General features: G+C 37.2%; 2 protein-coding genes across 4 annotated transcripts; one reads left to right on the top strand and one right to left on the bottom strand.

Annotated features, from left to right (window-relative positions):
- Nucleotides 1-2,542: 2,542 nt before the first annotated feature.
- On the bottom strand, nucleotides 2,543-3,721 carry LOC116248261 (uncharacterized). Its single transcript, XM_031620946.2, has one exon. The coding sequence runs from the start codon at nucleotides 3,658-3,660 to the stop codon at nucleotides 3,328-3,330; it is 333 nt and encodes a 110-aa protein (XP_031476806.1). The 5' UTR covers nucleotides 3,661-3,721; the 3' UTR covers nucleotides 2,543-3,327.
- A 12,412-nt stretch (nucleotides 3,722-16,133) lies between these two features.
- On the top strand, nucleotides 16,134-21,356 carry LOC116246691 (nudix hydrolase 15, mitochondrial-like). Of its 3 annotated transcripts, XM_031618512.2 has the most exons (5): nucleotides 16,134-16,276; nucleotides 16,366-16,739; nucleotides 16,806-16,948; nucleotides 19,890-20,009; nucleotides 21,005-21,356. In XM_031618512.2, exons 2-5 carry the CDS (start codon nucleotides 16,376-16,378, stop codon nucleotides 21,173-21,175), a joined length of 798 nt encoding a protein of 265 aa, XP_031474372.1. In that variant the 5' UTR covers nucleotides 16,134-16,276; nucleotides 16,366-16,375; the 3' UTR covers nucleotides 21,176-21,356. The 3 variants fall into 3 exon arrangements, 2 of the variants coding, with proteins under 2 accessions (XP_031474372.1, XP_031474371.1); XR_007572361.1 differs by lacking the exon at nucleotides 21,005-21,356 and adding an exon at nucleotides 18,785-19,090 and having other exon boundaries at nucleotides 16,149-16,739; nucleotides 19,890-20,019; XM_031618511.2 differs by having other exon boundaries at nucleotides 16,155-16,739.
- The last annotated feature ends 32,991 nt before the right edge of the window (nucleotides 21,357-54,347 follow it).

The raw sequence follows: 54,347 nt of genomic DNA, 5'->3' as shown, positions 1-54,347 counted from the left end.
CACCGAAAAATAAAATATATTATTGTTGCCAAACAATAATACAAGGTACTAACAATGAATCCGCACCAAAGATTAAAGCAGATTTATGAAACAATAGAACTAATGTTTTGTAAATACAAGTTAATTTTTTTTGTCTAATCTTTACTATAGATTCATGTAACAACTACAAAAGTGTTCACATTGCTAAACAACTTTTCGGAATTCTTTTAAGATATCTCAGTATCAAATCGAGTCCATTCAAGGTCAAAGGAAAGAGTGGATCCAACACAAGTTTGAACTATACATTGAAATTAATCGGCGATTGACTTGGGGATTGGATCGGCTTGAATTTATGAAACCGAATCTGAAGGTAACCAGCATAAGATCAGAGTTTTACGTATAACCCAACTGGGATTCTTGTCTAATTTCAAACTTTAAGATACAAATTCGGGTGCCTAAACTTACATTAAATTCAAGTCCGGAATGATCCAAATCCTTTTAGTTTGGAGCTTGTGATCAGATCTTGCCGACCCAAAGGTGCTGACAACGTGAGTCGGGCGTTTCATCTCGTCAGGAGAAAAACGAATGGAAGCGCCGACCATCGATCTCCCTACGGCACTGAACACGAGAAGCTGTTGGTGCTTGTCCTGGCTCGTTGCTCGTGATTCTATGGGTCCCAGCCTTGGAGGTTTGGCATACTTGGATATTGGATCTGGATCCATATACAAGTAGTTGAGTAGGTAGCGTATTGAGGGGCAGAGGGGGCCCAGCCCATTGAAAACAAAATTTTTTTTTTAGTCGCGCTATGTATTGTTTGGATTCAGGTTTAATTTGACCTCATCCAGATCTAAAAGTTGAATTATTTCCCCCACCCCTCACAAAAATACTGACTTCGCGCCTCGGCGGGTGTTCGATGCAACTTTCAATTCACGTAGTGTAACTGGATAACAAATTTATCTAAGAGACTATGAATATATCTTATTGATATCCGAGGGGTTGGTACAGCAAAAAGGGTGGAAACTGACAGTCTTCGTTTCGATCTATGTAGCATCAATGATATGTTGTAAAACAAAAAGATACTGATATGTAAGTTGAAACATATGAAAGACGTCACCCTAAAACACCAAAAACAAGTCTAGCACCTCTCAGGAGAGAAGAGAAAATGTAGGAGTTTCGGCTTTTAGTTAGGTAGCAAAATGAAATACTTCTTTTATTCACCTGAATGATGAACATATTTTATTTTATTTCACAAACATTTAATTAAAAATATGTCTCAAACTAAGCTTAAGGTGAGTTTGTGATATTAATTACGCATAAAAGCAAGGAACGTAGGATTTAAATTTCATTTTAGTTTAATTTCTTATGTAAATTTTCTTGACGCAAATACTCGATCAAAGTGAAAAAAACCCGTAAGATAAGTATTTTGATCGAAGTATTTGATTTTTTTTCTTTAATTTCAATGAAAAAAATTTCAAGGATCACATCACGTAAAAGACCAGTTAAGTTATTTTATTTATTCCACGATTTTTTTCCGTGATTCAAGTACTTGACTAGAGTGAAGTAAATGTATGATAAATAAAACAACCTAAAATGAGATTTTAAGTGGACAAATGCTTGTACTTCTTATTACGCAAAATAAACAAATTAAATGAACTTTCATTTATTACATCCCTAAATGGTTCTCCAATATTAATTAAACATGTCAAATTAAGACTTTCATGCATTAATGAAGTCCACATAAACCACAAGTCCCACTGTCCAAGTGGGAATCCACCTCAAAAATGTGGGGATCGATTTTAGCATATAATGATGTGATCCATAAATTGAAGATGAAAAACATGGTCCCCGACTGGGTTGGTGCAATGGCTTAGGGTGGGGAATGTGGGCGGCCAATCTTGATTTGAAGTGTCAAAGGTATCAACCTCTTATGCAAAAAAGGGTCATACACACGCAAAAATGCAGTGCAGTAGAGGTAGCAAATCGATGTACTCGAAAGCAAACCCTGTATCCTAAAGAACAAGGATTTGAGTGACAACTTCTTTCCACCATGTAAAGCATGCAAATTCATGTTTGTCCATGTATCTATCAAACAAATGATGTAAAATTTCTACTAAAAGACTTAAAGAATCTAAAATCTTCGATCTTAAGATGCTCAGTTGTTGTATCATTTTAATTGGAGGTAATCAAATGCCCCTATAAGATATGTCTTGGCACTATTACCATGTTTTATCCTATGTGACACCAGATTTGTGATGATTTACTCCATGTAAATAAAAAATTAATTCACTTATAATGACCATAACAGTTTGCTCAAGCTTTGCAGAATCTTTACTGTAGTAAAAATACTAAAATGAATTTTAAACCATGACAGTCATTGTAAACCAGCGCGCTTTTGGTCTTCGTTCCTTTTGGTTTTCGACAGAGAATCTGGTTTGGGAACAAGTTATGAAGAAGTGAACAAGAAGACTTAGCTGCTAGAATTTAAATAGTAAGGGAATTTCGCCGTACATACGCCAACAAATAAATAGATCAAGAGAGTGCTCTGATATTTTTATAATACAAGTGAACAAAATATTATTCTTCATTTAAACGTATATAAAACCGCCATAGGTTTACAAACCAACCGCCACGGATTGGGTCACACCGACCACAACCTTTACGTGCACCTAGAATTTCTCCTTCATCCTCGCCCGTCACCTACCGTCCTCTCTCTCTCACTGTCTGTCTCTAGAACAGCTATAACTGCAGAGTGCGAAGCTTGGTCATGAATTGAAACTGCTTCTTAAATGAAAGACTTTCAGAAGATGCAGAAACACGGTAATTGGCAGCTTGCCCTTCCTCGAAATTTGCAAAAAGATTTCCGGAAGGCACAAATTTTCGTAAATGGCAGACCAGGAACTGCTGCCAATCTTTATCCCCGCCATGACTGACTCGTTTTGGAAGAAAACGGAACAAATTAACTCCTAAAACACACAAATTGGTGGTGTTAATATTTTTATAATTGCAGAGCATGGACAGCCTGCTTTGGTTGTCTGCCCACCAACAGGCAACAGGACACCTCTTTCTCTCTCTAGAAATGAAGAAGTTGAAATCATGGTAGCAGGAACCGAATTCTCTGTATCTGAAAAAAAAGGTGAAGTAAATCGTAACAGGAAGCTGCCTCCGTGTAATATTCACAAGGAAGGACTGTATTACAGAAGCAACAGCGACACCAAGGACTCAATTTCTTTACAACCATCATCTTTCTTTTTCCTTTTTCCTTTTTATGTCTTCTTCCTCTGCTACACACAATCAAGAAACCTTTCCTAACAAGCTCGAAAAGAAAACCCCCAAGGAAGAGACAGAGAATCAACTTTGGGTGGAGGGAGAAAGCCTGATAACCAGACCGGGGAAGACATCATCAGGGTCGTGTATGTGGGGGTTCCTCTCCACTATGTAAGGGTCGCCGCACTTGTCGCTGATCGTATGCAGCGTCTCCCCTTCTTCAACAACGTATATCTCGTCGCAGCTCCGGCGCGGAACCGGCACTGCCGCGGCGGAGCTCGGCCGCTCCTGATTGAACATACCCAGCAGTATGAGGGCCACAAGCAGCACCGCGCAGTACCACGATGCTGTGTCCGCTGCCGCTGCCGCTGCTGCTGCCGCCCCGGCAGCTCTGCTCGGCCGCTGAACCCTGGCCATACCGCCACCACCACCACAGATTCGGCCCTTCTGAGAAGTGAGGTAGGCGTTAACCGGCGGAGGAGCTTGGTGGGTTTAAATAGATGGAGGAAAGAGACGGTGGGGGAGTGGGGAGACCCCACCTTCTTGCCGTGGTGACATAATCAGTTCCCCTCTAATTCGGGTCTTGTGTTGATCTGAATCCCGATCCATTTAATTGATTCATAATGGAATATCGGAATCCAGATCGGAGAGTAGGTAACGACCATGAGTTTGTTTGAATTTGTGAACACAACTCATTTAGAATATTTGAATTTAAGGCTTTCTCATATGGAAGGAAAGAAAGGGAAATAATACTCATTCACATTTGGTTGGTTAACTAAGAAAGAACAAGTCTGTTTCAGTAAGCAAGAGGGTTATCCTGCCGTTGAGGCAAAAGCTGAAACCCCGTTTTTTTCCCTTGCCCATATAGACCAATGAAACCTCGAGCTCGACTCGGCTCGAGTTCTAGCTCGACGGAAGTAGCTTGAGCTCGACTCGACAGTTACATGTTGAGCTCGAGCTCGACTCGATTAAGGCTCGACAAACTCGTTTGAATAGTGTTGATTTAGTCGTTACATGTTGATGTCGAGCTTAACTCGATTAAGGTTCAATAGAATTGATATTTCATTGTTACGTATTGAGCTCAAGTTCAACTTGATTAATGCTCGACGAACTCGTAAACTCGTTTCAATATATCGACTTAATTAAGGCTTGACAAACTCGTTTAAGGCTCGAGCTCGACTCGGCAGCTACGTGTTGAGCTTGAACCCCACTCAATTATTTGGACAAGTCGACTCATGAACTCGAGCTCGAGCTCGACTCGTTAAGCAAATGGCTCAGATCGAACCCGTTCACGAGCCGAGCTTTAACAAGTTGAAATTGAGTAGCTTGACTCGTTGTTAACCTCTCCTTATAATCCATCTAACAAGGGTCTTCAAACAACATGATAGACAAGCAAGAAAAAAACATTTACAACTTTTTCATCTTGTTTTTATTTCAGTCATTATGAACTGCTTTTTTTAGATGGCCACGTGTACAATCACACACACGCCCGCGCACACACACATATATATATATATCTAGAGAGAGAGAGAGAGAGAGAGAGAGAGAGAGAGAGAGATTGATTGGCGGTCCCGTTTTAGAAAAGCAAGATAATCTCCTCATACCTAACACAAATAGCTGCAGTACTTTCATTGACAGCCCGAATAGTAACTATATCCATCCGAATTTCCAATTCAGTACCAAAATTGATAGCTTTTTAGTGTCTCATCTATAAGAGGAAAAAAGATATTGTTCCTTTTTCCGCAGGGAAGCAGTGGACTACAGTTTCCACTCGCTTTCCAAGGATTCCTCCACAGTCGTAACTGAGAAATTTGTCATTGAAGTTCTTGTATGTTTCGTTCGTATAAGAAGCATTAATCTTAGCATTTGAACTCCCCACGAAGACGGATTGTGAGATTCCATTCTCTTATTGCTGCTTTGATCACTATCCGTATACGTTTTAGAGCAAACACGGATACATTCTTGCCACAATTCTTTTATGAGTTAGAGGAAATGAAAGCTAAAAGAAAAGCATACGTTTCGTGAATCATGATAGTGAAAGTTGCCTAATCCACAGAGGTTGCTAGCCTGAAAAATTAAAATAGAAAGCTAGACATTCTTTTCTTCTGGAGAATCAAATTCCTGCTTGATACCCCAAAAGTAACTGCTGAATCATTCCCACTTTGGCACAAGTTTGGGGTTAAATTTATCCAAATGGACTTAGATGATCTGCAAAGTATCAATATATCTGATTCCAATCTGTTTCTAATATGCATCTAAATTAAAGTTTAAGTTGTAAACCAAATCGTAAGACTTGCGGGAGTTCAAACTCGTTACAAGATCAAGATTCAGTACTTTTAGTTGTCTCCGTGCAACTGGTGGAACCCCAAGGAGCATAGGATAACTGGTCGAACTGGTGGTCTGCTGAAATTTCTGATCTTCATTTCGATTCTCATGAGTCATATGCCTTTTTCTTTGGCGTACACTGGGCTGATGCCTGTACCAAAACATTCCTACACCGTGTGGGCAAAGAGGCAGAGCGAAATCTATTGATATAGTTTAGATCTACCAATTTGGTTGTCTGTGCCCTTTTATGCAAGGGCGGAGCCAAGGTGGACCTGGTAGGGGCCATGGGCCCCTTTGTATTTTAACAATTTAAAATTTATATATTCATTTTTTTTTAAATTTCATTTTGGTATCGACCGTTGTGCTGCAAAAAGGGGAACAATGATATTCAAGTTGAAGTATAGCAGGTGGTAGAATGAAATACTCATCCTACTTATCCACAAGGTTTCAAATCCATGGATTTCAAGTCACCTCAAATTTTAGATCCAATCAAAGATGACTTTATGGTGTTGCTCCGAGGCCATGTCAAAGGCTTTCAATGAGTGGGCGGTAGCCGGTAGGGGTCGGCTTTAAGTGGCAGACACCGCCGAGCACTCCTTTCTCCTTTCAAGCTTGACTTGTTAGAGGGTTGTTGGGTGTGGGGTTGGAAATAGGGTTGCTCATAGTCTTTTCCTAATTATTTTTAATATAATTTTATTTTTCAAAATTAATTTTTTATAAATATTGGGCTTGTTTAAAAAAACCCATATTCTTCATCTTAAGTCTAAAAGGTGTAGTACTCTTTAAGTAAAAATTTCCTTATTTAGTTTGCTTCCAAATATTCCCTCTTCCCCCAAACTTTTTTTTTCTGTCATGGGAATGGCAGCTTGAATGATGTCCCACTGTTGTGGCTGGTAACATCAATGCTCAGTAAAAAAACAAACACAAGTATTTACTGATGCATAGAAAAAGTATGTCAGCTAAGGGTGAGCATCGGGTTGGGCCCGGCTGCCCCAAGGCTATGTAAAGTTGCGTTTGGGTTGACTCAAAGCCTTTGGCGGAAGTTCAAGCATTGCGTAGTTATCGGGTCGAGTTTGACCATCAACTTCATATCTATTGGACACCCAGTTCTATGTCTACCCTTATTTGAAACTCTAATATCTCATAAATACACACACAAAAAGTTTTTAAGGGAGCCATCAGCAATGCATTAAAAATTTATATGTCAGCATCATGTCGATATATATATATATATTATAAAGAGAGAGAGAGAGAAAGAGAACAAAGCAAAATAAAAAATGTGGCGAGATGATGTTTAAATACATATATCAAGCCGAGTCAGGCCCCCAATACCAGGCTGGGGCCAGCTTGGCCCGATAATTTTTTTTTATCAGGCAGACCTGAATGTCAAATAGCTAGCCCAAGCCCGGCCATCGCTAGCTGAGTACCTGACTACCCACCGAGTACCAGGCTCGTTGGGAATCATTACTGACATGTGAAGGATCCCATCACCAAAACTTGTTTGCATGAGAGTTCATAAGAAGAAGCATGATATGACATTGAAAATGTAAATTAAATGCTAAAAAAATCTTATACCTCTATTCCTTGAAAAGGACAAGATCTAGGGTTCTTGGCAACTTATTATGGAGTAGAAGCTGAAATCCACTGAATGAATATCCAAATCAATATGGGAAAGAAGACTAATTGGCCCTAGCTAGCTAGCCTACAAGTAGTTCCACTAAATGTGATATAATTTTATATAGTTGAAAAAAACAACTTTTAGTGTTCTTCCCTCATCCGCCACCACACAAAACAAATAAACGAATTTAAAAAAAAGAATGAGCTTAGTGATTGAATGTGGAGTCATTGAATGTTGAAACTCGTTAGTGGAAGAGTTCTTTTTCTTTGTTTTTTTTCTCTTTTCAGAAGAACGTGTGGCGAGAATTTTGTTCTCTTATGGGGACACCATTTATGGGGAGCCAGAGAAAAGGAAGGGAAGAAGAGATGGGGAATCGTGGATTTTATCTTGAATAAAAGAGAACGTGGTGGGTTCAAAGGTAGATTAGAAGGTGCGGGGGAGAAAGAGGAAATACCCATCAGAACCAGCGGTTCTGCGTTTTCTCAAATTTTCGCCTTTTTCTAGTTTCGGAGAGTTGGCCAGTGTTGTCAATATCCGTAGCATTTTAGTAGAATTTTCAGTTAATATCAGGGAAATACAAGCACTTTCATGCATTGACATGTCGTTTTCTTTATTTTTATTTCTTTATTTATTTTGTCTTCTGCCGTTACAATAAGTTCTTTCAAAATAACCATGGCAATTTTGTCTTTCATAGAGAGAGAGAGAGAGAGAGAGAGAGAGAGAGAGAGAGAGAGAGACTAAAACAATCAGGGAAAAAATGTCTTTCATTCTGCTAATGTGTGTGTGCATATATATATATATATATATATATATATATATATATATATATATATATATATATATATATATATATAGAGAGAGAGAGAGAGAGAGAGAGGTTGACAGGTGAATCAGGTTGAGATATAAAGAAAATGGCATATATAGAAGTATAATTTGAGTTCTTTTTCAGGATTCCATTTGCTTCTGCAATTCTCTGCCCAGTGTTGATCGACACTATTCATTGCCGTATTCCGTTCACTGAAGTTGGCTGGGCTCGATACTTGGGCTACCAAGTTTTAGATCCAGTCGCCGTATCCGTAACTCTAGGAGGAGTTGTACATTATGAGTTGGGTTTCGAAAATCCAGAGTTGCAGCATTCTGTTCTAGTGAGTGCAAGTGCAAGGCTTTTGGAGCCCACCGGCCAAAGGTGGGCTTGGTGAAATTCGAACAGGGGACGGGGTCATCCGAACCGAAACCCAACATTTAGAGGCGGTTTGACAACAATACTTTATAACTACTGCATAAATTCACGCTAATAAATAGAACAACATAACAAGTGTTTCATGAATTTGCATTTTTTTTTGGTAGATTCATGAAATAATAACACTGTTCCAAAACTGCCTTAAAGGAACTAATATATACCAAGAAGAAAATAATTGAAGGAACTTTTATTAAAATAAAGAAAATTTGCAGATTGGTGTGGGCAACATGTGGCTCCACTACTAAGCTCTTTCCTTGAACACACACACATATATATATATCAGATCCATATTGCAAATGCATCAAAAGTGGGGACTTGGAGCTAACTATTTGCTGCTTTCTGATTGGGTTATTGAGGCCTAAGATGGAAGATTGGGTTGAGAATGTTGGGGAGAGCATGATAGATTATCAATGATTTGAAAAATGTAAGTGGGGGAAGATGCGGACCTAGATTGCCTATTTGTCTCTACCCATTTACATACTTTATACGCACATAATTTCTTGACAATGATATCATCTCATAAAGTGCAAAAAGACTTGTAAAGAAGTCTTCTGCTCTCTCTCTCTCTCTCTCTTTTTTTTTAACAGAGAACAAAAGAGTGGTATGTATGCTCTAGTGGGGTGATGCTTTTGGGCAAGGACCAAAAAGAGATGCACGCCTGAATGGAAAGTGGCGGTGGCGCATGTGGAAGCCAAGAGCCCTACTCCACCTTGTGTGTGCCGCTTTTTGGGTTCACAGAATCTTCAGAATTGGAACCCAACCCGAAGCATAACTTGGGAGGGCCCCCACTAGTAGGCCGCGGTCAAGAGCCCGGGCATGGGCTCGTGCCGACAGTTGCTCACACGGACCCACATGATTTATTTATTACAGAGTGGCACCCTAAACCATTTAGTTCTGTGTTTGAAGGGTTTAAGATCTTTTTGAGGATCCAAAATTAGGTTGCATGTGAGAAAAAACCCCTCATGCAAATACATATACATATGAAAGTTTTTCCACAAGTGAAAACTTATGCCCTAGGAGTCGGAGGTAGACAGGTATATGGCTAGTTGTTAGTTCGATTCTCATATGTCCGTCAACCTTCTTGCTTTGTGCCATTGCCAAGCGAGTTAGTGACAAAGTCTCTCTGCGAGAAACCTAATAAAGAAGAGTATTTGAAGCCACAAAAGCCCATAAGGGAAGGCCTTAACTAATCTTGAGAGCAAGTCCTGTTTGGGCAGCATATCTTCTGGGCATGGTTGCAAATGGATCAAAGTTTTCTAGAAATACTTTTGTAGGCTTTAAGTAGCTCTGGGACGTCCTATTGCCCTCATACATACTGTTTTTAGGATAAGTATAAGCACGGATGGAGTCAGAAACTAAACTTATCATGAAGGGGGGCGAATTAAAGTTTTTAAATTTTGATTGGGGTTGAATTAAAGTTTTTAAATTTTGATTAGGGCCTAAATATCATTTAAAAAAAAATTATATAGAACAAGTGAAATTTTCTAAAATTTACATATAATTAAATTTTTTTTTTTGAGGTAGAGCCAGGGCCAAGTGAGCCCTACCTTGGCTCTGCCCCTACGTATAAGAACCCCTCTTCCAGTTGTTTTCTCAAGTCTCTTGGCTCCAAGACTGCATCGATGCCTACGTAGAGTAGGTGCACCTTTAGTGGGATTCATGCTCAAACTCAAGTTGGACTGTTGAAGGTGACAAAGAACTGAAAACACAGGGTCTATTTGGCATAGATTAGTTGCAATCTGCCTAACTTCTCTTCTCTGCTTTCAAGGTTTTTTCAAATCTGATTATTTTGCAACATTTTGAACACTAGTAATTTTATTTTCTAATTTTAGAATAAAGTATAAAAAAAGAGACGCTCCCCATAGAAGCACTATTTTACCTTTGCTAAGAAAAGTTAATTTTTCTTTTTTAGTAATTTTAAAATTCATACTTGTTTTACACGATATCCAACTTAAGAAAATTCACCATTTTTATTTTCTCTCGTTAAAACTATTACATTTATTATCAATTTTTTTTATATAACGTCTAAAAAGGAAGTTAAAAAGTGATACACACACAGTTCCTCTTGCATGTTTATATTTATATTTTTGTGACTGATTAAATAATTTTTTAGCTTTGCCACTTAAATAACAATTATCCTAATCCTGAAGCAGCCCTAGACGGAAAAAAGGAATGAAGCTTCCAACTCTTTGGGGTACTGTAGGAACTTTTTTATATATTCAAATTTTCATGCATATCTACCCTTACACTGAGTTGTGTCCTTAAAATTGCAGAAATAAATTATGATGCCTTCGGCTTCAAAAAGATAGCACCGTCCATTTCTCAGAGCTGCCATTTGGCTGCAAGCTTATGGACATACCGACTATCTTTCTCTCAAACAGCACAGTTGGTTGAAAACGCTACGAGAGGAGGATGAAGGAAAAGGTGTCCCACGTTGCTTTACAGCCAATGGAACCAGCAATGAATCCAAAAGATGATAGGCACTTGCCAAACCCATTTCTTCCTCGCATTATGTTGCACTCAAGCTTTCAGAGAAGGACAAATGGTCAAGGGTGCCGAAAATACGACACATGGCTTCACGGTATAGGGAGGGAAGCGATGGCTGCGTGGCCTTGAGAATCAGACCACACAGAAAGAGAGGCTGATACATGCCGAGTTGGCTTGGTACATTGGCGCCAATCAAAACCGTTATTGGGTCTCGTCCTTTTACAGAGCTGGCACATGTGAGCTTGTATAGGCAATTGCCCTTATAAATACATACAAATTATTTATTTACATATTTGTTTTCCATAGCTACACACTTATTTACAAAGTGGTATGCGTCAACCATTAAATTTCTTTGGAAGGGTGTGCCCATCAACCAGAAATCTCTGGAGCATCAATTTTCTATGCTGCAAATGAGGAGCCACTGATGTGCAAGTTGAAGTGCATCAGGTACGACCTCCTAAAACACCAAAAGTAGGCCATCCATATTTGTTTTTCATAGCTACACGCTTATTTACAAAGTGATATGCTTCAACCATTCAATTTCTTTTGAAGGGTGTGCCCGTCCATCAGAAATCTCCAGAGCTTCAATTTTTTATGCTGCAAATAAGGAGCCACTGATATGCAAGTTGAAGTGCATTGGGTATGACATTCTAAAACACCAAAAGTAGGCCATCCACATTTGTCTTCCATAGCTACACTCTTATTTACAAAGTGGTATACTTCAACCACTAAATTTCTTTGGAAGGGTGTGCCTGTCAACCAAAAATCTGAAGAGCTTCAATTTTCTGTGCTACAAATGAGGAGCCACCGATGTGCAATTGGAGTGCAGTGGGTACAGTATCTTAAAACATCAAACGTAGGCCATCCATATTTGTTTTCCATAGCTACACACTTATTTACAAAGTGGTATGCCTCAACCATTAAATTTCTTTGGAAGGGTGTGCCCGTCAACTAGAAATCTCCAGAGCATCAATTTTCTATGTTGCAAATGAGAAGCCACTGATGTGCAAGTTGAAATGCATTGAGTACGACATCATAAAACACCAAAAGTAGGCCATTCATATTTATTTTCCATAGCTACACACTTTTTTACCAAAGTGGTATGTCTCAACTATTAAATTTCTTTGGAAGGGTGTGCCCGTCAACCAGAAATCTCCAGAGCTCCAAATTTTTTATGTTGCAAATGAGAAGCCACTGATGTGTAAGTTGAAGTGCATCGGCTACGACATCCTAAAACACCAAAAGTAGGTCATCCATATTTGTTTTTCATAGCTACACACTTATTTACAAAGTGGTATGCCTCAACCATTAAATTTCTTTGGAAGGGTGTGCCCGTCAACCATAAATCTTCAGAGCGTCAATTTTCTATGCTGCAAATGAGGAGTCACTGATGTGCAAGTTGAAGTGCATCAGATACGACATCCTAAAGCACTGGAAGCAGACTATCTATATTTGTTTTCCATAGCTACACACTTATTTATAAAGTGGTATGCCTCAACCATTAAATTTCTTTGGAAGGGTGTGCCCGTCAACCAGAAATCTTCGGAGCGTCAATTTACTGTGCTGCAAATGAGGAGCCACTGATGTGCAAGTTGAAGTGCATCGGGTGCGGCATCTTAAAGCACCAAAAGTAGGCCATCTATATTTGTTTTCCATAGCTTCACACTTATTTACAAAGTGGTATGTCTCAACCATTAAATTTTTCTGGAAGAGTGTGCCCATCAATCAAAAATCTTCGATGCGTCAACTTTCTATGCTGCAAATGAGGAGCCACCAATGTGCAAATTGAAGTGAAGAGGGTGCAACATCTTAAAACACCAAAAGCAGGCCATCTACCCTAAGTATACGAGGGGTTGAGTGGAAGGTTCGGCTCTCCTCTAAGTGGTAGGATGAAATCTCAAATCTCTTCCTCCTCCTCACCCAGAATGAGTGAACACGTGAAATTTATAGTAACAAAGAAAGGGTAGACTCTAAACACACCGATAGAGAATCCCAAGGCAGCTCACTAGCCAAAAGCCATGGCTTGAGATGCATGGAAACAATTTCAAATGCAGGATAACAATTTGCAACCGAAACAAAATTCCTGAATCTATAAAAAAGTGAGTACCAATATGATGGAGTTTTATGGTTTCATCGAGGATGATAATGCAGAATTAACTTGGAACTTTGAGCTTGCAACAAGCAACTTAACAAAGTGATAGAAAAGGAGAGAGAGAGAGAGAGAGAGAGAGAGAGAGAACAAGAAAGCAAAAATGGCGAGTTTGAGAATTTATGGGTTTGCTTCAAGGAGCCCTCTGAAAATTCTACTCATACAAAATGGATGCTGGGCTTATAAAATAAGCTTCCTTGAATTCCCCGTATGCCTAACTGGGCAGTTACAAAGCAAGTGAGTTACAACCCTTTCAGTTTTAGATATAAAAAGGTTATAACTAATTAACATAACACATGAGTGGACCCTCTCATACTTTATAAGTTTGTAGGTCAGACATATGGCCACAACCCAACACAACATGGGCTGATGTGCACAGGTGTTAACAACACTACAGGAAAGTACTTGGCTGGTGCAGGTTCAGAAACATGGCTAGTAGCTTCTGTCAAATTTCAGAGCATAATATAGTGAAGGCTTGAAAATGCCATGACTCAAGGGAAACCAATGCGAAGCGAGTGTGCTTATCTTCCGTTTTGATTAGTTCATTTGATAAGACAGTGTTACGGGTGCTGCTTGCTCAGATGATGGGTCAGCTCCCCGAAAACAACATTCTACTTGCATGTGTTAAGCATATAGCTAGCCTTTCTTCTGAGCCCCTGACCAAAAGTGGAATGGAATGATCTTCACAAAATGATATTCACTCTTTTGTTTTGGTATATCAAGGAGGAGAGACTACTTGGTTACGAAATCATAATGACAATGAACTTAATGGCTGCCTGCTTCGAGCCCACAGAGACGATGGAAGGATTTTCAAGTGAAGGGAGAGAGATGGGAAAATATTTCCTTCTTTATATGTGTTTGGAATGCACATGGAATTGAAAAGAATTAGAATTTGAAATCACAATTCCACCCAATCCCCCGTTTGGTTTTTTATTGTTCGAAAGGCTTTGAAAAGGGCTTGTAGGCATGGATTGGGCACAAGAGGTAAAATTTCGTTTAGAAGATAATAATAATAATAAAAAATGAATGGTGAAAATGGGGATGGACATGGTTGGAATTTGGGTTAGATCCAGCCTCTACCAGATTCAATTCAAAAAAACATTCAATCTCGGACTTGAACTTAGACCAAGTTTTTGTAAACAAATTCAGATTTGATTATGATGAGTTGGGTTAGACCTCTAGTCCTGCTCCTATATCAAATTTATGCTTTACTTATCTGCCTCCAAAATCCCAAATTAAAAAATGAAGAGGAATATTGCCAAAATGAAATATTTCGGGTTGCCATATCATGAAGGGCAACAAGGTTGATTTAAAATGGTATTTCCAACTTTCTTTACTCTTTAAAAATGGACTTGTAAGCGCACTGAGCCGTAATCTTTTTTTTTTTTTTTTTTGCTTCTTATGCAGTTTTGCAGATGATATTGCCCAAACTCCTTCATCTCTTTACAAGTAGTTGATTCTCTCTCTGCCATCATCATATAAAGCTCTATAATTTCATCCTTTGATTGGCTAAAGCACGGTACTTCTCACATGAAGCAGAACCAGTTAATTATTGATGCTAAAAGTTCTGCAACTTTGTTGGTTTTGTTTAGAGAATGTGCTGGCCCAGCATGCAAGTATGAGAAAAGTACCGTTAAAGCCATAATTGGCTTCTGAACAAATTAAATTTCAAAAGTTTTAATTTTTTATTTGGATTTGAATGGGTGCTACATGGTGCATAAGAGATCTCTCCAACATACGCCCGTTTGAATACATGGAACTAAATACTTGGGCTTCAAATTGTAGAGTATTTTGTATCCCCTACTTTTTTTTAAGGAATATTTGTTCCACATTTCATTGACCCCATTTGTTTGAATTCATGGAACTTTTTTTTCAGGCATTGAGAAGTTAACAGACAAAAACTTTTTCTTAGCATTAAAGTTCTACCTGTTCTGGTACTAAAGTTTCATAATGGCTCCAAGACTCCCAACACTAAGGTAGCATTTGATGGTTGAATATATGTTTTTAGAAAAAAATTTTCAGAAATTTATTTTTGAAATTGGTGAATGAGAAATAAAATTCCATCTTTTCAAAACCACATTGTGTTTGTTAACTTCAAATTATTTTGCTGGAAACAAAATTTCATTGTTTGATGGCGAGGGAGGAAGAATCGATGGAAATGGTGGAAACGGTGGGTTGCTCTGAAACCCTTTGGAGAGGAAGAGGAGGAAGAAGAAGGAGGAGGAAAACACAGCGGCAGCAGGAGAGAGCGTGAGAGAAAGAGAGAGTGAGAGATAAGAGCGGCAGAGGGCTGACCGGCGGGCGGCTGGAAGATTACGGCCATCCAGCGGAGGAGAGACGGTCTCTGTGATGGGAGGGGACAGGGAATGGGGGAAGGAGGAAAACGCAAGAGCAGGATGATGACCGATGAAACGTTGAGGATGACGCGAGCTTGCCCCAACGGGTAAAAAAAAATTTCCGGAAAAATGGTTCACTTCTCCTGATGGAAACATTTTTCCAAAAATAAATTTCCGTTTTCAACTTTAACGGTAAAAAAAAAAACGCTTTTAATAAACCAAAAATATTCTGAAAATTTGAATTTTATTTTCTAAAAATTTCTGACCATCAAACACTACATGAAGTTCCCTATTTATTAGTAATCGGAACTTTACACTGCATTTGAACTCAAGTTTCAGCACTGCAGTAAACTGAGTAAAGTTCCATGTATTCAAACAGGCCTAAGGCAATCAAACATATGATCTAAAGGTGTCAATGTGAAGGAGTCACCTGAAACTTCAACAGGTTCTAGATTCATTTGAATTGGTCTACTGAAGTAGGATCCAACTATTACTTGGATTTGCGTTCGCACTTCTTGATTGGAACTGGGGTCTGTAAAGAAATATTATATTCTCATAGTTAAATGAATGTACTAATGGTATTATTATATTACCTTGACAAGCAAATAATGGTTTTGATTATATTTTGCATCGCGAGTAACTTAAGCTGTTTTATAGGGATGGAAATAACTAGGATTTTAAGTTACTTGAATTGGGATTCAGTTAAAAAAAAAAATCGGACCCGAGTGCAAATCCGATTAAATTAGACTTGAAAAAAAGCAACGTCTGTCTGCCGTTTGAATCGTCAATGTTAATCTTGGAGACGACGACAGTTCCCGTCTGGCAAACCTCTTCTTCCTCATCGAATTGGCTTTCTTCCTTCTCCTAATCTAAAGAAGGTGAGTGAGTTTCCTCCAACCATCTTATTGTTCTTGTGGTACAGCATAGAACGGAGCCTAATGACATCATCGTCATCGGTATGGGCCAGGAGGGCTTTAATGGCCGCTTCCTCTTTTGGGTACCCTGCAAGAGTGTACCTCATAGACAAGGGGATTAGAGAGTCGCCACTCGGATGTGGGCTCTGTTCCTACAGACGGCTAACTGCACAGAATCCATCGAACGGAAACGGAGATCCAGAAGCAATGGCAGGGATAGAAGAAGGAGAGGAAATGACAGTCGGACGATTGCCTTGGCAGATGCATTCGATCGGTACCTCCCCTGAATCTTCCTCCAAGAACAGCAACAACAATACCTCCCTCCTTAAGAAGAGGGCGGCCGTTTTGGTGCTCGTGTTCGAGGACGACGCCGGAGACCTTCGTGTGATCCTGACAAAGAGATCCTCAAACCTGTCGTCCCATTCTGGTGAGTCTCTCTCCCTCTTTCTCTTTATATCTCTCTCTGTGTCTCTCTGAAATGGGCAGACTGCAGGAGAAGTGTCACTGCCAGGAGGCAAAGCGGAGGAAGGTGACGCAGATGATACAGAAACGGCCCTGAGGGAAGCAAAAGAAGAGATTGGATTGGACCCTTCCTTGGTTACTGTCTCCGCCATCCTCGAACCGTTTTTGTCAAAGGTTTTGTTCTTTTCTCTTCTACATTTTCCTTTGTTTGATCGCAACTTTCTCCTCTTACTCTCTATACTAATTGCACATTGCTTGCATCTGATATAATATGAAACTACGGCATTGATTTCATCGTCTTTGCTTTCTAGACAACGTGATTTTGATTCATTCGACAGGTGTCGAAAAACTTCAACGCGATTCGAATTCATCCTACCAATGTGATTCAGATTGCGGTTGCCAAATTCTTGCATCGCATTTAATTTGCATCCATTGATCACAAGTCTGAAATTTCTGCTAACGTTTCCAATTCATCATTCTTAATGACAGTGGGGAAAATTGATTTCTCCACACGTATGAAAGGTATTGGTTTTTTTACCTTCTGCAGGCCAGATTAGAAGTTCATTAGGAGATTATTTCCTTTTTACATGCATGAGTCTCTTCTACAAAGCACCTTGTGCAGTTTTCCCTTTTACTTTTTGTTCCAGCAAAGTTTTCTGACTTTTTTAATCGAAACGTTTAACCTGCCATGCATAGGAAAATATTCTTCCTGATTATTTTTCATCCTATGGAACATCTTCCTTGGGAATAATAGTGCCTAGGAAGCTCTAAGGGGGGATCCGAAAGAAAATAAAAGAAAAGAAAAGAAAATATAACCCAAAGATAAAATCATTAACTAGCATGTATTTTTGAATAGTGATCATAATGTACATGTTTTGTATCTATAACATGCCTGTAAAAGGCAATGTACTAAATCCACAACTTAAAAAAAGCGACCTAGGAACTTGGCACATACTAGAGCAATCAGCAACCTCAAAGAAAATGCGTATAGCAGAAAAAATTACCTGTATTCCATAATTGATAACTCCATAGGGTAAATGATCAATGCTAAAATAAATGACAAGTGTGCAATTAAGTGACAAATCACTAACAGCTTTTCGAATACCCAATGGTAAATCTGCCAAGTATGCTATAAATTAGCAAACATCCATAATAGTAGCTACAAAAGTGCAGTATCTAACAAAAATACCAGGTCACTAATTAAAAGGTGACATGCGGAGAAGGAAATGTGCAGCTGTAGCAGAAAAAGAAAAAGAAACAAAAAGGGAAAACCAGAACAGATAAAAAAAGAAGAAAGAATGTGACGAGAAGGATGGTGTAAAACATGAATTAAAATCAATAGAGGTTGAAGTTTGAACAAAGAAAAGAAAACAGAAAAGGTGGGGGTAGGTGGGTGGGTGGGGGGGTGTGGCGGATGTGGGTGGTGGTGGTGGTGTTGGCAAGCGAAAAAGAAAGAGGAGAAATGGGGTTTCAAACTTGCAATCTTACCTTGTGTCCTCATGCCCACATGTGAACATGGTTAGAGTCTTAGACATGCCTAAGCAAATTGAGGCCCAGGTGCACTAGCTATTCCGGTCACCCTTGGCCACTTAGTTTGAGCAACCAAACTAGCCATAGAGTTTAGGGACCCTGGATGAGCTTTTGACAACATAGAGTTTGATCATTGAACAGATACTTGCGGTAACTTGTAATCTCAACCATAACAGGGTAGAAAATGATGTTTGCTTCTTGCACTTTTAGTATGAAGTAGAAATATAGATGTGCAATGCACTCAGTGTGTTTTAGAATCTTAATTTTTTAAAATTTTATATAGTATTATCACTTATCAGCAAGACAATTCAATTGACTGATCCTTTGACAATAGCATTGATGACCTAAGCTTCAAGGGCCTCAGGTTGCTTGATTGAGTAAGCGACTTATCATTCTCTGCACCATACCTCAATCTGCATGTCTGATCTCCTCTGAAATTCAGAAAGGGTGCATTTAAGAGTCTCATATCTGATGTTGCAGGGACTTCTTGACGTGGAAGCTGCTCCACATCAAAATCCAAGTTTTGTCAATCGCTCTGGCAGCCAATTAGGAGAGATATATCTGCAGTCTGATTTCAGTCATATTTAGGCTCAACTCTCTTTAGTTTGCATGCTGAAAGTCCTTTTTTAAGGTCAGACAGGGAGGGTTTTATCTGTGGTTATCTAGCACCTTTCAAATCTCCCAAACTCATGGAACTTTTGGTCTGAGTATGAGGCAAGGTGTCAGACAAAGATTCTGGAATTTGAATCCCGGTTTTGAAATCCATCGAGTCTGAATGGTCCTGAGGTACCAAGACATTGCATATGTTAATTGATCCTGCAGCTTCTCTTTTTTAAAAAATCTGCTCGCAATTATTATTGGGCTAAATATGACACTCTTCGAAGTCATCTTCCTCCTAAAGAAACAGTGAGAATCTTAATATTCATAGATATACACAAAAGGAGTTTTTACTCTGTCAGTCTTTTTTCCTTCTTTCTTTTTTAAATAACAGTTTTGTATTTTATTCAAAATGTTTCATGGTGAGTCATACAGAAAAAACATTCCTACTATACAATTTCCTAAGAAAATACTTTGCTATTTCCAAGAATCAGCAAACCGGTCTTTAAATTTGATGATCGATAGTTGATGATTGTACAAGCTCGTAATTATATTCATGTGAGAAGCTATTCCTACCTTGATTCATTTTTCAGTATGATCCTTGTATGAGGGCGTCACCATCATTTTCCCTGCTCTTATCTCTTATATAGGGTCGATAGATACTTGCTAATCTTAGAAACCCCTTTGCTAGAATTAATGAAACAGTAGGGATTGTTTGTTAAAATCAAGCATGATAGAAAAATCAAGAAACCGTATGGTGAAAAAATCCCAAATCTCATTAATTGGTATTCCTTTATCTGTCTCTGGGCTTCTTTCTTAAGTAGTTTGATAGGCTGAATCCTTACATTTCATTTGTATCATATCTCCGAAAGGTTCAACTTATGGCAGTGTTCCCCTAGTTAAATTGGTGTTGTAAAGTTTTAATAAAGTAAAGAAGATATACAAGAAACTCTCAATGACATTGGTTTCTCCTCTACTTGACATGCAGCATATGATCACTGTTATTCCAGTGATTGGTAGGCTTTCTCATGTGGATTCATTGAAACTCTCTGCAAACAGGACAGAAGTGGATGCCATATTCGATGTGCCACTTGAAATGTTTCTCAAGGTCTTATTTCATACCTTTTCTACCCCTTGCTACAAGTTGACTTTGGTAGTATTTGGATAAATCCATGGAAACAAGAATGTGTTTCTGTTGATATTTTCTGAAAATAAAATAAAAATGCCTTTTACTCTCATTTGTTTTTGTGCATAAAAACTGTGAGATTGAGGCCTATGAAGTATGAACATCTCAAGCGAAATTTGTAACGGAGCTCAAACATACATAGCAGATAGGATGTATTTCATAAACTAATTTTGGATATCTTTTTTTTCTTTTAAAAAAAAAAATTTGATTATGCATTTTTGGTTATCGTGATACAAAACTAGGAACCAGCTCTCACATCAATTTATTTTTTTTATGTGTGTGTGTGTGCCTGTGCATGTATGTATATATAAGAGAAGGTGAAATCCAACTGATGATTTTTAAGTTTTGAATCATGAAGTTCAGTATATAGAGTTAGAGAAGATTTCAAAAATAGTTTTACAGAACATATTATATGTATGTTCTGGAGGAGCAGGTGATAGGAGCATAATGTGAAGGGTGTCTTGAAGACCACAAATTAAGTCTCAACCCTGCCAATTTTTTGCCTGGGCTTTCCCATGTTGTGTGCCTCCTAAGGCTGAGCTCACAGGGCTGACACTTGTCATAAAGAAAAAAAAAGACGTATTAAACTGGATCTTGTTTAAGAAAATAACTAAATTGTATATTGTCTTCTTCCTTTTCTAACACAATAATGGATGACGGAGAAAAGGTGTCTTTGAAGTGGTGCAATAGGAAGAGAAAAAACATCTCAAAATAGTAGTATAACTTGAAAAATATATCTAACATAAACATTTTTTCCTGAAGCCTAGATTATCAATTTTAATCTGATGTATTGGTTGTCTTTGCAAATTATCTTGGTATTTGTTAGATAAAACTTACTTCACTCTACTGTTCACAAGAAACATAACATTAAATTTATCGAGTCAGGGAATTGGTTATGGCAAAGACTGTTTTTGCAGGATGAGAACAGGAGGTGGGAGGAGAAAGAATGGATGGGAACGAAGATCAAGATTCATTACTTTAATTTCAAATCTGAACAGGGTGAGTTCATTGTATGGGGTTTAACTGCTAGAATATTAATTCAAGTTGCATCCTTTGTCTTCAAAAGGCATCCGGGATTTAGGCTATAGGATTTGATTGTCAGAGGAACGTTATCCATCTCAAAGATCATTGTCATAGTGATCTGAAGAAAGAATATGACACTACTCATTTATGTATTGTACAAAATCGAAGGTGAGTCCTATAGATGGTGGGATCACAAAAAAATTTACTTACCAAATCGATAATAAATGGTAATTTCATTTGTCTCCATGGTTCTGTATGTCAATTTTAGAAAAACCCCTCAATATCTCAGTTTTTCCTTTCCCAGATGAGAAGCAATTCTACTTACCATGATTATAGTGCAACTACCACCAACTCACTCCTTGCCACAAATGATGGCTGCATGGAAATTACTTGGGCAGCTTGGAATTAAGAAATTGGATCTGATCATACCCAAGAGCTTTAGTAAAGTATCTACTTAGTGTCTGCTTAGGTTGAATTTTTCAGTAATACTTGTGCTGTCTGCCCTCAAATTAGACTGACAATCGAGTTCTGTTTTGTGTTCATTCATGAAAGGCATCTTGCAAGTAAGAAAATGGAACTGATTATCCCCAAGAGGTTTGGTAAAAAGCTACTTGATATCTGCCTAGGAAGAATTTAGCAATGATCAATGATACTTGTGTGATTTTCTCTAAAATAAGACAGCAATCAAGTTGTATGTTGCATTCCTTCATGAAAGTCCGGTTGACAACTTTGTAAAGTTATTGATTGTCACAATATTACTGAAGACAGCTGAAAGCCCGAAACCAAGATCTGTCAAGAAATACTTTAGCCAAGGAACTCACTGAGCTCATGGTTATTGGCTGATCTTTTGGAATCTTCATTGAAGATCTAGACGTAAGAATCCGTTTCTCTGGATCTCTTGGAAGAAAAGGTTCTGTTCAAATAAGGTGCAACAATGCACTGTGTGAACAGCCATGATATTGTTCTGGAATTCTGGTTTCTATAGGCTACACCGGTTTCAAGCTTGTCCAATTTCGATACCGAGCTGCTCAAACCCCCACAACATCCTATATCTCTTGAATTCCCAAGTTCTAGTATCTAGTCGATGATGCATAAGCTCTTGCTCAACGTTGCACTCTGTTTTGATGTTCCAACATGAACCCCAAAGAGGTACTCTAACATTTCTAAAATTTTGTCTCAAAGGGTGTAGCATAACTGGTCGAGTTGGCAGGTTAGAGTTGGCAGGTCAGTGAAAGTATGGTTGTCAGTTCGATTCACATGGATGATACTCTTATATACAATAAATGGTGAATGCATAATACTTTAGTTGATGGATGTATTGCCGTTCACTCAAGTCTTGAATTCTGAACCTTAGGGGTGAGAGAGAAAGAGAAAGGTTTTCAGCCTTTTCGAGGTCACAAAGACTCCTCCTGAACTCAAGAGGAAGATAGATAATTTGTTACATGTTTTTAGATTAGGGAATTTAACAAAAGGCTTCGATGCATTGTTCCGATGAGAACTCTCCTACGATCTACTATACAACTAGCAGCTCGTATAAAGTTTCTTCACTTTAAGTTCTAAGTGAGAACATGTTGTTTATGTCAACGTTGTTAGCCTCGGTTTCTGTCTGGTGGTGTAAACCTTGAAAAGCAATGGATACCATTGAACTGACCTTTGTTGCCCCATATTGGTTATACAAAATTAACTTAAAATTTAAACTAATGTCTCATTAATCTTTTATTAATATGTTGTCTGATGCGAGGTTGACCATAGGCAAATAATACATTAAAATTTAGAAATACAATAAATTAAGTAATTTTTAAGGGGTTATTTGACAACAATAACATATTGTTACTATTGTTACTGTGCCATGAATTTGACCAAGAAATGGAACAGATTCATGAAATACTTACCGCAGTGCGTTATGAATTTACCCCATTTTTGGGAGCAAGTTCATGAGACAGTATGATGCAATATCCTATCACTTGCTTGAAACTTGAGTGTTGCAAACTATATATGCATAATATAAAAGAACGTTAACATAAGTTTCCTTTACAATTTTTGTTTTTTTTAACCAGCATATAAATTAAGTTTAGAGAACAAATACCAACAAATTATTTTAGGGGTTCCCTTTGAAAAATAAGTAGATTTTGGAAAAACTCATGATCAATGTTGTAAATATGGCGTTGGCTCTATATCCGTTTGCTCATTAATACGGCTCATTGAATGATGCATATTCTTATACGTATCGACACTCATTACTAATTTTATTTTCTTTGTTTAAAATTTAAAAATAATTTGAAAATAAATAAGATTAGAACCTGTCAATGTTCTCACCAAATTGTCATGAAGTGGAAGTAGGCCTGGGCGTCGAGCCGGACCGCTGCCGGGCCGGATCGGGCCCGCCCGGCCTAATCGGGTCCGAGCTTGGGCTGGGCCCGGTGGGTTCATTAAGTCATTTAGATTAAAAAAATTATTTTTTTGTTTTAATAATATATTTTATATTTACAAAAATATTTTATAATTTAAAAATTATTTCTTAATTTTAAATGAGCCTGGCTGAACCGGGCCCGGCCAAGCTCACCGACCCGACGAGCCGAATCCGGCTGGGCCAGGCCCGGGCCAAGTGACGAGCCGGATCGGGTCGGCCCTTACCGGGCCGGGCCCGGCCCGATGCAGTGCATCCTCAACAGGAAAAAGGAATAAAAAAGGGAGAAAAGAAAATGATTGTTGAAGTGTGGATCAAGCGGAGCCTCGCCAGATTTGGCCGTTGGACGTTGGGAATTTAGGTGAAAGAAACTCATGCCGAGTGCCATGTACATTTTGGAGCGGTTTTTTGCATTTCTGGAGTCTTTCCTCACCTGTGCCTTCCGTGGGGCTACTACGGAGTGAGGGAGAACGACGACGAAGGAGGAATCGCAGGGACTTGTTGGCGAGATGCAAAGGGAGAGAGAGAGAGAGAGAGAGAGAGAGAGAGAGAGAGGGGTATGAAGAGGAGGAGTTGTTTTTCTCATTTCTTATTCTTCTTCTCTGTAAAGTGGAGGGAGATAGAGAGATGGTTTGCAGACGAAGTCACGGCTTCAATCGGCGGTGTTTGCTGTGGAATCGGAGCATTCGTTTCTATGACCGATGGGTTCACGCTCAATTTTCAGAGAGAGATATTACGTGGATCGAGAGCATAATATGCAAAATTGGCGGCGAAACGTGAGTCCTTTAAAACGAGAGAGAGGGAGAGACGGGCATATTGTCTTCGTCGTCTTCCCTTCTTCCTTCCTCCTCCTTTCGTTCAATCTCTCTTCGCTGTACTGGTTAGGGTTTGCATTTTCTCTATTCTTCTATATTCCCCCTCCCAGTCCCTTCTAAGTTCCAATTCCCAGAAAATTATTGCTGAACTGTTTTATGTGTATTTTTTCTCTTGGAACATGATGGAGGGACTGAAGTGTTGCCTACCATTTTCTTCATTGGAAGAATGATAAGGTCAGGGAGATCAGCTTTTGGGTTAAAGCCGGATTTTTTCTGTCTTTTGCCTACAAGGTTCTGAATTTGTTTGGACCATACAACTATACTCAGTTCAGCAAGTGCGTAGATGTTCTGTTTCCTTTCATTTTGATTGTGATTGCATCCTCGAGGCGGTTGGTGCAAGGGCATTAGTGACGTTTATGGAGTACTCATGGCTTATGATACTTTCAGTGACATTTTAATTTTTTATTTTTAACGCGGCAGATATAATGATAAGAATAAAAATAATAATAAAAATAAGAAGATGGCTTTATCGCATGAAGAGTTCCACTATTTAGGATGAGTACATGCATTTATTATTACAAAACCCTACTTTCCCTCCTGCATAATGCTGCAACCACTAGTCTAGAGCTAGCCAGTACCCTTTCTTCCTCTATGACTCGGTCGCAGGACTTGCTTCTTTTACTTCCACCACAAAGCTTGTTGACACAATGGAACTGAAGATGCCCAGGGACGAACTGTCTAGCTCCTCTCATAGTCCAGCCTGCAGAGCACGTACTCCCCCTGTTCATTGAACAATCCCAATTAACATTACCTCAACAAGGTTTCAGGAAAAAATAAAAACCATTCTAGATTAAATGCTTTCAGGAACTCTTAGTTGCTCATTTTTTCCATGAGATCATAAGTTATGATGAATTCAACAGTTAAGCTTTCGTGAAATTGATAATGCAGGATGAAGACAAGAGGACGCATTGTGGGAACCGCAACGTGTAAGTATGATTTCTATGACTTTATGCTTATATATGGACGTGGCTCTGATATATGCGTTTTATATGAATGCACACACACAAACGAAGTATGGGTAGCAAATGTGAATGCGATTTAGTACTCACTGAACGGCTCGGTATGTTGTGTTTGGCTCGAAAATTATCATCAAGGCAATACTCCCTGATGTACCAATCAGTTTTAGTGTTAGATGCCCTCAAATGGTATCGGAACGTCGTCTTGGTTCCAAGCAATTCAGAGGTTGAAGGGCGAACCACTTGTTCTTCACCATCTGATACCCAATACCCCTCGTCGCAGTGTCTTTCTTCGGTCTTCTTTGTGAAGCAGAAGTAACCGTTCTTCCTGTTAGTAATACCTGTAAAAAATGGCAAAAAAAAAAAATGTTAGCAACAAAACCCCAAAAGGCATTATTTCATATGTATGTTACTATATGAATGGATGGACATGCAGAGGCGGAGCTAGGGGCTGGCAGCCGTAGCACTGTGAAGATTTTAAGAAAGAAAAAAAAGAAAAAGAAAATACAGATTGTGATGTTTTCAGAAAACTTAATTTGGCCATTATAAGATTTTTGAAAAATATGGTTTGGCCCTGTCAAAATTTGAAAAGTAACCCAAGAAAAAAAATTCTTAGATCCGCGATGTGTTATTAGTACTTGTAAAAATGGCTTGGATTCCAATAAGTTGCAAAGTCAAACAAGAACCTTTGGTAGGTCTAAAGTTGCACCAACAAAAAGAATCCTTAAATAAACTATTTGGGCACAAAAAGTTCTATAAAACTGTCTTATATTGCAGTTAAAAGCTTCCAAACGAGAGCGAGAGAGAGAGAGAATATGCCTTCTAGGTCCGACTTTTTATAATCGTATATATCATTCTCTGGAATCTTAGGACGGTGGCCAGGGGTAAAATGCTTTGGAATCAAGTGGGACTCCATCATCTGGGCATCTGATAGACCCATGCTTAATAACCAATGTAACTTTCTCTCTCTAGCCTACACAGCGAGTGTTACATCCTTTATCATGAGCGCCTATTTATACTTGCAAAACAAGTGGAAATCTTTTTGGTTGCTTCTGTGCACCTGATATTTCCTTCTATAACTGAAGGAAATCGAGCTTGATCTTCGTGGATGAGGTTTTAATCCTCCACATAGAATGTACTTTTTCTTTGGATTTCCACCAATCCTTTTAATCTTTTCTATCCATACATGTCAATTAATAAGATCTTGCAATGGACATCAATCTTTTTCTTCCATGTATATCTCTTAAAAATCTTATGAAATCGTTTACATATTAAGATCTTGTATAAAGTATTACAAGGGACGCATGCTTATACATTGATTTCTTCTATTAATGTAATAAAGTATTTACCTCAAAAAGGTTATACTTATAATGGTGAGAGTTCTTACTGTACTTTCAAGTTGCAAAGAAAGAGACTAAGGTAATCGACAAAAAGATATTGTGCTTGTACATGTAATGACGAAAATATCTTTCTCTAAATTTTTTTGGCATCAAAACACATTTGCTCATTGTTTAGCTGGTTTATTGCACGTATGCTAGTATCATTAGACACATTCAGGTGAGGCTATGTGCGAAAATTCAATCCACTCTTTTTCTTTACACACATCAAACAGCAAATTATACAAACACACCTTGGATTTAGAAACAAGGAAAAGAACGCCGCATCCACGCATCCAGGAAAACAATCATATGAAAGTAATCACAGAAGTGTTTTCCTACGCCTTCAGACACAACCTTAGTAAGTCAAGGGAAAAAAAACTGGTCGTTACCAAGACTAAATGGTGGCTGTAACTTGTACATCCCATTGATCTTGATCTTCAACTAGGGAAAGTAGAACTCTACCGCATACTTCGACCAGTTTTATTCACGACTTGGTGCAACAACTTTTAAAAAGCGAGTGAAGCCCACTCCCAGGTTGCATTTGATTTCCCACGGAACTCAGGTTGGAAGCAATCTGAGATCATTTCTAGCCGAAATCCACAGTTTTAAGAAACTGTATATTTCATTATGTCCCCCACCCCCGCGGCATGGATTTCAAATCCATGCTACATTATATATATATAAAAAAAAACATGAATTTAAGGTAGGGATGCGCAGACCTCACGTCTGCAGTAATCAAACACCTCATATAAATGGTACTTTTTCACATTGTAACATTCAAAGGACAGGTCGTCCCTCTCAAGGTCGCTTCTTCTAGGAAGTAATCAGCTTGCTATCTCTTCTATAAACAAGATTTTTTATATGAAAGATATATATATATATATATATATATATACGAGAAGTCTCCAAAAGGAATATCTTAAGCTTCTTATCGAACATAAAATTGAGAAACTTTGTATGTATGGACAAGCCACAACGTTGGCATTGGACTAATTGGAGGAGATCCTTTTCTTCTTATAAGCAAGTTGGAGCTAGGCAACAAAGAGTAGGGATTCAAATTGAATATACCCTCTAGCAATTCAATTTATCGAATGTCTACAAATTTGTATTCAAATGTGAATACCGCAAGCCTTACACCAGATTAGATCCCAATTTCTAAGTTCATAATTGAAGTATAATCTGAATCCTACTTTTAAATTTACAACCAAATCCAAACTTTATTGTAATATGTTAAAAGACAGACTTCCAAAATCTGTGGATGCCAGATGAAGGAAAATTTATCTCGCTAGCTTAATGAGTATTATATGGTCAGATATTTATTTAAAAATAGAATTCAGATAATATCAAATGCCATTTATTGGATGTTTAGTTGCTTTCCATATTCGACTTATTTAAATCATTTGGTTAGATATCCAATCCAAATTGGACCCATTGACGTCTTACTAGGGGGCCATGCATGATCATTTTTTGGCAGTAAAAGTCTTCAAGGGACCTACTCTCTTTCTCCCTATCTTTTCAAGTAAAAGAGAATTCAGTTTGTTGTTTTTAGTCACCAGTTGGATGTACCCTCGTTAGCAGGGATGTCAAATGATCATATTCAAATTGGATATATCTTTTACTGTATCCACTTTTCCGAAGATTCACATATTCTATGGTTTCATTTTACCCTTTTATTTTCTTCATGCCTACTTGTCACCTAATTTTTGTTAATGAATTTTCATTTTCTCCGCTATATGTAAGTGAGAGAGAGATCCACTAGTGGATGACTGCGACATACAATCTTTTACCAATTTCTTTTCATGTTAGAAAAGATGACTATGAAAATATATATGTCCATATATACACTGTATTGCTCAAACCCCAATGGAACAGAAACAGAAGTAGGCAGCCACTTTCTCGATCTATGGACTTCAGATGGTCGATGCCCACAGAGTTCACCAGTGCTGGAGCAATTTTTTTTATTCTTTTTTGACTGAGAGTCACTTTGACTCATCAACTAAGTGACTCCAACTCGGGTTTGATGTGGCCTCCACATGTAACCAACCACACCGTTTGTTCAAGAGACATATGTTCCATCGAGTACGTCCTAAAAAGGGGAGAAAGTTACATGCGCCCAGCGTATCATGCTAAAATTACCTTTGCTCTCCTTCGGTTTAATGAATTGATAGGCGTACAGTGGCAACATGTTCCACACCTAATTTCACCTTTCAAAGGTGGGGAACGTGTTGTGTTGCCTATCAATTCATTAAATTGAAGGAGCGTAGTAGGGTTCCTGCCACCTCCCTAGGAACAGAAAATCTCCCTGCATGGAGCTAGCTCTCGGATTCCTACCAACTGCTTTCTTATAGTTATGCCGAGGACACATAGCAATGGACAAGAGAACAGCGCCTGTTCTGTCTCTCTGTCAAGCATTTAGTATGGTGTTTGGCTCTCTCCTCTTATTCAATGTGGCCTCAAAATGTAACCAAAATCCGGACTAGCTTTGCTGTGACCGGATTCTTGAAGGTCTGGTGTGGGTGTTGGCCCCCAACAACCACACCGTAGCTGTTCCATTTGTTCAAGGAGGGACCTGTGTTCTATGGAGTATGTCCTAAAAAGGAGAGAAAGTTACATGCCCTGGGAGTACCATGCAAAGTAAAGGAGGGAAGTACACTAAAGGTATTTTAGTCGTGAATCAAACTAACGCAAGAAAAATCATGCACCAGTATGGCGGATATAACCAGGTTCACCTGAAAAGGCCGACCCAAAGCCCCAGCAGGGGTCCTCCATCCTCATTTGTTTTTGTGCATCACTACAAGAAAGCAGTTGGTGAGAATGAGGCAGTTGGTAACAAACCAGGGACAGCTGCAAGTAAGGAGAGCTGCGAACAGCCGGTTCCTAGACAGGTGATTCGAACTCGTTTGCTCTCCTTCTGTTTAATGAATTGATAGGCATACAGTGGCAACATGTTCTACACCTAGTTTCACCTTTCAAAGGTGGGGAACATGTTGTGATTGCCTGTCCATTCATTAGATTGAAGGAGCACAAAGGAGTTCCGACCACCTCGCTAGGAATTGGCTATCAGAAAATCTCCCTGCATGCAACTAGCTCTCGGATTCCACCAACTGCTTTCTTATAGTTATGTGGAGGACAGATAACGATGGACAAGAGAACAGCGCTTGCTCCCCCTCCCTCTCTCTCTCTCAAGCATTCAGTATGGTGTAAGGCTCTCTCCTCTTTTAAGTAGGGATGCCCTTGATTTTGTAACCACCTTATGATGTTTCATGAAAGGCAGTTTTCCTATAAATTTTTACTTTAAAAGAAGCTGAAATACAATTTTTCAAAAATTGTTATATAGGTCAAACTAAAATTTTTAAAATTTACAAGTAAAATTTTTATTTTGAAAATTAACAGGCATCAATAGCAAAATGTGTAAACCTCACATATTGATTTAAATTTGTTTGGCAGTAATTCATTTTAAGCAAAAAATTTCCTGTAACATAAAAACTAAAGGAAAAGTTAAAAGCCTTGCTTGGGTTAGATGGATTTTTGCTTTCAAATTTTACAAAAATACCCCTGGTCAGTGAAAGGGGAATATTTTTGTAAGGACAAACAAAGGTACTAAAAAATTAAAAGACCGGAAGGGACATTTCTTTTTTAAAAATCTTTGAAAGCACACAACTCACTCTCTTCTATGCATGATAAAAGAGATGGACCAACAAATAACACTTAAACTAACACACACACACACATATATATATATATATATATATATATAAATATATATATAAAACATCCTGTAGAAACTTTGGATCACAACGGGTATTGGGGTTGCAATGCTTTGGGATCAAGTGCAACACCATAAACTCGGCGTCTGACAGATCCATGGCTGAAAACCAATGTACCTTGATGTTTCAGTAGCCTCCTCCTTGAGCGCCTATCTATACTTAGAAAAGACGTTGAAATAATCTTTAATTTCTTTTTATGTGGCTTCCATGCACCAGCTTTTCCTTCCATAATTGAAGCAAATCCTCTTTAATTTTATGTGTGACATTTTAGTCCCCTAGAGAGAACTTTTTTTTTTTTTGGATTTCACCCAACCAAATTAATCTTTTTTATCTATACATATCCGCAAAAATCTTGTAAATGATATTAATATTTTTTATCCATATATGTCACTTAAAAAAATATTATAAAATCATTTACACATTAAGAGCTACCTTATAAGATCACTATTTCTCGGGAAATCATAATTTTTTTTTTATATAAAAGATGTACACATGAACAGCCTCCAAAGGAATATCTTCAGCAACTTATGGAACATAAAAATTTAACTACAAGTGAAAGTTTGCAAGTTCAAGCCACAAAGTTGGCACAAGTTGGTGTTAGGCAAGCCTTTATGGTGATTGATGCAAATTAAGAAAAGTCTTATGTCGTATTAGAACCCCATTTAAAATTCAGAATTGGAATATAATCTGAATCCTACTTTTAGATTTACAACCAAAGCCAAACCATGCCCATCATAATATGTTAAACACCAAATTTCTAAATCCATGGATATTAGATAAAGGATTACTCACTAGATATTTTCATAAAATAGAATCTCATTCCTATATGATCGTAACTGGAACTTAATTTTATTTTTTCATATCAGGCTTACTTGAAACTGATCAATTGGATAAGAAGTCATACATAATCATTTCTTACCAATAAAGGTCAAGAATCTATCTCCAAGCAATTTACATCGATAGTACTACTAAGGGTCATTTGGTAGAAAGGATACTATGTGAGTGTCCTATGAGTCTGCCCCAAAGATTAGACCAGATTCATGGAGCATTAGTTTTAGTATTTCATGAATATGCCATAATCTTTGGAGCAGATTCATGGAGCACTCAGAGAATGTCCCTACTGCCAAATGTCTTATAAGAGTGTATTTCTGCTAAACTTCAACCATATTCAACTTAAGATCTTTATGTTTAGCCTCCAGTAGGGTGGTGGAACACTTATTGACATAAAAAGCAATACGTGTTGACGATCAATTATATTGAACCAGCACTATGACCTAACTTTCGAATCCTTAATGCATATTTTGGAGTATATTGGTTGGGTAATAAGTAACCCGCTCATGCATCATCAACTCAAATGTGGGTCAAAATTTTCAGATTTTTTTATGAAAGATAAAACTCTTGAGAAAAATGCTTTGACCCACTATTTTTTTTTTAATTTTTTTCAGCTTTTCTAGGCATTTTATTAGACAACTTTACTTTTAAACTCGAACCCCTCATTCAAACAGTTTAGTCAACTTTGATCTCAACTTATACAAGTTGAGTTTGAGTTGTTACACGTTGTATAACCCTACCAATGTGCCATGAATGTATAAACAAAAAAATTGAACAATGTAAAATATATGTCCAAGTTCTTATCCTTAAAGTCTGATGAAGCACGTAAAATACATTGGAACTGGAATTTGCATACCGATTCGTTTTGGGATCAGATCATGTTTTTTGTGGGCAGATTTATCAGACTCTGTAACATAATGTTTCATGAATCTACCACAAATTTTGAGTAGAATCACAGGACAGTAACAATAGATTATGAATTCCAAACAGCCCCTCAATGAATCGAGTCCTGTATTAGATCCAGTTTTTAGTTGCAAAAGGTATTTTCTTTGGCTGCCTTTCTGCACCAGAAACATTAAAGCAGGACCATCCAATAATTTTTTTTTTTATAAAAAAAAAGAAAAACTGTTGTCTGAACACAGCCCCAAGGTCAAGCGTCAACCGGTCCTGCTTATGGGTATAGTACTGGACTTGAATCTGGACATTATGACCTCTTTTGGATCCTAATCCAAACCATTTCCATATTTGATTTGTTTACACTCCAAACTCCACAACGTCAAAGAGAGATTGTCAATGGTGCAATTCCATGCACGATTTGCAGCACAAGGAGAAGTTAGGGAGATTTGCTTATAATTTTAGGAACTTGAGATTGATTCAAATATCGATGTTGAGTAAGTGGGCTCGTATAATTGATGGAAGGGTCAGAGATGTTGTTTGATTTCCTACAAGTTCAATCCATATTGGGTCTGCTGCAATTTTGACGCAGTTGGATCTAATCAAACGATTGGATGTAATGGGTGTTTAAAAAGTGTTGGAGAAAAAATCTTTTGTTATAGCAATCAATTATTTCGGATTGTTTCATTGATTATCCACATCCCATGAATAATCGATGGGATAATTCTGAAAAATACCGATGATGAGATCCAAAACAGTTGACAAAAAGGAGTGGTTCTAAAAAAAATCCAATTGTTTGGTCATCATGAAACAAGCATCAAAGAAAAATGAATGAAATAAAAAGCTAGTTGACAAAAAAGGGGATAATTCAGTGGGCCGTCTTATCATCATCTATATATAATGGAATGTATTGATTCGAAAAATTGGTCCTAAAATCCTAAAGTATGGATTCTGTACTTTGTGCCCCTATCTCTTCCAGTAGTTGGAGTTACGTTTTGTCCTTGTTCGAGATGTTAAGTGCATTTTCTAAGGACTTCAGTTTTAATTTCCTATGGAATTGCAGGTTACTCTGCTTTAATATTCTTGCTTGGAAAATCTGCATTTTCCTTCATCTAGCTTTTCAGCCTGGCTGACTTAGACCCTTTGATCGAATGAAATGAGAAGTATGGTAGGTCTGTGTTCAGTCATTCTCTGGCATGGTGATCATCTGGTTTTGAAATAGAGACTTTGCTCTTCTCATGATCAGATTTTGGGAGAACTGCCCAATTAATCGTTACTCGAGCGATCTAACAATGCCAAATGCCAAGGAAGAGTTCTCTTCCATGTGAAGATATGACTGTCAGCTCTCTCTCTCTCTCTCTCTTGCTGTCTCTGTGTGTGTGTAATGCTGGTTCTGTCCTCTGTTCTTTTTAGGGCAGTGATTTCTCTGTCAAGCAGTTACTTTTTCTTTTTGGGGCCCATGTTTTTTGATCTGCTTGATGCTTTCAACATCTGTAATGGATATATCATAACCCCATTGTTGAGTTTTCCTTCTTCTGTTGCTACATAATTCTGAAAGGGTTGGGATTAATGAGGTTAGGTTTCACCTTTATTGGCGCTTTAAAATGCTTGCCTGCCAAACAATATTCTTCAGACATGGACCGTTCCTTAAGAAGTTTCAAGATAAGTAGTGCAAGGTTATACACTTGAAGAACACAAATGTTCTTAATACACCGTCGCCCATCTGAAAGTTTCGTCGGAATTAGTCAGGTTTCATGAGTTAAGGCTGCGATCATCGATCATTCTTGCAGTTTGATGAACCATTAACTTTGGTGCTTCACAGGCTAAGATTTAGATATTGCTACGTTGCTTCAGCATAAGCAATGCCGGGATTGCATAAAACGGGTGAACTTTAAGCGATCGTGAGTAAATGTTGCAGGGAAATGGCTTCATGCCGTTGATATGTGCATTATGATGAGCTATCTTGGAACAGTAGGCAGATCGTGATGAGATATCATATATATATATATGCAATGTTAACTTTTAACTAATTTGAAACTTTTTATATTTTTAATTAATACATACACATCTTTTAAAATCTTTATATGTCTGGCGAATCGCTTTGAACTGATTTTAAGTACATTGAACGAGAAATCTCATAGTGGGTCTTGCGGGAGTAAATCATGTGGAAAGGGCAATGGGAGACTTAAATGTATTGTTCCCAAACAAGAGCCAAAGCTCGACCCCTACTCTTACATGCCCGTGCGCGCAACATTCAACTCTGGAACGAGAGATCTTCCTTTGTCATTGACCACAAGTACCATGCTGTTTTCGTCACTTCAACATGCTCTCAGCATAGGGAAGATGGTGAGGAGAGGTAACCTCTTGCTTTTTATTGAGCTGGCAACATGTTGAAGTTACGAAAACACCCAGGTACTTGTAGTCGAGGACGAAGAAAAACCTCTCGTTCCAGAGTTGAATGTTGCCTAGGCCGGGCTTGTGCGAGTTGGGACATGCATTTGGCCGGAATAAGTTGTTTGTTAATGGTTTATAATATTTTCAGCAACATATTTTAAACTTTTTCGGCAGATATAATAATAATAATAATAATAGTAATAAGTAAAAGAACTACAGGGAGGCTTTATCACATGAAGAGTTCCACTATTCAGGTTGAGTACATTTATTATAACAAAACAAAACTTTCCCTCTTACATAATCCTGCAACCACGATTCTGGATGTGGTAAATCCGCCATTGATTGTAATATATGACTCTAAATGAGAGGGAGAGCTAGCCAGTACCCATTCTTCCGCTTTGTCTCTGTCATAGAACTTGCTTCTTTTACTTCCACCACAAACCTTGTTGACACAATGGAACTGAAGATGCTCGAACCAACGGTCTAGTTCTCGCGGTCTAGCCTGCAGAGCACGTACTCCCCCTGTTCATGGCACAACGCCAAGAAACATTATCAACAAGGCTTCAACAAAAAGCAGAAACCAGTCTCGAACAAATGCATTCAGTAACTCCTAGTTGCTCCTTTTTTTTTTCCATGGAACCATATGTTATATATGATGAATTCGATGATAAATTTTTGAAAAATTTAAAAAGCAAGATGAAGATAAGAGGGCGCATTCTAGGGGAGGGTATCTGAAGAGGTCGAAGCCCCTTCCCACTTAATATTTCCTTGCCCTTGGGTGTTTCAATACTGCTTCAAGATTTGAGTAGGGAAAGGAACACCCATCAACCAAGCATCAAACACCTACTGTTTGTAGTTTGGAATCGAACTGACAACCAGTTCTTCACTGCTTCGCCAGTCCCACCAACTATGCCATGAAGAAAACCGAACCATAAGTAGATATGATTTTTATGACTTTATGCTAATATGGAAATGGCTCTTATATACACGGTTTGTATGAATGCACATAGAAAAAATGTGTGCGCACAGACGCAAAAGAAGTATGGGTAGCAAATGTGAATGTGATTTAGTACTCACTTGAGTCGTCGGAATGTTCTGTTTAGCTCGAAAAGCATTGTGAATACAATATTCGGTGATGTACCATTCAGTTTTAGTATTAGATGCCCTCAAATGGTATCGGTACTTCGTCTTGATTCCAAGCAATTCATAGGATGAAGGGCGAAACACTCCTTCTTCTTCACCATTTGATACCCAATACCCCTCATCGACATACCTTGCGTCTGTCTTCTTTGTCAAGAAGAAGGAACCGTTCCTCCTGTCAGTAATAGCTGCAAAAAATAGCAAGAAAAAAAAAAAACAATGTTAGCCACACAACCCTAAAAGGCATCATTTCACATCTATGTCATGTGAACATATATGAGCCGGAAAATTTTTCTGCAAATTAACTATTTGTATAAATAGTTGCTGGCTTGGTATCAATAAACTTTAAGACCGGTAATAAATTTTTTGAAACATGTAGTTTGGCCCCAATAAAACTTTGAAAAAATATAATTCAGACCCCCTAGAGAAAATTCTTAACTCTGCCCTTGCAAACAAGACATTAATACACTATAACAAGTGTTTTATGAATCTACTCTTTTTGTTTTTTTAATTAGATTTATGAGAGGCGGTAACGATGTGTTGTTGTTGCCAAACAACCTCATAAATCGACCATATTGGGGAATAATATGTAAGACTGTCCTCATTTGCTATTAAAACATTCAAATGAGAGAGAGCACTGGGGAATGGAGGGAAGGGGGGAGGTTTCGGCCTTCACTCATGCAGTGAGATTAGCCTCTCGTTCAACTGAGAGGAAGGAAGAGAGAAAAAGAGAGATTATACCTTCTAGGTCAGACTTGTTAAGATCGTATACTTCTTTGTCTGGAATCCTAGAACGTTGGGCAGGGTTCCAATGCTTTGGGATCAAGTACAACTCTATCATCTGGGCATCTGATAGATTCATGGTTACAAACCAATATAACTTGTCTCTCTAGCTTCCACACTGAGTGCTACAACCTTTACCATGAGCGCCTATTTATACTTGGAAAAGAAGTAGAAATATGCTTCTTTTTGGTTGCTTCCATGCACCTGATATTTCCATCTACAAGTGAAGCAAATCCAACTTGGTTTTAGTGCATGAAATAATTTTGACCTCCTACATAGTATGTGTTTTTTCTTTTGATTTCCACCAATCAAATTAATCTTTTCTATCTATACATATCGCTTAATAACAATCTTGTAAATGATATCATTCTTCTTATTCCATATATATCTCTTAAAAATTTTATGAAATATTCATTTGCACACTAAAATCCTATCAGGCCACCTATACATTGAGAAAACATGACTTTTTATATGAAAGATATATATATATGAGCAGTGCTCTCCAAAGGAACGTCTTAAGCAGCTTATTGAACATGAAATTGAGAAACTTTGTAAGGACAAGGTTAAGGATGTTAATATATCCGATTTGAATTGTATATCCGATCAAACCGATATGAAAAAATCGGATATAAAAAAATATTTAATATCCGATTAAGAAATCATATCAGATTCAAATTTAAGAAATGACATCTGATCGGATTCAGATATATGTAAATATCCAATCAGATTTGGATGCAGATTCATATCAAATTCATTTTTAGATAAATATCTTATATTTAATGCCTTTAAATTTTGAATATTGGTAAAATTTGTTTCAAAATTTGTGTTCATATTTAAATATAAATATATAAATCGGTTCGGATATGACTTTTCTTTATTTGTATTTGAATCCAAATGTGTGAATATTCTAAAAAGGAGTTATGGTCAAGGGTTTATCTGATCCGTTGACATACCTGGACAAGCCACAATGTTGACATTAGACTAATTACTGGAAATCTTTTTTTTTTAAATAAGCAAGTTGGAGTTAGGCAAACTATGATGGAACAATTTTAACATCTAGTTTGGATGTAGGGGAAAAATTTAAGAAGAAAGGAAATGATAGTCAATATTGTGTTTGGACAGCTAATTTTAAAGGAAGAAAAGGAAAGTGTAAAAAAAAATTGTGTTGATTTGAGAGACTGGAAAAGAGGAGAAAGGGAAGGAGATGAAAAACTAGTGCATGTCGAATCCCTCAGGAAATAGAAAGATTGGAAGAGAAATGAAAGAAACTTTCTCAAGAATGACGGTTTTACTGAATCTGATCTGGTGCATACTCTTGAGAAGATGACCCTATGGGCTTTTGCCTCGCTTGAGTAAACTCGGCCCCAGCACGACTCACTTCTTAAATGAGCCAGACTCAAGCTTAAATCTAAGCTCGAGCTTATAAATGAATCAGGTTTGAGTTGTCTTGACTCGTCTCAACTAAATTAAACTTGACTCGATTATTTCGATCATTTTTTTAGGTTAAATTATTGTTAACCCGAGTGGTTATTCGAGTTCAATCGGCTCGAACAAAAACCAAAGGCACATTTATTCTTTTTTTGAATCATATACATATATATGTAATTCCGAGCCAATTGCATTGGAGAACAATGTGTGTTAGTTAACATCTAGAGTCATTGAGTGAGTTGGCAGGGTGGTTAGATTCGGTTTTGAATCCCTAAGGCATCAATGCTTTGTGTTGCAAAAAGGGGGCCACCAATCGTGCAAGTTAAATAGTGGTGAAGGTGGCACTTTAAAGCACTGAAAGCAGAGTTTTTACCCAAAACAAGGGGTTGGGTAGAGGCTTCGGCCTTTAACCTTTACTCTGTTCACCCGAAACGCTTACATCTGAGATGATGATGCTTCCAATGAAAGATGTCTTTGTCTAGGATTATTGCTGATAGCCAAGGAACTTTTTTATCTGGTAGAATAATTTATGTAGCTACTTGATCGCCCATGAAATGATGCATCTCCTGGCAAAGGGTTCAGTTCTTGGTTTACGTACTAAAGTGGATCTAGTAAAGCGTACGATAAGACTTAACTAGAGATTCTTAAAAGCCACGGTATTTAGGTTGGATGAGTGATAAAATGTGCTACTACTTGTGTTTTCTTTATTAAAGTTGCTGAGAAAAATATCAGAGAACCTAATGAGGTGTTTGCCGTAATTTGATGAATTAATCAAGGTGCTGGAATTAGTGCAGGAAAATACTGAATAATCTTTTTATTTCCCATTTAATATGAATAATATAATATGTAATAAAGTGGAAAAAAATTGTCAGCTTGACGAAAGGGGTCTTTTCCCATCATCAAGTGGAAAAAATAGCTTGTTAAATAAGTGATAAAAGATAGCAGCGAGAAGGATCATACTTTTAGGCTTATGTTAGCCTTTACATACACCTAAAAGCATTTGTCCTTCATCTCCACCGTTCTCTCTCTTTCTATATATATACATATATATCATAAAATTATTAAACTGACAAAAAATCGTCGTTAAATCCACTATAAACCATTGTTGCACCATAAACCATGGTAAATGTCAATCTACTAATTGTTTTTTTAACGGTCTAGTTTAAATTTTAACCATGGCAATGTTGAGCACATGGTAACATTGAACTATCCTCTCTCTCTCTCTCTCTCTCTCTCTCTAGTGAGTGAATGGTATTCCTATGGTAGATTGTTGACCTTCACCTCACCCCAAAAAAAATGAAATTGACATCTTCTTTATTACATAAAGTCAAGCAATAAATAAAATCCTTGACAATATTTTCAATTAAATACTAAAAAATTTAATGTTCTAGTCAACAAGAGCCTTGGAGAGGATTCGCTGCAAGCGAGCAGGGCGAGACCCAATCAAAGAACAACTGAATGGTTTTCGGAATAAATTCTTCGAGAAGAAAATAATATGTTTTTTTCTATGTGTTTAATTCTGTCATTAAGAAAGTGGTCGCCGGTTCTTTCACTAAAAATGTGATTATAGCTGGATTTGTAGATTGCACTAATATATGTTACCCATAACAGACTTTTGTTGCATCATTTATAAGAATTGCCACATTTTGTAAAAACCTACTCCTTGTAAATGTGGCTTGACTATTCAACTTTTGTTGAGGATAAAGAAACTTTGTTTAGATTCTTCCAGATATTAGAGATTAATCACCCGAGGAAACATAAAAAACTAGCAAGTGGAGTACCAATTATTAGGATCATATAAGCAATCATTTTGTAAATTTCAAAAATTTTAGTTTAACGTATATAAACAATTTGAAAAATATCCAATGATCTTGAAAGCTCACGCGTGAGCATGCACCATTCCATCCATATTTGGCCCTAGATAGATAGTTGCGCTGCCATACTTAGTCTCTCGAACTCTTGATCCTGTCGGGTCTACTCGATATACCCGGTCCACATGCAAAAATTAAAAGCAATAAGCAAATCTATTTAGGTAAGAAATAGGATCATCAAATCCCAGGTTATGGACTCGAGCAAATGTCGATAGGTTGAATTGCGTTGTAAAACCTTTTTTAATGTTTTTCGCTTTAGCAATCCGAATGTGACACTATACTATTTTACTAACAATATTCTATTTCAAGTCCTGTCAAAATTTTAAAACCATAGTTCGGCCCATGTAACAAAAAATTTCCAGCTCCATCACGCATAAAGAGGTGACATAGGCTGCGATATGCAAGTATTTTTTTTCTTTTTCTTTTTGCTGTATTTTCCCTTTTTTTTTCTATTTTATCCTTGTATCTTTCTTTGGATAAAATATCTCCAGCCATTTGCTAGTTCCAACGGCCTGTTTTCAAGCAGTAGGAACTAGTCGAACATCTAGATTCTCTTTGCTTTAATTGTCTTTCTTCGATAAATATTGTATCCATCTAGTAAATCTAATGCCACTTTTGAAGCCAGTTCTGTAACGCTGTTTTGGAGAATACTTTGAAAAAAAAAAATAGCAAATGAATGTAAATTGCAGATCAATCCTTAAATAACCGTCACTCGAAGGGTCTTGGTGACGGTTTATGGGGCATGTTTATGATGCTTTTAATAATACAGGCGACATTTTTTGAGCTTTTTGGCTATCCAGCACACACACACACATATATGTGTGTGTGTGTAGAGAGAGAGAGAAAGAGAAAGAGGACTTGATAGATTGGTAAAAACCTTACACTTATGTCAGAAATAAAGCTCGACCTTTTAATTTTTTGCTAAAAATATTATTTCAAATAAGATATAAACATATTAATTTATTTATAAAAACTATTTTGATATAAAACATGCTAATCAAGTTGTTTATGAAAAATGTTGATTTTTCTATTATCAAAATGTTGATGCTATAAGAGCCTTTCATTTTTGTTTATTATAAAAACACTATTGAAACAAAAAAAAAAGACCAATTTAATATATGTTATGCATCAGCTTATCCTTAATGTGATATTGGTATGGCTAGTTTAAAAAAAAAACAATTTTAAATATCATATTTTAAAACTCTGGTTTTAGTCCTTGACCTATTGGTTTCTACCAATCACTCTTTCTCTCTTTATATATATATATATATATATATATATATAGGCATACACACACACACAAATGTGATATTGGTATGGCTAGTTTAAAAAAAAAACAACTTTAAATATCATATTTTAAAACTCTGGTTTTAGTCCTTGACCTATTGGTTTCTACCAATCACTCTTTCTCTCTTTTATATATATATATATATATATATATATATATATAGGCACACACACACACACACACACAAACAATCTGGGGCCATCCTTATCACATGAAAAGTTCCATTACTTAAGTTGGGTACAATTATTATATGAAAACTAAATGTTTCCTCTTACATAATGCCGCAACCCCTATTCTAGATCTAGCTACTACCCATTCTTCTGCTTTCATCCGGTCACAAAAATTGCTTCTTAAACTTCTGCTTGGACCCGGTTTTAGAAGTTGCATCTTTTACTTCCGTTGTGACTCCGTCATTAACTTTCGTCGCCGCTAGAGCACAAGGGCGAGCACGAGGACGACCACGAGGACGAGGACGAGGAGCTTGAAGCCGGATCCTTGCAAACAAATTCTAACTTGCACCCTACGAGCTCCACCTGTTCATTGTATAATTCCAAGCAACAATTTTAGTCAAACAGAGTTTGAACAAATAGCGAAAACCAATCTTTGATCTATTCTTTTATTCGTTTTCAACCAGCAAATGTTATATGCCGTGAAGAATTCAGCATTGATTTTCAAGAAATTTATGATGTGATGAGACGTAGATAAGAGGGTCCACTATGCTATTCATAACATGCAAATACGATCTGTATGACTATATATGCATTCATGCACATAGAAAATATGTAAACACACACACAATGAAAGTATGGGCAGCAAATATGGATGTGTTTTGGTGCTCACTGGCTCGTTTTCTGCGTTTTCTTCAGGACAATATTCAGTAGCAAACCAGGAACTCGGAGTTCCAGGTCGCCCCAGAAAGAATTGGAACGTCGTCTTGGTTCCAAGTACTACATTTCTGTTGGGGTGCATCATTGTTTCAGTTTCACCACATTGTCTCCAGGACCCCTCCGCGTTACTTCTTGCTTCTGTTTTCTTTGTCAAAAAGATGGGAACCTCGTTATCGGCAGTACTTTCTGTCAAAAATGCCAATAAAAAGAGCAAATGCAACGTCAGCGACAAACTCTAAAATGCTTTTAAATCTATGTAATGAAAATTTATATGAGGAAAAGTTTCTTTTTAACCATTTGTAACTCGTGGAGATTGTCTCTAAGCTGAGATTTAGCGTGTGTTTGGCTGTAGTAAAGGGTTGTTACTGTTCTACGAATGTACCCCAAGATTTGGAGCAGATTTAAATGACAATATTTTAAGAGTCTGTCTTACTTTTGAATATAGATTCATGAAAGAGCAACTTGTTCATGTTGCCAAACAGCCGCTTGTGGATCATTTGGTATCATAAAACTTCAAAGCTAACTCTTAGAGATCATGCTTGTTTTGAAGACTTTATTCAATATGTTGATGTCTACTAGACTAGAGTGGTTGATTGGTATTCTATTAGCCATTGGCTCAACCATTTATACTAAATCCCTTTCAAGTCAACTCTCTATACATTTTTTTTTCAATTTCCCAAACATTGTACCGACCCCAAGAAAAGAAAAATTCTTAGCTCTGCCTTTGCCCACATGGCACCAGTAGTTGTAAAAGTGGGTTAGATTCCACATGAACCTTTGGTAGATCTGAAGCTGGACCAACAAAAAACACTCTTAGATTTACTATTTGGTGAAAAAGGGCGTAGAACTCTCATACTGCGATTAAAAGCATTGAAATTGAAATGAGTCAATGGATCTGGTTCGAATCAGATGTACTATTAACAGTATCCATTTTTTTTCTCGGATATTCACATATTTGGATTTGAATATAAACAAAGAAAAGTTATAAATCTGAATCTGAAATCCAATTTACAAATTGAATCCGATTGAATTCATATCTGAATCCGAATCTGAATTTTGAATCGAATCAAGCCCATTTTCAAAATGTAAGAGAACATCAGATCTAAAATACTTATTTAAAGGTAAATCCATTTGAATCTGAATCCCGTCGAACATTTATGCATATCTGAATCCGAATCTGAGACCCATTGGATGCCATTTATTATCATCCAAATTCAATCCAATTTCTTAATCAGATATTACTTTTTTTTTTTTTTTTTTGCACATCCGATCAAAATCAAATATATTGACATGCCTACAAATGGGAGAGACAGGAGAGGCTGCACTTACCATATAATTGCATAACAGTGAAACCGTATACTTCAGCCACTGGATAATCCAGCTCAGGAGTAGGCTCATAAGGGTTTGTTTTATTCTTTGCGATTTTCTGCAAGTACTCCATGAGCCTTCTCTCTTGAACATCCATGGTTGAAAACCAACGCAACCTGTTGGCTTTCTAGCTTCCACCCTGAACGCCTATTTATACTTAGAAAAGAAAAAGGGTTGTATTTTTTTTTTTTTTTTGGTTAATTGCTTCCATATACGCTACGGGTATTTCCTTCGATAATCCAAGCAAATCCAATTTGATTTAATCCCTGACATTGCAATCCACCACATAGAACCTAATTTTTTTCATTGGTTTTCCCCAAACAAATTAACCAATCTTTCGTATCCATATATATCCATTAATAAAAATCTTGTAGATATTATCAATCTTTTTTATCCATATATGAAAATATTATGAAACGATTTACACACTATGATCTTTTAAGGTCGCCAATACCTTGGGAAAACATGCATAGGCAGCGTTTGGATGACGCATTCAAAAATTGATTTTTCAGAAAACTTGGTTTTGTGAAAATAATTTTTTTAATGTGTTACAAATAAAAAAAGTAGTTTTTATGTTTGGGTCGGCAAGCAAAACTGGATTTGGGTGTTTGTTTTTTCACAACTTAATTATGAAGACAACGTTTTGAGAAATCCAATTTCTCTGAAAACTCCGTTTTGTAGCTAGGGATGTTTATGGATTGGATTAGAAAACCATAACCCCTTTTTTGATATTTACAAGTTCAGATTTTAATGCGAACAAAGAAAGTTATATCCTAATCTGATTTAACAATCCAAATCTGATTTCTACACTCATATCCAAATCTGCATCTGAATTTTTGAACCGAATATGTCCAATTTCCAAAATGCAAGATAATTGGATATAAGATATACAATTAAAACTAAATCGAATCGGAACACAATCAGATGCTTGAATATTTTTTCTACATCCTATCTTTTCGAAACAGAATGGGATATATTGACCTGTCTATTTAAACATACATGTTATGTTAATGTTAATGTTGTCTACATTAAGACTGATTCTATTACAAACATATAACTCAACATTGTCTACATACATGTTATGTTAATGTTGTTTATCTTCAGTCTTCTTAAACAAATTTGTTAATGAATATTGATATGATTGATTTGCATCCAAGCATATGCCTTGGCATTGTCTACTTCAATGTTATACCGATGCTATTTATCATTGTTTTAAACATGTTCACTAATAAAAATTGATCAACGAAGCAAATCTGGAATTGGATCAGGCTGAAAGGTGCACAATTTTGAATTGGCAAAAGAACATCTGGACCTATTCCCAGAGTGTCGTGGTTCACTTACATTGCAAGTACAAAGGATTGCCTGCAGAGGCTAGATTTCAAAGATTCAGAGTTGCCCTTGCCTCCAAACAGTTCTCTTGGTTTAGAGTTGGCAGAATTCCCTCAAGGGATTTGTAATAGAAATGCAATGGTAGTCCAAGAAAGAATTATGTCGCAGAGAATTGAATCTTTCTGTCAACAGCAGGTTTTTGTTGGCAAACAAATTACTTGTTTGTGATGAATGTCTTTCTGTAGATGTCATCAGATTCTTGACTGGTTGAGGCGTGGCCTCTGCTGCATTGGCTACATTTTTTTTCATCTTGAACGGAGGTGTACATAACTATTCATTTATTCTTTCCTCTTTTGTTTGGTGATCAATATATTTGGGGACAACTTGTAGTAGGTTTGCATAAAAAAAAAAAAAAACTTCTTGTCATCTAGCCCCCTTACTGGATGCATATTTAACTTAGAAAAGAAGATGAAATGATCTTTTTGATTGCTTCCACATATACATCTTGTATTTCATCGCACAACCGAAGCAAATTTATTTTGACTTTGTTTGTGACATTTGAGCCTCCAAATCCCACCCCCAATAGAAGCTTTTTTTTTTCTCTTTGTCTATCCCCCAACCAAATTAATATTTTCCTTCCATACATATCCGTTAAAAATCTTGTAAACGAGATTAATCTTTTTTATGCATATATATCTCTCAACAATCTTATGAAATCATTTACACACTAGATCATGCATGGTCAACCGTACATAGGGAAATCATCATTTTTTTATGCGATAGATGAATATGGAAGAGGTCTACTAATAAATAACTTAAACAACTTATCAAACATAAAATTTTGAATACGTGACAAAATTTGTAAAAGGCAAGACATAGAGTTGGCAATTGACTAATATGATCTTTTTATAAGCAACTTGGAGTCTATGCCACAATGGTACGGGTGAGAGTATAGGTACGGGTACTGGTATGGCGTTTTTGTATATCTTGGTACGGCGTTATGATGAATATTATATGTTATTATACACTTTTAATTCAAAAAATTAAAAAAACCATATGATATCATCACATTCCTTTCATAAATTTGTATATAATCTCATAAACAAAAAAAACAAAAACAAAACTTTTTAGGTTATAATATAGGTTGGATTTAGTTCCGACCCAAAACCAGATCCAAACATACTGAGCCGTACCACCGTACAGCCATACCAGCGTACTGGTACGGGTAGTCCACCAAAAGTGGCGTACCACTGTGACATAGGTTGGAGTTAGGTAACCCTTATAAAGCACTACTAAGATGAATCTCTACTGATTGGATTCGAAACGGATATTACCCTTTACCATATTTGATTTGATCAAATATTTGCATATTCAGATTCAAATGCCAACTAATTTGATTTATCAAATATCTGCATATTCTGATTCAAATGCCAACTAACGATTGCCTTACCATATGAGTGCCAAATTTTTTAAATCATAATTTAAATACAATTTGGATTCCCATGCAAGACTGCAGGGATTAATGTTCCTTACCCTCTTATTTCTCAAAAGGATAAAAGAATATTAGATACAGTAACACAAAAGAATAAAAATCTAATTTGAATTCATAACTTAAGATGTCTCGTTTCTTTTAACTTGTTTCTTTTATCTAATTCAACTACGAGTGACCATCTAATAGATAATCCGAAGAAAGAAGGCATATAAATGGAGTTCTTATAAATCTAATTCTTGACATTTAGCCCCGCCTTATGCAAGTGGAGTTCTTGTAACTCGCACTTGACTCGTTTAACGTTTCAAACATAAATTTAAGCTGGATTTGACTCATTCATATACAAATCGAGCTCGAGCGAGCTTTTATGGGCGAGTTTGAGTCTATCCCAAGCTTGCTCGACTCATTGTGTAGCCCTGCATGCTGGTCGGATGGGGGGAGGGGTAGTTTCTACAGAACCTCATGAAAACAACATTTTGAGAAAAGTAATTTTTGTGAAAGCTCTGTTTCGAACCCACCCAGAAAAGCCAAAAAAGATATTTTGAAGCTGTTTTGCCTCCAAAACTCTTTTTTGGGTGTGCAACCAAACATGCCCATGGAGTTCCCATTAGACTAATGACAGTAAATTTTTATAAGCAAATTGGAGTTAGGCAAACTCTTATAGAGAATACTAAGATTATGTATGTATGTCTACTGATTGGATTCAAAATGCACATACCCTTTACCATATTTGAATTATCAAATGTTTTCATATTCGGATTCAAATGCCAATTAAGGAATGACTTATACCATATTAGTGCCCAATTTTTACATACATAATTGAAAGCTAATTTTAATCATAACGGAAACCAAACTGCTTCATAATATGTTCAGCATTGACTTCCAAAACCAATTGATATTAGATCAAGGAAACTTTAAGTGGCTATGTTAATTATTATTGGTTGATTAGATATATATCTAAAACAAAATCCAGATCTTACCGAATGCCATTCATTAAACACAATGCCAAGTATCTTCCAAGATTGAAACTGTGTTGAGAGTTGCCCTATAAATTCGGCTGCCTAATTTTATAAGTCCACAAGTGGAATTGCTTGGTGTTCTTGGTCAGAGGCAAAGCCAAGGTATGCCCGGCTTGGGCGACCTTACCTCAAAATTTTTTGTTTATTTAAGTTTACATGTAAATTTTTAAAAATTTCACTTACTTTATATTAAAATTTTGAAAATTGATATTTCAGCCATAGTAAAAATTTAGAAACTTTAATTCGGCTCGTCTTATAAAAAGTTCTTACTCTGCCTCTATTCTTGGTAGTGGTGAGGATGATTGGTGTTTTCCTCCTTGATGCAGAAGTGTTCACGTAAAGTTGTGCCAAGCTTGGATATGTAACGTTTCTTACTTTCATTCCATTATATTTCTGCCAAGATCTTCCCTTTATGTGGCCGATGGTGATGTGATATTAGAACAACAATTGGTTTATGAAGGTAAAATCACATCTTGTGCTAGATGTAGGGCTACCTCTCACTTTGTGTACGACCTCCTTTGCTGAAAAGGAGAACTACAAACATGACCAACGAGGAGTGTAAGCATGAAGGCAAGAGGAATTAGTTGGAGACCATGAAAAGGGGGAAAGGTGGAATCAGGTATATATATGCTGCCCAAAAGTTAAAGCGGATTCATAAAATACATTTTAAGGTGTTTCATAAATCTATTTCAATCTTTGGGTCATATCCATGAAACTATATATATCGTTCTCTTTGCCAAACAGACCTTAGACATCCAAAGGCATTAGTGATGGTTTACGGTGCACGGATAGTTTATGATGCCCTTAATAATACTAGCGACATATTTTACATTTTTTTGCTATCCAGCACACACACACACACATATATATATGCATAAAAGATTCAAAAGCAGCTTAATCACAAGAGAAGCTCCACTACTTAGGTTGAGTACATTTATAGTGGCAGAAACAAACTTTCCCTCGTACATAATTTTGCATGAAGAGTTCCACTACTTAGGTTGAGTACATTTATTATAACAGAAAAAAACTTTTCCTCTCACATAAATGCTGCAACCACTATTCTAGAGATCTAGTACTCATTCTAGAACTTTTTCCTTTCCCTTGCATTTGGACCCCTTTTTACTGCTTGAGTTGCTGCTCGAAGCGTCAGTGGTCTGCTAGATCGGCTCATATTCTGGGACGCATGTTACATACTCCACCTGTTCATTGTAGAATTCACAGCAACAATACTCCGTCAGCAGAGTTTGAACAAATACAGAAAACCAATCTTCCTTCTAAAGTTCTAGAATTGGAAAAATGAGGTGGTGCTAGAAAATTTTTGTTCTAATTAAAAAAAAAAAAACTAACATCATACAAATTGATAGTAAATGATATTTGAGGGTCGCAATATACTGACAAGTAAATCATTAATGTGTGCTGCCATATATAAGTAAATAGTTGGGGCCAAACAATATGTAATTACATGAATTTCATGGGAGATTATGGAGAACTACCCACACAAGCCCAAATGCATGTTTAAACGTGTGAAAGATTGCAAATAGTGGTCGTTTGATAATAACACATCGTTACTGTCTAATAAGCCTGCCCCAAAAATAGGGCAGATTCACAAAATCCTTGTTAAGTGTTCTGCGAAGCTTCTCCTTTTTTTGGGGGGTAGATTCATGGAACAGCAATACAATGTTATTATTATAAAACTGCCCCAAAAACTGGCCAGAGTATGACTGGTCCCCATTGAGCAGTAATAGTAATGTTTAGGCAGAAGTAAATGAAAGGCACTCAAATGTCTTCTTCTATTCACCCATGGTCTACATGCAGATTTACTATTAGGGATGTCAACGGATCAGATTTGAATTGTGTATACCGTTAACTTTATCCGCTTTTCAGATATTCACATCTTCTTATTCAAATACAAACAAAGAAAAGTCATATCCAAAATCCAATTTAATAATTTGAGCCAAATCTGATTTTCACATTAATATCCGAACCTGAATCCGAATTTTGAACCGAATCTGACTGATTTTCAGAATGTAAGAGTATTGGATATATGCTATTTATTTAAAAATAAATCTGGTCTGAATCCAAATCCAAATCCAAATCCAATCAGATGTTTATGCATATCTAAATCTGATATATGATGTCATTTTTTAAATTAGAATATGATCTGATTTCTTAATTGGAGGTTATATATTTTTTCCATATCCGATTTTTTTTTTTTTTTTTGAATAGGTCGGATGTCCGATCAAAATCGGATATATTGACATCACTAGTTACAATATCTTGAATAGACAATGTAGAAGCGAAATTTCAATCTAATGAAAACACAGTAACATGACGAGGTTATCTATCTCAATTGGCCCAAATCTAGTTCAATCATGCTTTGGGAAAATTTTAGTTCTTCCTTGTTCCAATCAAATGATATGCTGTGAAGAGTTTATCATTGGTTTTCAAGAAATTAATAATGTGAGATGTAGGACCCGTAAGGTGCAAATATGATCTTCATGACTATATGCATTTACGAACATGGCCCTAATATATATGTTTTATATACATAGAAAATAGGTGCACACACACAAACAAAGTATGGGCTGCAAATATGGATGTGTTTTAGCGCTCACTGGATCCTTTGGTAGGTTGTGTCGAACTCGATAAAGTTCATCACGACGATATTCAGTAAGAATGAATCTGCCTTCCGGAGTTTCCTGAGGATTTTTTTCAATGTACATGAACTTCATCTTCGTTCCAACTACTTCAGATTTCTCACGGAGCTTCACAATTGTTGGTTTTTCACCAAATGGTATCCATTTCCCAAGCTTGTTGGATCTTTTTTCGTCTAGCTTTGTGAAGAAAAAGTAATCTTCGTCCCTTTCGCTAATTTCTGCATAAAATTCTAAAACAGTGCAAATGCAATGTCAGCGACAAACTCTAAAATGCATTATAAGTCTATGCCGTATGAATAAATATGAGGAAAAGTTTTTCTTTTAACTATTTGTAACTCAAGGAACGCAGAGATTTAGAGGGTGTTTGCCTGCAGTAACGGGTTGTTACAAGATATAGTAATGGGTTGTTATTTTATATATATCTTCAATTTTCTGTTTGTATATAAATGGATATTTTATGGTGGAGCCAAGGGCAGGAGAATTATGTTCTTCGCTCTGACTTGGCAGACATGACACTAATAGTTGTAAAAATAGGTTGATTTTCAATTGGTGATGTCAACGGATTGGATTCAAATTGGATATATCACTAACATATCCGCTTTTTAATCAGATATTCATACATACTAACAAAAAAGTCATATTTCAATTTAAGTCTAAAATCCAATTTCCAGAATCCAAATCTGATTTTTATGCTCATACCTTAATGCAAATCTGAATTTTGAACTAAATCTGGCTGATCTTCAACTTGTATGAGCATTGGATACTTAAATTTTAAATCTGATCCGAATCTGAATCCGATCGAGTGTCATTTCTTAGATCCAATCCATTTCTTGATCATATTAATTTTTTTTTCCACATCCCATTCTTTAGAAAGAGTTTAGTTGGAGACCGACTGTGATGGTGAGGAGGCAGAGAGGCTGAGAGGCGCAGCCGCGCAGAGCTTAGACGGGCGGTGAGCATAGTCGAGAGACACTCTAATTCAATAAAAGTGTGTTTTTTTTGTTCTTGGGCTTTTCGAGTCTGGATAAAGCTGAGACCTGCCCGTTAAAGCTCCGGGTCGGGTCAGGCCCAATAAAAACAACCCAAAATCGTTTTTCTGTTACCCGAGCCAGGGCCCGAGTTGGGCCGGGTACCGGGTGCCCGGCAGCAGCTCGACCCGGTGCCCAGGCTTCATGAACTTAAGCTGAAAAAGGGCTTAGATTAACTATTTGGTGAAAAAGAAAATACATTAAACCCAAACGAGAGAGAGGGAGAGCCTAAACCTACCCTTTACTTTTGAAGGCGAGAAACTGTATATATCAACCTCTGGACCATTACTAGCAACATTCAAGATCTGCACGAACCTGGCATCTTTATCAGCCATGGTTTAAAAACCTATGTGACCTATTGTCTCTCCCCAGCTGAACGCCTATTTATATTTGAAAAGAAGATGAAATATTTTTTTCTTTGGTTAATTGCTTCCAAATATACGACCTGCATTTCCTTCCATAGCCCAAACCAATCTAATTTCATTTAGAGCGTCGCAGCTTATGAAACCTACTTTTTTGTCTTTGGATTCCCCCCAGACGAATCACTTAAATCTTTTCTATCCATACGTATCCATTAATAAAAATCTTATACATGATAACAATCTTTTTTATCCATACATAAAATCTTATGAAGTAAATTACACGCTCTTGTTTCGGGTTATTGTGAATAACCTAGGTAGGATTGCACACGAGCCGAGTCGAGCTCAGCTATGAGATATGAGCGACCATCTGACAAAAATCCAAAGAAAGAACGGAAATATTCTGCATCCAAATGTCCAATAAAGAAAAACTTAGCAACAGAACATCCCTGATTCTTGACATTTTTGTAGTCAAGGGACTTGAGCTGAGCGAGTTTAAACCAGTTGAGTTCTTACAACTTGTCGTTTAACATTTAAAACGTAAATTTAAAATTCTATTTAAAATTCTATTTTGACTTGTTTATCAATAATAATAAAGCTTTTGTGAGCGAGTTTGAGTTGATCTCAAGTTGCGTACTCGACTCATTGTGCATCCCTACGATGGTGGGTATTGAGGCGGGAAACCAAAAACTCTATCTTCAAGCCACCCAAACGTGCCGAAAAAGGAATTTTGGAAGTTGTTTTGCCGCCGTGTGTTTGTGGGGGTTATATATATATATATATATATATATATATATATCTTATATGCACAAAAGAATTATAGAAGGAAGGCTCTATCACAAGAAGAGTTCCACTATTTAGATTGAGTATAATTATTACATCAGAACTAAACTTTCCCCTATTACATAATGCTGGAACCGCAATTCCAGATCTAGCTAGTACCATTCTTCTGCTTTCACTCGGTCGTAGAACTTGCTTCTTTAACTTCAGTCTTTTGCTTCCATTATGGCTTATTAGACGAGGTAGCTTCATCCAGCTGCTGGGACACAAATTCTAGCTTGCAGATTACGCGCTCCTGTTCATTGTATAATTTCAAGCAACAATATTACGTCAACAACAGAGTTTGAACAAATAGCTAAAACCAACAATTGCTCTATTCTTTTATTCCTTTTTCTAGTTTCCAACCACCAATTCTGCGTCATTGGCAAAACCGCAAAGATTTAAATGCTTCATCTTTTTAACACGTTCATAGGACAGTAGCAGTGATGTTTCAGCAGGAGTAAATTAAAAGAAACAATCAAATGCCTCCTTCTATACCCATGGTCTACCAGTAGATTCACAAAATCTTGAACATGACTAAGTTATTTTAATTGACCCCAATCTAGATCGTTCATTCTTTCAGGAAATTTTAGTTTCTCTTTCTTTCAATCTATCGATATGCTGTGAAGCATTCAACATTGATTTTCAAGAAATTTATCATGCGATGTGTAGATATGAGGATTCCACTACGGGAATCACAACATGCAGATATGATCTTTATGGCTACATGCATCTATGGAAATGGCACCAATAAATAACTATATATATATATATATAGATGCACAGAGAAAATAGGTGCACATGCGCAAACAAATTAACGATGATGGGCAGCAAATATGGATGTGCTGTAGTGCTCACCGGATTCCTTGTTATGTTGTGTCGAGTTCGAAAATCTTTATCAAGACAATATTCAGTGACGAACCAGCTACTCGGAGTTCCTCCGGCATGAAAGAATTGGAACACTGTCTTGGTTCCAAATACTTCATTTCCACCCTCGTACATCAATGTTTCAGTTGTACCATGTTGTCTCCAAGTCCCCTTGCTGTGCTTTCTTGTTTCGGTTTTCGTTGTGACAAAGGTAGACTCTTTGTTCGCGACAGAAATTTCTGTTAGAAAACATGCCAAAAAAGCAAATGCAATGTTAGCGGCAAACTCTAAAATGGATTATAAGTCCATGAAACCTTTTTCTTTTAACTATTTGTAAATTGTATCTCCAAGAGATTTTCTCCATGCCGACATTTAGGCCCCGTTTGATGCATACCCCTGATCTTTTGTTAAATCAGGGTAAAACCACCCTGAAAAAAAGTAAGTAGGACCTCTGATAAAATTTCTGCCCGTTAAGTCTTCCCTCTGATACAAAGTAGTACCTCCAGTCCGCCGGAGAGGCACTCCCAAGTGCGATCACTAGGCCGAACACACTATTACCACCGACGAACTGGAAAACGAGCAAGCTAGAAGGAGTTCGATTGTTGAGATTGTTGGGGAAATAATCTGAGGCATCCACTGAGCTGTTATTCTTCATCGGATTCTGGCCTCTGAGTTTCTGGTTTATTTGGAGTTGTAGGGCAAGGGGCTACTGGTGGTGGGTGTAGGATGTCGACTCCGGCGAGGAAGAGGCTGATGCCGGACTTCAAGCGGTTGCAGCAAGATCCGCGCTCTGGAATTAGCGGCACCCCGCAGGATAACAACATCATGCTGTGGAACGCTGTCATCTTCGGGTGAATCTTCGATTTCGTTTTTGCGTTTCCTTGTTTTCTGAACTTTTTTTTTCTAGGTCGTTTCTGATTGTTTTAGGGTTTTTGTTTTTCTGGCGCCTTTGGTTTCAGCCCCGATGATACTCCTTGGATGGAGGTGAGATTTTTCCCTCGGCGTTGCTGTTATTTTCTTTTGGCATTCTTTGCAACGGAAGATTGGGGTTTTTGTGCTGTCTTTTTTTTTTTTTTTGTTTCGCTACGAATGCATGGTGAAGGATGTTGTATTCAGTTTATTTGTTTGTTGGATTGTTCTCTTCCTAGGTTTTGGAAATTGTAGCATTAGGACACTTTCATTTTGAACATTTTTCTGTGTCATTATTTTGCTTGTTGGATTGTTCTCTTCCATATGAACTCATGCCTTCAAGTGAACATTCAACACAACACACAACCGTAAAAAAAATTCTGTGTTAATTTTTTACTATTCACCAAACTTAGTTAAATTTCGCCCTGTAAAAACCTTTCCCGCCATCAAACATGGTTTGGAAAGGAAAATCAAAATTTCCCCTTCCATACAT

This window comes from Nymphaea colorata, chromosome 2 (assembly GCF_008831285.2).
Source record: "Nymphaea colorata isolate Beijing-Zhang1983 chromosome 2, ASM883128v2, whole genome shotgun sequence".
Taxonomy (NCBI): Eukaryota; Viridiplantae; Streptophyta; class Magnoliopsida; order Nymphaeales; family Nymphaeaceae; genus Nymphaea; species Nymphaea colorata.
The sequence above is the reverse complement of the archived record's forward strand: the minus strand, read 5'-3'. Positions and strand labels throughout refer to the sequence as shown.

Bases quoted from the DNA above. Each gene is read 5' to 3' on its own strand.
- LOC116248261 (XM_031620946.2), bottom strand. From the start codon at position 3,660: ATGGCCAGGGTTCAGCGGCCGAGCAGAGCTGCCGGGGCGGCAGCAGCA.
- LOC116246691 (XM_031618511.2), top strand. From the start codon at position 16,337: ATGACATCATCGTCATCGGTATGGGCCAGGAGGGCTTTAATGGCCGCT. The intron at 16,949-19,889 runs GTTTTGTTCTTT...CTTGACATGCAG, and splicing joins TCGAACCGTTTTTGTCAAAG to CATATGATCACTGTTATTCC. The intron at 20,010-21,004 runs GTCTTATTTCAT...CTGTTTTTGCAG, and splicing joins CACTTGAAATGTTTCTCAAG to GATGAGAACAGGAGGTGGGA.